The 71,556-nt window shown below is 42.4% G+C and overlaps 3 protein-coding genes and 1 long non-coding RNA gene across 4 annotated transcripts in view; 2 read left to right on the top strand and 2 right to left on the bottom strand.

Annotated features, from left to right (window-relative positions):
* LOC105896071 (unconventional myosin-XIX) overlaps positions 1-10,146 on the top strand; it is a 13,565-nt gene extending 3,419 nt beyond the window's left edge. The window contains exons 4-24 of the mRNA XM_012822786.3: positions 266-379; positions 574-700; positions 795-864; positions 1,014-1,116; positions 1,302-1,398; positions 1,614-1,690; positions 1,809-1,899; positions 2,108-2,276; positions 2,452-2,525; positions 3,876-3,997; positions 4,226-4,339; positions 4,448-4,624; positions 4,899-5,039; positions 5,327-5,434; positions 5,729-5,799; positions 5,940-6,019; positions 7,127-7,290; positions 7,540-7,669; positions 8,307-8,392; positions 8,569-8,901; positions 8,991-10,146. Coding sequence (XP_012678240.2) covers positions 266-379; positions 574-700; positions 795-864; positions 1,014-1,116; positions 1,302-1,398; positions 1,614-1,690; positions 1,809-1,899; positions 2,108-2,276; positions 2,452-2,525; positions 3,876-3,997; positions 4,226-4,339; positions 4,448-4,624; positions 4,899-5,039; positions 5,327-5,434; positions 5,729-5,799; positions 5,940-6,019; positions 7,127-7,290; positions 7,540-7,669; positions 8,307-8,392; positions 8,569-8,901; positions 8,991-9,119 — 2,577 coding nt within the window. The 3' untranslated portion in view covers positions 9,120-10,146. The remainder of the gene's footprint in view (positions 1-265; positions 380-573; positions 701-794; positions 865-1,013; positions 1,117-1,301; positions 1,399-1,613; positions 1,691-1,808; positions 1,900-2,107; positions 2,277-2,451; positions 2,526-3,875; positions 3,998-4,225; positions 4,340-4,447; positions 4,625-4,898; positions 5,040-5,326; positions 5,435-5,728; positions 5,800-5,939; positions 6,020-7,126; positions 7,291-7,539; positions 7,670-8,306; positions 8,393-8,568; positions 8,902-8,990) is intronic.
* Positions 10,147-13,168: 3,022 nt separating this feature from the next.
* vkorc1l1 (vitamin K epoxide reductase complex, subunit 1-like 1) lies at positions 13,169-27,517 on the top strand. Its single transcript, XM_012822780.3, has 3 exons — positions 13,169-14,665; positions 21,575-21,684; positions 24,390-27,517. Exons 1-3 carry the CDS (start codon positions 14,475-14,477, stop codon positions 24,614-24,616), a joined length of 528 nt encoding a protein of 175 aa, XP_012678234.1. The 5' UTR covers positions 13,169-14,474; the 3' UTR covers positions 24,617-27,517.
* Positions 27,518-28,216: 699 nt separating this feature from the next.
* gusb (glucuronidase, beta) lies at positions 28,217-36,810 on the bottom strand. The gene is made up of 12 exons (XM_012822812.3): positions 36,480-36,810; positions 35,873-36,058; positions 35,493-35,674; positions 35,100-35,242; positions 33,441-33,628; positions 32,799-32,948; positions 32,280-32,458; positions 31,978-32,124; positions 30,829-30,913; positions 30,441-30,617; positions 30,137-30,272; positions 28,217-29,074 (listed from the first exon to the last, which is right to left on the bottom strand). The coding sequence occupies exons 1-12, from the start codon at positions 36,684-36,686 to the stop codon at positions 28,926-28,928; spliced, it is 1,929 nt and encodes a 642-aa protein (XP_012678266.2). The 5' UTR covers positions 36,687-36,810; the 3' UTR covers positions 28,217-28,925.
* A 32,811-nt stretch (positions 36,811-69,621) lies between these two features.
* LOC116221373 lies at positions 69,622-71,484 on the bottom strand. Its single transcript, XR_004164087.2, has 3 exons — positions 71,107-71,484; positions 70,409-70,508; positions 69,622-69,872 (listed from the first exon to the last, which is right to left on the bottom strand). It is a non-coding gene; the product is annotated as an uncharacterized LOC116221373 (long non-coding RNA).
* Between the last annotated feature and the right edge of the window lie 72 nt (positions 71,485-71,556).

The following is a 71,556-nucleotide window of genomic DNA, read 5'->3' as shown; positions in this document are numbered from 1 at the left end:
CTTACTCTGAGTTTGTCACTAAACCACGTAATTGGAATACCCCCCAGGCCCTGTCCCTCACCTGGCAGATTTGGATATTCTTCCCATCCTTTATTACGTTTTACAGTTGGGTCGCACCTGAGCTAGGTTTGTGTCAGATTCAGCTCGTGTCAGGTGTAAAGTTTCCAGAAGTAAATTGAAGCGCAATGACTTGAGTTCAGTTTACCAGAAACACCAGACGCATCGGAAGACAGATGACAAACGCCTGCCATTTTCTCCTGAACAGGAATTCAAGCCTCACATCTTCATAGTGGCCGAGGAGGCATACAGGAATGTGCAAGGTCAAATAGAACCAATCAACCAGTCCCTCGTGGTCAGTGGAGAGAGTGGAGCAGGAAAGGTATGGAGTCTGTTTTCCTTTGGTTAAATTGTTCACTACTTGTAGCTAACATCCAAGGTTATTAATGGATGAAGTGAATAATGCAAATTCCTCCCAATATTTGTACACCTGCAAAGTGTTGAAAGAATTTCATTGAAATACACTCTGAGATGCTTTATTTTATTTTATTTTAATTATATTTAATGTATCTGTAGACATGGACGTCCAGGTGCCTGATGAAGTACTATGCCACAGTGGCTGCCTCCTCTCAGAGCTGTCAGGACACGGTGGACAGGATCGAGAAAAGAGTCCTGGACTCCAACCCCATCATGGAGGCCTTTGGTGAGCCCATGGCCTTCTGTCTGTTTTATAAGGGCTGCAGTGTTGTGTGCCCTCTCAACATTACCAACTTTGTGTCCTCCTCTGTCTTCAACAGGAAACGCCTGCACTTTACGGAATAACAACAGCAGTCGATTTGGAAAATACATTCAGCTTCAGCTAAACAGGTCCTTCTGGTCTTCTAAAAACCTTTCCCTGTATGCCCTGTTATATTTAGAAATATAAAACCCTGATTAAGGTGATAGTGCACCTTGTGACTTGGTGCAGTGGTGACTGGTGCAAAGCTTGAAGGGCAGTGTGTCCTTTTGTTATGCAGGTCTCAGTTGCTGGTTGGGGCGTCGGTCCAAACTTATCTGCTAGAAAAGACCAGGGTTGCCTTTCAAGCTACTAACGAAAGGAATTTCCACATATTTTACCAGGCAAGTCGTGATTTGTAACAGATGTTGATGTTGTGGATTTGTCTTAACATGTGAAATATTTACTGGGCTTCCTTATTATGATCATTTAATATTTAATGGGTGAATGGATGTTGCAAGCCGTGAAGTATCTATGTGTTTCTTTGTGTTTGTTTTATATGAGCGTATGTGTTTTTTATGTATAAAAGATGATGAAAGGGGCCACGGAACAGCAGAGACAGGAGTGGAGGATGCCACATGACCAGAGGTTCAACTGGTTGCCAAATGCTGACAAAACCTTGGAGGGTGAGTTTGTGTTAATCTTGGACTTCATTGTTTTATACTTCACCCTCCCAAAACACAAGAACAACAACAAAAACTTTCACCGTGTGTACAACTGAAACCTGTGTTGGGACTGTGCAGGGAGCAGTGGAGCAGTGGCCCAATGAGAATCCACTCAGTATTGATTTATGTGGGTGTCTTGGTATGACATCCATTCTCACTCCTGATTTATTTGGCAGAGGATTGCTTCGAGGACACACTGGAGGCCATGGTTCATCTTAGCATTGACTCAGAGAAGCAGGCACAGATATTCAGGGTAAGGGGAATGTTTTTAGGGCTCAATGCCTTCCCTCGTCCTGTGGTTGGAGACGTAACTACCTCAACTCGTGAGTCATGTTTTTATTTTTTGGGTATTTGTCTGTGCCATCTTTCAGATTTTAGCTGGCCTCCTCCATCTAGGGAATGTGGCCTTCAGTCCACCTACAGATGAATCTCAGCCCTGTGACCTTGAGGAAGCGTCAAAAGGTGATTTAAGAAAGAAATAAAATAAATTGATCTCACATTTCTGTGTCTGTACACAATGTAGCTTATAGCAGGACTAAAGCACAGGGGCTCTGACAACATTGTGTGTATTGTGATGGCTTTACTATTTAAATATTACGGCAGTAATTCCTATTAAGCATTTCATACCAGTGGCATTTACCAGTGGTAACTCATCATTTGTCGTCCGTAGTTTTCTTGTCGACGACGTCAGAGTTGCTGAGGATCCCAGTGGAGGAGCTGCAGTCCTGTCTGCGAGTGCGCGCCCTGAAAGCGGGTAGGCAGAGTGCCCTCCTCAAGCCCTGCTCTCAGGCTGAATGTGGTGTGCGCAGGGACTGCTTGGCCAAAGTCATCTATGCACAGTGAGTGTTGGATTTTCTTCATATTGATGTCAACATTCCCTGCCTCATCATCTTTCTCTCTATATATTTTTCTTTCTTTCTCTCCCACTCTTTCTCTCTCTTGCGCTCTCTCCCATGTTGAACTGAGTGCCTTTAGCAATCATCTACTAACACCTGCCTCTTTTGTTTTTAACAGATTGTTTGACTGGATGGTTTCCTTCATCAATAAGAGTATGTGTGCTGACAACTCAAGTTGGTGCAACTTCATAGGTACAGATGTTTTCTCTTTGTTTGTTCAGTCTCTTCTTCAGTCTATATGTAGCATGTCATATGTAGGAACTGTCATGACTTTGGATTTCTGTTTGCGCCACTGGGGTCATTGGCGACCTCTGGTGGCCTAAAGACATTATTTCGGACTTGAAACCTGTTTTGCATTTTGTAATTATTGTTCAATTAACTTTGTTTGACCAGGGTATAAATACCCGGTAGTGTGCTAGACACGTCATCGCAACGTTTGTTTAGACGTAGTGTTCCTTGTTACCCTCTCGTAACATTTACTGATTCGCTGCTTCTCCAAGCGGTGGTCTTTGGATACTTGTTTTTTGGTTTCTTCGCCTGGGTGAGCAAGAGCTATACTTTTATAGCTTCCTTAGTTAAGCCTTTTTCATATTGACTGTTCTTCTGTGCTTTGGACTTACTACTTTGTTTGGATTGTTACCTTTTTTGGATTTAACGATTTTGTTTGGATTACTACCTTTTTGAGTTCTTCTGTGCTTTTGGATCTACCTCTTGTGTTCGAGTTTTTGCTGTTTCAAGACACGTTGCATTTTTTGAAACACCGTTTTGACGGGGAGAAAATAAAACAAACTTTTGACTTTACTCTCTGCATCGCTTCCCGACTCCGGTGTCCTGAGAGGAACATCCATTCACCCTCTCACTATATAGAGAAATATATTAAATATACTATGGAGGGAATCTGACGTTAAAACAACAGACAGATTTCAGACACTACATTCCAAAACATTCCACGTCTGTTACTTAGCAACATAGTAATGCATGGCAACAGAACTGCTTACCTTCAGTAAAATGAATAAAATGTTGTCACAAGGCAGCAAATGAGATATTTAGCTAAAATACAGTCAATATTTTCCATGTCATTCACATATTTTATGTGGCTATTGTTTCATCACTCGTACTGATTGTTTTCTTGATTTCCTTTACTGTACACGAATTAAGAAGTAAAATTAAACTGAAACCATTTGCGGTTGACTCTGTTCTAAATGTTCTCGGACATAGCTTAATTTGAAAGTTGCAGGTGTCCTTAAGGCATATCCAGCTGATGATTAACATGTCACCTAAGAAATGTCCAGTCTTCTTCAGTTTGTTCACCTTGCAATGAATTGCGATATACTGTATACAACGATGTACACTACAATTTGCAGCACGTGTGGGAATTGTACAGTGCAGTATATAGTGAAAGAAATTCACAGTTGAGAATTTCGAACAGAACTACGAAATGGTTGATTCACTATATAGTGGACTAGAGAGAGAGAGAGTGAGTGAGTGGATGTTTCGAACATTGCTATAGTCTGACTCCATCCCACCTAACTACCTCTACAGGACTGCTGGATGTCTATGGTTTCGAGTGCTTCCACAACAACAACCTAGAGCAGCTGTGCATCAACTACGCTAATGAGAAACTGCAGCAGCACTTCGTGGGCCACTATCTCAAAGCACAGCAGGTATGAAGTGTTGATGAAGTGTGATGAAAAATACTTGGTGATGGCTGTGTTCACACCATTAAGATATGTGGTGGACCGACGGTGGATTTTCATGTTATATATTTGGTATGACCATCAAGAGGAATATTTACTTTTCACGTCACATGAACAGGAAGGTTTTCAGTATTTCAGTAAGGCTCCAGTACCAGCATTGTGTATCTATGCTAAAGACTTCTTCTCTGTATTCAGGAGGAGTATGTGTCCGAGGGGCTGAAGTGGTCCTTTGTCAAATACCAGGATAACCAGGGCTGTTTGGATCTCATAGAGGGCAGCCCCACCAGCATCTTCTCTCTGCTCAATGAGGTTTGCTGAACATTCATAAGTCCAATATACATTTCAGCCTGTCCCCCTGTTAGGTGCTACCATACTGAAGCTATGAGTGTAAAAAGGAGTTGATCTGCCCTTTCACAGGTCTGCCGACTGAACCGAGCCTCGGACGCCAAGCAGGTCATGGCGCGCCTGGAGAAGGAGCTGTCTGGCAATGACAGAGTGAGCTGGGACAAGTTCAGCCAGCAGCCCCATTTCATCGTGTCCCACTATGCTGGGAAGGTCAGCTATCAGATTGAAGGCATGATGGAGAAGAACAAGGTATGTTAACACGCTGCTGTAACGCATAAATAGACATACATGACAGTTGCTAATATTGGGTAATATTGACTCACAAAAAGACCTAGCTTGGAGGTCACTATTAAAGTTTATTATATATAGTTTATTATATAAAGTTTTTTTTCTCCTCTCTGACAATAGGTGTGTGATGCTTGCATGTGGACTGTATTATTATGTTAATTGGCTGACTTGGCTGTCCCTGACTTGCTGTCTGCTGTCACCTGTGTAAACTGTTTGTCCCTCACCTCTCCTGCAGGACCCAGTTCCCCCTGAGCTGATCCGGCTACTGCAGCAGTCTGAGGACCCTCTGATGCACAGCATGTTTGTTGATATTGATGCCGAAGGGGTGACTGCCCGAGGACACAACAAAGTGGTCACTGTGGTCTCCAAATTTAAGGTATGGAAATATAGAACACTGCTGTTCAGATTTTTGAATCATGTTTGGGGTCAGTGACATTTTTAATATCCTGTATGCCGTGTTTCCCTTGAAGTTTGCTCACCACGGTCTTGTGTGAGATGGCTTTTTACTAAATACTGTTATTAAATACACTATGTGTGTGGCAAATACATAATTTCATGATGAGACTATAGTAGGTACAAAAAAACATGAATTTGTTCAGATTTGTTCATGTATTGAGCTTTTGGTGCCTTCATCCACGTTTTGGCTGTATGTATTCTGTTCAGAACTCTCTGGAGAGCTTAATGAAGATACTGCACGACACCACACCTCACTACACCCGCTGCATCAAACCCAACCCAGACTGCAGGCCTCTCACTTTCAAGAAGGAGGAGGTAGGAACTGACATCCGATTACATTAGTGTTCAGTTACAACTGATGTTGATTTACTTAGGGTTCAACTCATTAAGAATGTTGCTGTGTTCTGCTGAACGATCAATTCAAGCTTGTTTGTTATCATCTTGTCTGTCAGAATTCTTAAGTTTATGAGACGAAATCAGTGAGTCGTCATGTGGATTTGCATGTTTTCATCTTGTGTCAGTTTTACATATAGTTTGGCATGTTCAAAAACGACTTGGAGTGTATGATTTACTGTAGCTTTTAATAAGTAACCCTATGTGCCCTCAAAGGTGATTACTCAGCTGGAAGCTTGTGGTATTGTGGAGACCATCAATATAAGCGCAGCAGGATTTCCCATACGGTAATAGCTTAAGCTCCTCTTGAATGTTTGTGTGTTTACATAATGTAAATTATGAGATTATCGCTTAGGTGTTGAAGTTAATATTAGTATCATTACATCTGTCATAAGTACTGCTGTTCTTTACTGTTCCATGCACTCAGGATTCCTTACGCAAGCTTCCTGCAGCGCTATGGGCTCATCACGCATGCCAGAGCACCTGCTCAGCTGACCAGTCTGAATGGTAAGGGGCAGCGGCAAGTGGGGGAAACGTCATTATTATTGATACTGCAATTGGCATCATCAGAAAAAACCCTGTTCAAATGATACGACTGTCCACTGTCATCGGCCATCCCAATTTGCTTTGGTTCTCTTGTTCGGCCCGGTAGGCTGCCAACAGGCTCGTTTTTTGAGGGCATTTGACACTGCGCCTGTTGTGCATCATTTGTCAGCTAGTAATCTATTGGTCGCAATTCTGTTTCACCACAAGGCATAACCATGTGAAATGTTTAGTCTGTGTTGGCCCAATACTCTACCTCTATAGAATGCCAATGACTACTTTCTAGCCTAGTATTGCTAGATGCAGTCCATGATTCTAATCCAACCTCTATCTAGCTGTTCATTCAATGTGTGTGCAAAACACATGTGTGTGTTCACACACAGTCCTGGCTCTTTGAATGGGAAACAAACATAAACAATACCATAAACATGTTGCTTTCAGAGCACAGAAGGGTGGGGGGTTAATTTGATGTTACTGTTGAGTTCAAATATCAACTACCCTTCACCAGAATCACGGACTGCATCTTTAATGTTTAGCTTTTAAACCCTGGAGCTTTCATACCTCCCTCACACTCCTCTGTTCTTTATTTCTTTTCATGTCCTTGTGATAGCCATTGGAGCTTCTTTTAAATGAATGTGTACCTGTGGCACATAAGACTTGGATAAAAAGCATCTGCTAAATGTAAATGTAATGTAGTGCACAGGTAAACACATGCATGCACTACTGGTAATAGAAGAGATTGAATTGCATGTCAGAAGGAACCACTGCATGTTCGTAGGAACTATGAATCTAACAGAATGTCCAAACCTGTATTACCACAATATTAATTTCATTTAAAAAACATTACCAAACTATTATTGTGTTACAGATTAAGTATAACATAGTCTAATTGTAGGCCAGAGTGAGTTTCCTCAAATTAACTGGCAGTTAATTTGCCTCTGTCCGAACGAAGTTTGTGTTGAGTGCATGCATAGTTCTGCATAACAGCTATTTCCACGGTTTTTCAGGGTGTCAGATCTTTGTTTTTGTAGTACTGTCTGCTATTGTCTAAATCCCTTTTCTCGCCTTCAGGATTTGAGTCTGGAGACAAGGACAGCCTTGGTTCAGCTGTAATGGATGTTCTCAGGGTGGTTTTAAGAAGACACACGGCTTATCCCCAGCTGCATTCAGACACCACCACCCACAGCTCACTGGTGCATTGTGGGAGGACTAAAGTCTTTCTGACTCATGTCATGGTGTGTATCAGTGACGCTGTGTAATTTATCTGTCTAATGCGATGAACATAGTCATGGCTAAAAGAGGGATTTTATTGTTTGTAGGGGGGAGGGGCCAACAATACACCAATAATGTTTGAATGGAAAGATTAATTATATGATCACATTATATTTTATAAACACAATGTTTATCTAGACTTTTCCTTTGACTCACTTGCAATGTGACTGTAAGGTTGGGTTCTAAAATGGTTCCTTTGAATGTATTCACAGCTGGAGTCGCTGGAAGAACATCGGGCCAAAGTACGCTCTCAGAAGGCCTGGTCTATTCAGTGCTACTGGCGAAAATACCAGAGACGGCGACGCGAAGCTAGGAGACAAGCTGCTACCCTCATCCAAGCAGGTATGTAAGACACAATGCAACGCACAACTGAACTGAAATTATACTGAAGCGTCTCTGTAGGTCCCATTTAACAGAATGCAAGACAGAGGGGAACGAAGGAGACCAATGTCCAGTAGATTTCCAGACAGAGGGGGTTTGACTGATTTTAGGGAGTAGGAGAGGTGTGTGAAAGGTCCCCAGTCTTATGACCTGGACTCAGTGTGTTTGGCTGGCTGGCCAGAAGATGACAGCTGACAAGTGTCTGCACGTAATGTGCTTCGCCAGGCTTTACCTGCTTATCCTGTCGGAAGGAAACAGATTAGACACTCGTAAACAAGCATGCATGACTGGCTGGCTGGCAGGCTGGCATCACAAGCTCAAACTGGCCTTAATGCTAGATGTCTGGCAATTCCTAGTAATTTAATTACATTAATCATTCAGACTGTGAATTGTGTTTGTGGCAGGTGGTAAAATACACTAGAATGTTAAGGAGGTTATTTGTTAGAATGTGTTAGAAACTAATTTTGCCAGTTATTCATGTTCATAGAACCCACTAACAACATTCACGCAAATTAGTTTAGACATAGGTAGAAGAATCGGTTGCACACTCGGAGTTGAATTTGAATGAAGTTGTTATTGCTGTACAATCCTTTCGCAGTGGTTAGATCCTGGTTGATTCGACAGCAGATAAAGAAATGGACCAAAGCTGCTGCCGTCATTCAGCAGAAGTGGAAAGAGTGGAGGGTAAGGTTTATCTTTCTTTTCTTTTTTTTTAATGTTCAGGAGCTGGTTGCCATCTGGTGGTTGTGTTGCTTATGTAAAGGCTCCAGTTAAGGCTGTCTGATGTACAATATCTCCCTGCCCCCCCTGTTAGACGTTAATGGCTGTCTGGTGTACACTATCTCCCTGCCCTCCCTTAGACGTTAATGGACGCCCTAGCTGAAGCAGAGCTGGACGATGCAGAGGACATGCTGGAGGAGACTCTGGCCTCGTTGCCCGTGCTGGACCCGCTGGTGAGAGAGAGGGGCTCGGTGCAGCTCTCCAGTCTCCAGGAGCCGGTGGTGGTGCGGAGTTGGCCCATGGGCCTGGCACTGGCCTCGGCGCCCAACATCACCGTGGCTCTGACCGCCACGGGCTTCCAGAAGGTCATGTCCATGTTGGCGACGCTCAAGATGCCCTTCAGGAGCGGGGAGTACAAAGTGGAGACCAATCAGTTCGACCAGGGCGTCGCCTCCATACGGGCTCAGCCACGGGTAAGACCCTGTGAAGTTCATCTCAAAACAGGTCATAGAACACCTTTTGTCCGACTGGCTCTGACTCTGTTGTGTTCCTGTTCCATCAGGGATCCGTGAAGATGCACCTTCAGCGATCACCACTCCGTTTCGCCAATATGTATCCTGGACACAAGGGTGATGGGATCACAGGTTTCAACCAGATCCTTCTAGAGAAACACAGACAGTCGGGAGTTTAATCTGTTGCAGTCAACACTAGTATGTATCAAATGAATCATTGCACCTTCAAAACAATGTGTACAAATGACCGACCAAGGGAGATTTTCCTGTAGCTGCCTTATTTAAATGTTATTTAATGACTTAATGAATGACTTTGTGGCTGATAATGTTTAAGTGCCTTAGGTTTATGATTGGGTGGATGTATTTCAAGTGATCTTTAATAAGAAAAAAATTCTAGCAGTATAAAGTAGTTTAGAGTATTTTATTATAGTAACCTTTCTTTCACATTAGTACACAAAGATTCTAAACGTTTATATAGATCTTGATCAGAGAAGCTGAAATGGACTGGCTGTATGCAAACATGCTATATGTTAGTTAATACTTGAACAGAGGCATTGCTGATTGTACTCACATGTTATTTCACCAGTGTTCTACTGGTCGGTTATGACCATGTCGTTTAATTTATGATTTGTATACAGTGCTTTTCTACCAAGTCTACCCTAAAAGCTGCTAAAAAGCCAAAGAATGCTTGGGTTTTGGTCAGAGAGGCATGATTAAGCAATAAGATTCTTGATTCCAATATATCAGAAGGGATTTTACTTGTACAACATTTGCGACAGGATGTTAAAAGGGCTGACTTGCCTCTTTCCTCAGTATCATTACGTTCTTTACCAGAAGCACCTGGAGAATGTACAGGACTATCGACCCTCTGATGTTTGTGCATGTTTTCTTGTCTTTGCAGAGGGTCTAGTTATCCAAATAGGACCAAAAATTGCTCAGGATGTATTGTGCCATAGTGAATTTGATACTGATTTGACACTTCAGGGAGTTCATCTCCAATGTCTGTAATGTTTGGTGTAATGCATTCTGCTTCATAAGACAACACAACAGTAGCCAGTTGTACTCTTGCTGATTTCTTCAAACCTCCATGGAGATTTGCAGCCAGGGGAGGGATAGACCAATCAGGCTAGACTATCTTAAGCGATAAAGAATACACCCAACTTTGTAGAGACTCGAGATATGACAATAAAAAAAGCATTCAACGCATTCAGCAGGTCTTTATTTCCTTTGGAAACGTTTATTACAGACACAGTATGGCGCCAGTTCAGAGGGAGCACATCTCATCGAATTACACACTTATACATTCAGACTATTTAAACTGTGTCTATGCTTTTTTTTACAAACGTTTGTGCAGACAACTTCATATGGTTTAAATTTGTTGGGACATATTCTTAAAAGGACCGTACTGGCATCTATCAGTAAAAATGGAATATAGTATTCAAATATCATGTGTCATATATTAGTATCATGTTTTCATTAGTGTAACTACAAATCGTGTTTTCTTTAACCTAGAATGAGCCCTTTGTATCTACATAGGGAGCAGGTCCTCTTCCACCGAGTTTGCCATGTTGCACCGCCATGTTTCTATAGTAGCCTGGAGTGGACAAACCAAAACACTGGCTCGAGATAAGGCTTTTCACGTTTTTATGGCATTTGACAGCCACCGTAGCTCCTCGCACACACTTGTAAAGGGAAGGAGTCGGCTGGTTGCAATTCAGCAACCTCACCACTGGATGCTGGCTAAAAACTACACACTGGACCTTTAAGTGCATAACACTCACAGAAATGTATGTTTTGAAATTCTTTTGTAGATATTTTTCATACTTCACTACCTTAGTATCTACTGAACCAAGCCATTGAGATGAATTAATGCTTGACTCAATATGCTCACTCTGTACTGTTTTAGGTACTCTGTGTGGACTTAAAGGTACAGTCTGCAATTCTGGCGTAAGTTTGTGGCTTGGTCCGAGCCACTTAGTTTGTTTTCCAGTTACAAGTACATACGCTGGGGTTTCTTCTTCTTTTTTTGAGCGCACAGAAGGGACAGCTAGAGGAGCAATTAGTTGAATTTGAGAAGAAGTGTGTTGGATTAGAATGGCGGACTGTACAATTTTGCAACCACTGCAACATTTTGATGCTTTGATCTGTCCAAATTCAACTCCAAAGTTGTGGTATCCTTCTGTCAAAACTCCAGATATTCATACTGAATATCAAATGATTTATTGCCATAGGTCAAAAGATCAAACACCAGACAGGTTGAGTTTTAATTTTTCTGCATGTTATCACATCCTGTCAGGAGAGGTGGAGAGGCAAGGGGGATAAAGAAAATGTTTGTGTGTGTGTGTGTGTGTGAGCATGTGTGAGACCCCTTTACCCGTCCCTCTGAACCTGCACATGTTAAATGGAGCTATTCACGTTTTAACCGTATCATTAGGCTGGTATTTACTGCAAATTAAACTCTGATTTTTTTTTTCATGTAGTCTTGCTTACGCTTGCTTTTATTGTGTTACAGTAATGAGTGACCATGTGAACATATTTGTTCATTACGGAAGATTGTGTGATCATGATGTTCTTGACAAAAAGGATCAAGCAGGAGCTAAGCGTCATGGCATCATTACCTCCGCCAATGAGGTTATGTTTTCGTTGCCGTTTGTTTGTCTGTCAGCAGCATTTCGCAAAACTATTAGGTCGATTTTCATGGGGTATGTAGCATGGGCCACGTAATACATTTTATATAATTCTGACTCAGATCCGGTCTCATATATACATATATATATATTTATTTTGTATTATTATATAAATATATTAATTATATATATATATTTGAAACCGGATCTGAGTCAGAATTATTTGTCGCTGACATGCGAACATATTTGCGGACATATTTGCCTTGGCGAACGTCTGCGCTCTCCGAGTGCCCTCCTAGTTTACAAACCTGTATTTGTGACTGTCATTGTTCTGAGAAGGCCAGAAAGAGCTCTTCATTTAGATAAGTTGGGTAAGTAGCCTAAAAATCACGTAAGCAACATTTATGTGTAAACCGACAGGTTTGGGTTTAAGATTTAGCTGCTGGCGAACATGAAAGTAAATACTTGCAGCTTGTTCAGCCTTCCTAGTCTGGAAGCTATAGTCCTACACAGATCTTTGTCGCCACCCACAGGGAGAAAAAAAAAATACTGGATGGAATGTCTGCTTCAAATCTAAACCCAGCTCAGTAAAAGCAAAATGATAGTCACGTACTGAGGATACTCGATGGCGCGCTGCTAAGTTATGTTTCTCAAAATCAAAAGTTTTCTACCGAGAGAAAGGTACATTTTAGGGTGCATCTTGAACAGTCTAGCATATAGCCTATACATTTGGAGACAATAGGACAATAACACATGACGTAAAAGGCAAAGTCTAGTTTTATTTTTAATAACACAATATTAAAAATCATAAAAGTGCGTCAAAACACCAACACGACCAAAAAAACAAACTATTCTTGCGCCCAGCTGTAACCCAACACTGCACATCGTATCTAGGCTGGGGCGTGAAGAATAGGCGAGTAGGCTAGACTCGTGACAGAATCCAAGGCCCCATTCCTTGGCCGGGCTAAAGTCGCCATGCTCCGTTTGTTTTGTTAGGAAAAGCAGAGCCATATATTTTTGTCTCTACATGGCTCTAGGGAAAAGGCAGAAGAACAATTCGACCACGTTCCAGTTTCACATCTTGACCAACCTTGGGTTCTGCAAAAACAAAAGTCAAGACAGTTCGATTAAGCAGTCTTATAAAATGAGATTAAGTCGCAGGTCATAAAATTCTACGTTTAGAGCTAACAGCCTGTTGAAATAATGTCCGTCCAGTTAAATCTTGCGTTACACAACAGTTCAAAACATGCCCCGACATGTGAATGTTTACATTCAACGCTGACCAAGCAATAAATAAATAAATAAAGTGCACAGAAAAATGTCCATAACTTAGCTTATGTGTTGCTTTTATGCACTCATCTTACCAATATCACATTTCAAGACGATGCGCTCTTCGTCCTCCGACGTTTCAGTTCACTGTTACGGAATTTTTCCGCAATTTTGCGCTCGTGTCCAGAGGGGCTATGGCGATTAGTGTTCAATTCACTTTCTCTCTTGGTTCTTCCCTTTCCCCCAGCACGACAAGAATAGTCGATAAGATTGTAATATTCATACTGGTCGTAGGTAGACTGCTCAAAAGAGGCCAACCTTTCTGTATCAGTTGCCATGTTTTCAAACTGGTTTTCTCTGTAACAGTCCAAACAAAGTGCAGGGTAATGTGTGTAAACAAGGTGATGTCATTCCGTTTTTATTCCTACGTATGTCATTTAACTACATTGATTGGCTGAGTACGTATTGTGGGTAACCTATCAGCATGAACTTCCTTATTCGAAGTCTGCTATCGTCCTATAAATTTGTCCTATCTTTGATTGACACACTTTTTTTCGTTAAGGTTATGAAAGCCTATTTGAACAGTAAACGCAGTAATATACAAAGCGGTTGAGTTAAAAAAAAGCATGTTCTATTAGTGTACCTGTGTCCACTTGCCTAATGCATACTTTAAAAGAGCAAACTACAATAAGTAGGCTAGATGTCGAATGTCATGACGCTACCTTGTTCATCCACTGTAATGCACGTCAGGGTTTTCAAATGACATCCCCCCCCCATAAACCTTTGGTGAATTTAAACTATTTGTTGAATGCTTGGAAATCCTTTATATTCCCATCACCCTTCCCCAATAAACTCCGTTGGACACCACAGTGTGGCAGTATGAGTTTGCTTTGTTTTGGAGAAGGCTACAGGTTTGGATCGACCTGACAAAACTCAATTTATATTTGCCAATGTCCCAGGGTATCTATAACAACTATCATTTTAGTCATTTTGGTTTGGTTGTTAAAAAGTAGTCCCATGTTTATTCTTTTGATCTTCAAAATTAAGGACGTGACGTTTATGAAAAGAAAGTGATTTAGTAGGCTTACCTTACACAACTTAACTAAGTGTACACAATCTGTTAATATAGTATCATGTTTTAGGACATGTAGCCAGCATTGTAAAACACTGAGTCTGGTGGCAAGGATATGTTAAAGTGGACTATCAGCATGGAAAGTCTAGGCCCACTTAAATCCACTTCTTACATACAGGTTAAAACATTTGCCAAATGAATACATGTTAAATGTAATTTTTTTTGCCAAACTGCTGTCTTTTTACATACGACTTAACACAGCATGTATTAACACACGATGAGGTAGGCTACAACATTTGTGGGTCTACAACCAAGTCAATTGTTATATTGTTTGTGTACAGCCTATGAGAACCCAGTTGCATGGAAATATCAAACTGCATGATTTGTAATTGTAAAACGTACTGGTTTGTTATGTAAGAAGAACATGTTAGCCCCTAGTGGACGAGAGGTGGCGAGACAGGTGACACGCCCCTGGTGGAGTTGCACATCCTGACGCTTTTACACGTAGCAGATCTCTCGTAGCCCTCTATGGTAGGAGGCTGCGTGTGAGAGTAAGGCCGGGAAAAATGGCGGCGCCCGTCCTGAGAGTGTCCACCCCTCGATGGGAAAGAATAGTCAGGTTCCTTGTATGCCTACTTGGCATTATGTTGTCTTTATACGCCTTTCACGTAGAACAAGAAAACGCTAAGGACTCGAAATATCGGGCATTATGCGACTTGAGCAACTCAATAAGCTGTTCCAAAGTCTTCACCTCCAGGTACTGTAACGTTACATTCAATGGGCAGAGGCGCTTGAGTTAGCTGGCTAGCTTACTGAACCAGCGGTCTTAGTGGTAACAAACATCACTTACCAGCTACCATTGGAGTATACAGGTTAATAGATTTCAACAAGCGTTTCGCAAGTTGGTGTTAATGTCTTGACAGATGCCTGTATCATTTGGTGAAATATTGACTTGTCAAACTGTATTTGAAAGAGTTAGACAGGCATGAATCTTGAATAGCTAGCTACTGGACAGCTCGCATTAGCCAGTTAACATTAGCTATTTGCTCAATTGGCAAACTAGCAAGCTGCAAAGTAGACAGATATTAGCAAGCTAGATTTGTTATGCAGTTTAACTGACACACTATATGTTATTCTGTCCTGAACTGTCGCGGATGTTTGTTTTGTATGTATGGAAGTTAGCTTGCAGCCGACCAGTCATTGTGTTTGAATAACTAACGTTAGCTATCGCTAGCTATGATAAACCGGTAGCTAGTGTTAGTTAGCCATGTCATCAATTGTTGAACAGCTTTCAGATATTCAGCTATGCATATTCAGCTATCATTGATTTACCTATCCAACTTTAAACCTGAAAGAGTTTTTTCTATGAGGTTTGATGAAGTTTGTGTTCATGAGAAAGCGTGCTTGAGGTTATTCAATATAAATGATTGGTGGCGAAAGGCGCAGTCAGCCTCCAGAGCCTGTGACTTGAGAATGAAGGCGCCGTGTAACGACCAATGCACCATACCTAATTATATGGAATGGCAACTTTTATCATGTGTTTCAGTCGTTGGCGTGCGTTGAAAGTCTATTTCCCCCCTTTAAATCAGTTGTAATGATTACGGGGATGTGTGTGATGTGATCTGTAGTCATGAGAACGACACTGGTGATCTATTTGCTCTTTTCAAGCATGCACGGCTTCAGGGACTATCATGTGAGTTAAGTTAAGGATGTACAATTGTAGGTGGAAAAATTGAGTACTTTTTTTTCTAGTAGGAATGAAATAGTTATTGACCTGTGGCATAGGCATATAGGTCTCGAAAAATGCATTACGGTTGGCCATTTTTAACCTGAAAGTACTGGTTTGATTAGAACTTGTCATACTGAAGCACACAAAATTCAACGAATTTAATGAACAGTTTTTGATGGAATCATCTGGACCTATGCACACTACAAAACAACCCTTAAATAGATTTGTGTAGGCCTACAGATTAAAGTTCATTGAGGGGCAAAACCAGTTAATTTGTCTCTTAAACAGGGGAAATGTACCCCTTAAATGACAGCTGAAAAGGCTCTTATTTTTACTTTAAATTCAAAATATTGCATTACAGCGCCTTTGCCGTATAATGTCATTGAAGTGATCAAAGTATGTACCTAAGCACTTGTGTGTGTTTGTCTCTTTTTTTTTAACTTTTAGTTTTTACTTTTACTAACCTATACAAAGTGACTGCGTTGAACTGTTTACGAACACACAATAATAATAGTCCCTTGCTTTTTTATGAACTCAGGAAAAGACCTTAATCATGCCTCGATCACATATTTTAACTAAGTGCTTGGCTAAATTCGGGACCTTTGCCCTCTGACTTGTGTCTTTGCTGTGCCTATGTTAGAGAGCATTGAGATCACAACAATCTCAGTTACAGGTCATCACTTGATAAACTGTCAAATTAAGAGTTTCATCAACTGGAGAATGTCCTCTTGAAAGTGATGATTCCACTTGAAGTAACAGGTTAGCCTAATTTTTCTCTGATATACAGTCCCTTCAGAAAGCATTTACTTCAGTTTTCCACATTTTATGTTGCAGCCTTATGCTTAAATCATTTCAATTCATTTTCCTTTATTAATCTACACTCAATACCCCATAATGATGAAGGCAAAACAGGCATTTAGAAAATGTATTCAAATGGAAAACTGAAAAACCATTGACATAAGTATTCAGACCTTTTAGTGTACTTAGAGGAAAAACCTTTGGCAGTGATTAAAGCCTCGAGTCTTCTTGGGTGACATGACAAGCTTTGCACACCTGGATTTGGGGATTTTCTGCTATTTTTCTCTGCAAATCCTCTCATGCTGGTTGGATGGGAACCTTCAGTGGAAAGGGTCTCTCGAGATGTCCGATTGGGTTTATAAGTCAGGGCTCTGGCTGGGCCACTCGAGGACATTCACAGAGTTTTCCCTAAGCCCCTCTTGACTTGTCTTGGCTGTGTACTTAGGGTCATTGTCCTGTTAGAAGGAGCACCTTCGGCCCAGTCTGAGAGCGCTTAGGACCTTATTAAGGATATCTCTGTACTCTGCTTCGTTCTGCTATCCCTCAACCCTGACCAGTTGCCTAGTCCCTGCCACTGAAAAACACCCCCACATATCGCTGGGCGATATATGGAATTCATTCAATTAATTGAAGTTATTGTTTTTGAACGATGTGAATAATGCCTAAATCGCAAACTCGAGACTAGTACTTCCTCTGCCGTCATTCAAATGCCAGTGCCAGCACTTCTCTGGAGTTACCATAGAGTTAGGACAGTAACGTTGGTTTTCCTGTCATGTCAGTCACTGAACAATGCTATTGGTCTGTCGTTGAATGGGTCCTTTATTAGAAATGTTTTCATTTTCATTGCCTGTTGTCAATCTTGCATCATGTTAATGCTGCTGGTAAACTGTAGATTAATAGCAACGGAATTACACTTGAGGTCGAGCAATGTCTGTGTATTTAATCGCTAGTGGTAAATAATGTAATGCCACACAAGGACAAAGGTTACACATTACAAACATACATAATTGATTGATTTTTACCTATGTTGACAAATATAGCCTAGGCCTACTGTCTGTTTCAACTGTTGTAGAACTGTAAACTGCACTTCTGTTGTCTTGATGCAGTCCCTGCATTTGACTGTTTTGTTTTGCATGTCGTCGTCGCTGTCATCTGACTTTTTGCTGTTGCAAATTGAATCTCATTCTATGAATGTTATGGAACTGAGCTATTTCTAATTAATTTGGTAAATTGGGGAGTCCGTGAGAAATCTATAAAATATTTTAGCAAATGTTTTGTGTTTCACATTACCATGACGACATTTTTAGAAATATGGTGATTTGTAACGTCTTGTAGCCTATGTAAAGTTTTAGCCATACAGTCAATCAATAATCAAAAATCAATACTGAAACCATCTTTGACCATCTTATTATGTTACATGTGATTGAACTGTGTATTATAGTCAGAAAATGTCATTGCTTGCTGACTTTCTTGGTATTGCTGGTTGTAAATACTAAAACCTGTATGTTCAGCCTAGGCGATTTGGCCCTAGTTACAGAGAGATGGCATATAGTTTCAATAAAGACAACTATTTTTGAATCATGTTTTGTCGAGTTCATGAAGGCAGAAAAAATATTTATTGAAGTCGTGAATCGTCTATAACTCTGATCGCCCAGCTCTACCCTCGCAGCATGATGCTGCCACCACAATACTTCACCGTTGGGATGGTATTGGGAAAGTCATGCGCTTTTTTCCCCCTAGGCATGACGCTTAGAATTGCGGCCAAACATTTCAATCTTGGTTTCATCAGACCAGAGTGTCTCACCGTCTGGGCTAATCTAGGTGCCTTTATGCAAACTCCAAACGGGCTTTCCTGTGTCTCTTGCTGAGGAGAGGTTTCTGTCTGGCCGCTCTACCCTAAAACCCAGATCAGTGGTGTTGCAGTGATGGTTGTCCTTCTGCAAGTTTTTCCCATCTCCACACAGGATCTCTGGAGCTCAGCCAGAGTGACCATTGAGCTGTTGGTCACCTCTCTTACCAAGGCCTTTTAGTAGCCTTCCCCAGATCTGTGCCTGAACACAATCCTGCCTCTGAGCTCTGCAGGCAGTTCTTTTGATCTTTTGACCTTTTGGTTTTTGCTCTGATATGCATAGTCAGCTGTGAGACCTTATATAGACAGGTGTGTGACCTTTCCAAATCATGTCCAATCAATTGGATTTACCCCAGGTGGACACCAATCAAGGTGTAGAAACATTTCAAGGTTGATCTACAGAAATGGGAGGCACCTGAGCTAAATTTCAAGTGTCACGGGCAGAGGCTCTGAATACTATGTCGATTTGATATTTCAGTGGAGAAAGAGAGGAATGAGCAATTTTAGCATAAAGCTGCAACATCATGAAATGTGAAAAAAGTACTGGACGCTGACCTTTCTGAATACACTGTAAATCCACAACACACTTATTCTGTTACTGTTCTACTTTTCATTTATTTTAAGGCTGTCATACATGTTTTTTAAAACATCGTGGTGAGTTGGGATTTTCATGGTTTCCCACTCTGACCAGCATTTTGAAACTGCACAAGCTCAGGTTTAGATAAGGTATGGTCAGTTTTGATGCAGTAAGGAACAGAGTTCTGGCACACACACACACCATATATCATTATGGCCTTTTCTCATGTAATTTGGGTGAACTTTTCTGAGTCTAATGCTAATCATGGACATGCAATATCACCTCGAGTAGGATTGGCATGCACAATCACACAAATGGAATGGCTCTTTGACATAGGCCTACTTAGAAGTGGTTTTGGAAAACTCCAACTTGTTGAATACATTTCGATAGCCACCCTGAACATAGATGCTCTGGGAAGAAAGTCTCTGAGACTCCTCTTAGCTCTGTAATGAGCTACCAAAATTTCAATTTGGTCCAACTATCAATCAGTTTCTTGATTTCTAATTAGGAAATTCCCAAAGAGACCTGCATCCCTGCCCGACAGTAGTTTAGTGTGTGCACTGCACACTGAAGGGAGGGAGACTCCAGTGGTGGCCAAGTCTTAAAGGTGTCACTGAAAGCTGAACGTATACTTGTGCAGACTGCTATGTTTAGGTCCGCACACGGTGTGCATGATGCAGATGACCTCACAAGGATGGTCCACACAGCACCAACATTCTGTGTCTGCGTGGACATGTGCACGTTGACTGCGCATGCAAGTTTTAACGCATTGGCTCAGGGTAAAAAAAATCCATTGACACAATTTATTCATTTGGCAGACACTTTAATCCAAAGTGATTTACAGTACAGATGCAAATTTTCGCTCTCCGTGAATGAAACTACTGCAGACCTGCTGAGTTGTCGTATATTTCACGCTTCAGCGAGCCATAGCTGATAGGTCACCAGCAACGGTATTTTAAGGTAGATTCACGAGACGTAGAGATATTATTCCAAACACTGTGATTGAGCGTGTGCGTGAGACATGTTCGCAAACAGCAAAACTAATATACACAAATGCGCACGTATGCATCTACAGAAGTTCTGGAGAATACTTAAGCCCTGAGAAATGTTGGCTTTACAGAAGCTTTACTTGCTGCTGGAAGACTGAAGGCTTGTAGCATTTAGGCTATTTGATGTATAAAATGTCTTGTAAGACTCGATTCTAAATGTTTTTAAGATGAAAAATGAGCCGAATGGATAAATAGATGTGTTTTCTGTATCACATCTTTTCTGTAATCAAGAAATGGTTTTAACCTGCTGATGTTTCTGTCACTGATAATTTGTTGCCACATACTGCACATAAAACACAGTCAGTTCTGCATACATTTGTCAGTCATTTAAAATTATAAATTCAAACTGGCACAGCTGCTCTCCCACCAGTGTGCCTCGTGAACTCACCCGCACACTGAATTAATGAGGTTCCAAAGCAGTGCAGTGTTATAAGAGAGGGTTGGTGTCAGTGTCCTGAGGTGGTTTAGATGCATATGAGACATTTGTCTGAAGGGTTTAGCATGAGGTATGGTGGGCCTTGTGTCGCACCTTTGAAACTGCCAGGGAATTACACACTGTCAGTATACTCTGGGGTGACATCAGTCTGTTTTTCTTGGAGATTTTTGATTGAGTTTAAGCAATTTATGACATTACAAAACATTACCAAGCAGCTCGCTTTTGACCCAGTGTATCAGATGAGAATTGCGTGGCACCATACATCAGCAGTCATTCCATTGGAATGTTTCTACCGGTTATCACTTTATTAGGTAGATTGCATAGGAACCAGCCAAGGCCATAACCTTTTACCCAACAAACTGACTGGCACCCCATATCCCAATCCCAGTGACCCTCTGCATTGTGGATGTCTTGATTTCATTGAAGGGGGGGGTGGGAATGAACTCATGGAAAAGTCAGGCATTTGACCACCCCAGCAAATCAGGGAAACCCTTAGTGGTTTGCCATATTGTATCGATATTAACTGGCTTCGACCATCCAGTGCACATTCAATACAGATTTGGGACAGGTCCTAAAAGCATGTTGCTCAAAGTCCGCCCTCAGTAGTGCAGTGGTGTGATTTCTGAGGGAAGGCAGGGAGTGGAGCCACTGAACAAGCACCCAGGGTTGCGTCATAGGCCCTTCCAGCTGGACTAGTAGATTATCTTCTGTGCACTGACTGGGCCAGGCCAGATGAACTAAAGTAATGCAGCATGTAAGGCCCAATTAAATAAAGGTTATTCTCGCACCAGAGGTTGCAGAGGATTTGTGGTGATATCATGTCTGATTTTAGGGGATAAGGTTTTGGTTGTGTAGTTGACGTCATATTGTGCTCTGTTTTGTGTGCGTGCGTGCGTGCGTGCGTGCGTGCGTGCGCGTTTTTCTGGTTTGTTTCAAATGAAGAGGAAAAATGAATTGACGCTGAGGTTTTAAACAGAAAAGGGATTTCTTTCGACCCCAAGGGAAATTCAGAGGGCAGTTGGCAGAATTGAAACAAAACAAAAAAGGCGTAGATTGTCATGATGTAAACAGTGGCACAAAAGGAGAAACCTCCCCATTAAACCACTGAATCTAATAACTCTCCCTGGTTTGCTTTGAAACAAAACCCCATTATTATGTGTTTGCATTTGGTAATTGTGTGTCACAGAGGCTTATTTATTTGTATACCTATTCATGATCTCTGTTCCAGATGGGGGCGAGGATTCGGGCTCTTGGGCTCTATCTTTGGCAATGACAGTGCAATGAACCAGCCAAACAGTGTCTACGGAATCATCTTTTACATCTTGCAGCTGTTACTTGGTGAGTGTTTCATGTTGCTGTTGGCCAGGGTTCAGGCCCTGGGCTCTGCAAAGCGCATTGAGACAGTTGAACTGCTTTGGCCCTATATACATTTAATTTAATTAGACAGTGGACAAAATCAGTAGAAATTTCAAAAGTATACTGAAATATGGGGGTCTGAATTTTTTTTGTAGAGGTGTGCATCTTTAGTAAGCGTGCATCCATTTCACTGCCCACAAATATCACACAAATGTTTTGTCAACATTGATGTTATTTAGTGCACGTGTTACCCAAGAATTCCTTGGTGTCCAATCCCTTAACTTTAATACAGAAAGTTACTGCATAGAACTAGCAGTTAGAAAGCCACCAGTATACTTCAGCTCACAAACACGATGGCTACTGGCCTGAAGTGAATTCATGGTTTTCTGTGTGCCAGAAAAACTGAGGAAATAAAGACACTGCAGACAACAGTCCTACTGTTAAACAACCTCTGCGGCTACAGATGGCATGATCAAAACCATGTGGGTTTCTGTGAAGCAGCTTCAGAGACTTTAGGATGCTATGGATTCTGCGGCTCCCTTTTAATCTGATATGAAGAACTCTCCACTTGTCAACAAGTTGATTTAAAGTGTGGTTAGTCGAACATATTTGAATTTTGAAACCGTGGTTGGTCCTCTAATGAGGAAGGTATTGCCAGTGTCTCAGTCAGTGGGTGAAGGTCCAAAAGTAAGAGTGTAATCTGAGACGTGCCCTCTCCATTTCCTCCCTCAACTGTTCACGTCCCTCAGAAGAGTATGTGTTCTCTTCCTCTTTCCACGTCACATTGATGAGTGGAACTCAGCCGGTGGCAAGTGCTCATAGCCACACGCAGGTGTGAGTAATAAACCTTTCAGTGGTTCATCAGTCGCTTGGTTCCTAGAAGATACCATATATAGGTTTTGACTAATGCTGACGTCAATTAACCCAGAGGGTTCGGCAGTGGAGCACACGGTTAACTCTGCCGATTGAAGCCTATTGCAGGCCGAGTTTTTAGGCTGCGTCCTCGACCCGGTCAGAGAACTGGTTTTGCAGGAGCGATGGGATGTTTCTGTCATCTGTGCCAAAGGTTAACATGGCCATCCATTCCAAACAGGCTTCCTTTGTACAGTATCTACCTCTGTGCTGTGAGTGACCCAGCTATTCAGATGATTCACAACGATATCCATGTTTAGTCCTCCTCAAGGGGCCTTATCAGAGAGGAATGGTTGATTTAAATATATAACCTGATGAATTATTGCTGTTATAAAAGTATGTTGGAGTACATGAGGCGTATAACAGATGAAACTGATTAAGTCCCATGTATCAGTTAGTGTTTATGGCTCTCCTTTGAATCATCGTGGGGTGAGTGAGGCTGTTCATCGAGTCCTTTAGGTGTGTAGGTCAGCTGTTGCCTCCCGTTTTTTAAATGGCATACGTGCTGCCTCATGCTGTCCTTGTTACAGCTGTATGCCGCAGTTCTCTGTATGTCTGCCCCCCCCCCCCCCCCCCTCCCCCCCGCCTAATGAAATCTCGGCACTATAAATAGCCGGCTACACGGCACACGTGTATGCGTGTGTTAACTGTCCTCCACACGGAAGCAGCTGTCCTCGTCCTCTTTCGAAGGAGAGTCCAAGGGGGTGCCCCACTAATTTGGCTCAGTGTCTCACTGAGTGGGGACAGCCATGTCCTCTGCCAAGGACTCCACTGACACACCAGTGAGCGTGCGTCTTGGTAGAGGGCCCAGTGTGCTCTTGGGAGAGGGAGAGGCCACCTGGATGGGCACGTTGGGACCCCTCGGCCCGCCGTATCCTCTTCCGGGCCACAGTGTGAAGAGGACAGGTTGTGTGTTCCCCTGTCAGGTGTCTGAACTTGAACTTTATTTATTTGACTCTCAGCACACGTAGATAAGACAGGCGTTCACTGCAGGGGCCTCGAGGTAAAATATCAGCCTCTGTTCCCTCTCAATAGTCCTTGTCACTTCTATTAGGGGAGCATCCCAAAGGGTTAGATCAGGGGTGCACAGTTTCCCTATGTCCTGCTCAAGACATACACACTGGAGTCTGATGTCAAATCACTGAGGGGGTGCGGTTTGTGGGAACCAAATGTTTCCGTGAAAAATGTCACCATATTTCCCATACTTTATTAGTCTTTAAAGAGCCCTTCACTATCAAATTGTTTTTTATATGCATGTCAGGGTGATCTGTTTGAAAGTTTATGACATTTTGTATCTGATTGTAGATGCATATTTCCTTCCTACGTTCCTTTTTTTTCCCTTCATGAACTCTGAACCAGATCACTTCAGGGCCTGCTTGTCTGTGGGAACGGCAGCGAACCTGTGTTAATTTAATAAGGAAGCTTCCCATACAGACATGGACTCATAAGGTTCTTGTTATGGATGGGGATTATGGGATTATGAATAGTACCGGTCATACCCCCCCCCCATGGTTTAACTATGCATTAAAGAATCCTTTGGTCAGAGTGTGAATAAGTGCACATGTATTTCTATCATTTTGTGATTTTCAAGTGTGTGTTTGAATAATGGAATGTGTGTTTGAATAATGGAATGTGTGTGTGTGTGTGTGCTTACGTAGTGGGCTAGCTGGTGCATGTGTGAGTAAAGCCACGTGAATGGGCACAAGTGTGGTAGGTGCAGTGTGTATGTGCACTCCCAAGACTGACCCCTTGTGTGTGTGTGTATGTGCGCGCAGGAATGACGGTGAGTGCCATGGCAGCCCTGATCCTCATGAGCACGTCCATCGCCTCGGTGATGGGATCCCTCTACCTGGGGTACATACTCTACTTCGTTCTGAAGGACTTCTGCGTCATCTGTGTCACCACATATGCACTGAACTTCATTCTCTTTGTCCTCAACTACAAGCGACTTGTTTACTTGAATGAGGCTTGGAAGCAACAGCTCCAAGCCAAGCAGGACTGAGAAGGAAAAAAACAAAAACAAAAAAAATGTGACCTCTGAACTTATGACTTGCCACCAGGAGACCTTGCTTCCATACAATGTTCATTCTGTGTCTAAAAAATTGTGAAAAATTAGGGGCCAGAGATCACAAGTTTGTTGCAAACAACGGAAGGATTTAAAAACGGAAAAAATATCTATTTGTCCATATTCGCTTTGTTAGATTCCCTTATTCTACCCAAAACGAATACTCACATAAGGGATGGGGTTAAAAGAAAAGAAAAAAACAAGCACTTGCAGAATCTCCAGTACTGACCATGGATGACATCCTGCTACTGAAGAGAAAGTTGAGGACGAGACGGCGAGAGAAGTGCAACAGGACGATACGTGGTGTTTACTTGAATCCAAAGGGGACGCTCCTGCTCCTGTGTTCCCCGAACTGTACTGAGAGGAAACGAATTATGAGTTTAACAAAATAAACATGCATGATCATGGGGTTACTGTACAGTTCTCAGATATGATTCCACAACAAGATATAAGGATTAACATCAACAAAAGTGTAATTTCTTATGTTTACAGTAATTTTTTTTGAAGAGGACCACTAATTTTAAAAACATGGGAGAATGTGAGACCTTGTGTGTTCATCGGTTCCTTGTTTCCTCTTGTTTTTTTTTTTGCAAATCTGTAAATAGCCGCTGAGCAATATTCCAAGCTAGATTGTGTTTTAGTGTTGACAGACGTAAAGAGAAAAAAAAAGAACAAAAAAAAACTAAAAAATCCGTAATAAGGAAAAGCATTGTGTTGTCATCAGGGTGAACAGGTGTGACGATGTGCATGCACTAAGTGTGTCCCTCACGGTCAGCAAGAGGTATGCTGTCGCTTGGATGCTTTCCGAACACCTACTGGTCCAGATGTTTGTTAGGTTTGACATCTGAACAACCTCCATTTGAGTCTTTCCTCCAGTCAGAGTTTTTATTTTTTCTCTTCCCCCCCCCCCCTAAATCCTCTCCTCTGCTAAGCCTACTCTCCAGAATAGCACCTTTCTCTGGGTTTCGTTAAGTAACCTTGTAAATATGTTTTGTTCTAAGCATTCCTGACACACAGGAGGAGAACCATTAGACTTATGTGCCTAACAGAACCGTGATGTGAAATACCTTCTTTTTCTTCTTCTTCTTTTTTTTTTTTTCTCTTCCCCGTGAATCTTGATGATCACTTTCCTCACTCAGTCACTGTCTCATGACCCCTTGATTTTTTGTATACTGTATTTCACATTGTTTCTTAAAATGGTTAACGTTTGAAAGCGTACATCACAACTACTAGACACCCCCTTAAACCCTCTCCAATTGTGCATTTGATTAACCTGCTGACGGATGGGGAAGGTATGTTTCAAACGGATACGACAGAAAGACAGCTCTGAACTTTTATTTTGTATGCAATGTGTCATTCTAGCTTCAGTAATTTATTAGACATTTTGGGTATGTGTTCACTGCTGTAAGCAAGGTCTAGATCTCTCATAGTGGTCTAACATTTGTTGCTGTGTTTTTGAATTTGAAACTACATTACTCACAATGCTCAGTGCCCTAGCCACTACCTCTCAGTATTGTCCCCGTACGGTAACATCCCATGCTTGTAGGATTAGCTACAGAAGATGCCAGCAGAATCAGCACTTAGATATCATAGCGCCTTGTTACTGGTTGATGGCTTACCATGGTAAATGAGTTGTGCTCTCCTTCCTGCCAGTGGGCATGATATCGGGAGCAAATTGTGCAACATTTACGTGGCTGTGTTTTGTGTCCTAGATCAATCTCACTGATGCTGTTTGATTGGCTCTAGTAGGCTCTGTTTGGTGTGATGTCCCACGCAGCAGAACAGGTGTCGGTGTTCATGTGTATTACTGTTTTCTGAATAGGGTGTCAAACGATGTGCACATTCATTGGACATTAGTATTTTTATTTTTTTGCAGTTGTCTTTTAAGGTCGGGGGTTTCTCACTCGTGTAAATCCATGTGAAATTCCTGGTGAATAAAGTCGGTCTCTTTGTGCTAAAATACAGCTTCTTCCATTCACCAATGGTTGAAAGGAGGTGATGCCAGGTGGCAAACAGATTGTTGCATGTCCTAGCTCTACTTTATTTTTGAGTCGATCTTTGAGAAGTTTTTGCTTGCTCTAGAAACGCTGGATAAAGAATGTTGCAGGCCTTGTATGTTCACAGGTTCCACACCTTCATACCAAGGCAGGCCATTGTCCATTACTCATAATTGCAGCCTAACAGCCTGTATCAAAGAAACTGCTACTGTGGCCCTGAGCATAAAAATGATTCCATGATCATTAAAACTAAGATGTGTTTCTGAGCAAGGAACACAACAATTTGAGCAAGGACTTGTTTGCCTTTTCGTCCGAGTCCTGTGAGAACCTCACCTCAGAGAACCCGTAGCACATATTTCTGCTTCTGGACATCTCAGAATAAGTACACTTTTTAATTAGGAAGTCACTACAATGAATGCAAAATCTATTTGTCTTAATGGCATCCAAATAACAAAGCTAATTCAGATCAAAATAACTTCTTTTCGATTCAGGAAAAAAAAAGTCTGGAGTAGTGTTTGTGTTCATATGTAGCTCACAATGTGAACATCCCCAAGTTTAGCACAGCAAAGGAGATGCTGCAGTCATGATGTCCACTAAAAGTGCCTTCTGTATCTTCACTGGGCCGTGGCCGGTTTGAAGCAGCAGTACAGCCTTGTTGGTTAAGCTGACGGGAACAGGCACTCCTGCTTGCCTTGGAGAAGGTGCACGCAGATGAGATCGGAGGTCCTTCAAAGATGTGTACTGTGACATGCGTATTGGATGTGCGTTAGCAGAGGCCCACCAAAAACCAACCAATAAAAGACAAAATAAAGTTAACATGACATTGTCTGGTGTTACACTAGTTGCTGTGATTTTTTTTTGTTTTCCATCCCACTTTCTTTTTTTTTTTTTTTCCTTCACATTCTCATCTATGATTAGAGGTACGAGATTTTGTTGACTTGATACCTTGTGTCCCTAACCCTGAGAATGTCGAGGTTGTCATTATGTCTTGTCAGGCTAGTGAGAATTTTTCTTTCCAATGTGACAGGGCTGTGTTTTGGGAAATCTAGCCCCTTAGCTGTCTAGACTGTTAACATTAGAGGTTATTTTAGCAGACAACAAAAAAAAACAAGGATTGGAAGTCTGGGGCTCCTCCTCATCACCGTTAATTTTCACTTCTTCTAAATCAAGGGTTTCTTTTTATTTTGGAGGAAAACTGTGTTTGCTTCTGTATTTGCCAAATATAAGTTTAAGAAAAGAAATGCTGTATTTTCTTACATGGAAAAGCGTTACAAGAAACGGTAGAACAGTGCATAAAAACAATCGGATAAACTATTTCTTAACTGTTTGAGGAGCAAATGGGAAAAAAATACACTTCAGTGAACTATATTAAAAAAAAGAAAATCATCTCATTGTTGTGTGGAAATGGTCAACCATTAAAACATTCCCTCAGAAATATGACCTCTGCTCCCTCTTTTGTGCGTCGTGGAAGACAGTAGCGTGAGTGTTAGTCATCTTTTGAATGTTACTTCCCTTATTAGCTTCCAAGATCACACACACCTCACTTTGAATTTGATTTTATTGATATAGAAAAATAACATTCTGAAGTCTTCCAGCATGATCAAAACAAATATCCACACATGAACTTTATATTGATAAAAAAAAAGAATAGCATAAACATTCCCCATTCATTCTTTAGGCATAAAATTGATAGGAATAAAAAGGCTAAACGCCTGCATAATTTGCCAATGAAATGATGTAAAACACAGGCCAGCTGCACATACTGGCTGAGGGACAGCACAGCATCTTTCTTTTTCCTACTGCTTCCCAAGACAGGATTTCTAATAAACTGGACATATAAGTGTTTCAAATGAAGAACACCGCTTGGCAGCTATAGTTATAAGTCTTAACTTCAGTGTTAGTCACTTCCCTGAATGAGGTGGTCCCACTGCTGTGTGATGCTGGGGAGAAAATTACCTTCATGAACCACATTTTGGATTTCAGATTGGCACCAGCATCTATGTTGTATGTGTTTCCCCCCACTTGAAACCAAGCAGTAAAATGAGTGATAAACATCAAAACATAAACAACTAATAAAACTAATCACCTGATTTTGGAAGCCACTTGTGATAAACTGACATGTAATTCTCAGGCTCTACTGGGCCTGTATGAACCAAAGAAATCTTGAAAGCACCAGGCGCTTTGGTAGTTGTATGCTTCCAAACATTAATTTCACTTTTAAGGTGCATTTGGCTAAGTCTGCCTCTGTCCTAAGAGCAGGGGTACCTAGCCCAGACTGGGAGGATGCCTGTCTCATTGGCTATTTTCCAGTACCGGTCCCTCAGGATGTAGGCAGAAGCTTTGGGTTGCCTCTGACGGGTGAAGACGCCCTTTTTGTTCCCCACGACACGAGTGATGGCTAAGAGAGAGAGAAGATGAGAGGAACGGGGTTACTTGTGTTGTTTGGCAAGGCTGGAGATAAAGACTTGGAAGGCAGAAAGTCAAGACCTAATTTTGCTTTCAGGGAGGAATTTATGGCATTCGTTTGAGGGAGATTTCTATGACCTTGAACTGCCATGATTCTGAGCTGGTCAGAGCTGAGACTGGCCTCTGCAAACCTCCTCTGTAAATTCCAACAGCTCCAAAGCAGCCATGCCAAGTCTCCCACTTTTGCTGTAAGTTGCAGGAGCCTGACAGCTTGTTTGCCATGGCAGTTTCTAAAGGTTGAAATATGCTTCTACCACTGTGTTACTGCATGGTCACACAGTTGCATCGACGGACTCATGAACATTTATAGTAAAATACGTCTATGGGGATTTGCGAGTTGTCTGAGCCAGCTATCTAAGGTTAGCATGCTACTACCCACAAGGTAAACAGCGAAGAAAAGTTGGCTTAGATGTAGACGAGGACCATTAGACAGTTAACAGAGTTTTAAATTGCCATTGCTAAACCAATGCAATGCCTCGTGAAGGAAGAACTACAAGGAGCTTTCCAAACTGGAAAGTGTATCAGTGGACAGGTGACATTTTTGGCCGATTATTGGACTTCATCTGAATCTACCACCACCATTTCAAGTTGTCCTGTCACAAGTGGGGTCACATCAAGCAAGGCAGGTCGTATCAGGCCCTTTGAGGTGACTGTCACCATGGCGTTGCATGATGGAAACTCCTGTGGAATTCTGCATTGGCAGTCTCATGCAAAGATGGTGGGGTTGGGGGTTGGCATGCTCACAAGCTCAGCTGGTAATGAAGTATCCTGCCAGCCTGACACCCCCACTCAAGCTGCCCTCACAGGAGAGAGCCGAGAGCTTTCCATACCTGGCACTGGCTTACATTCCAGCAATACCACATCTAAGGGCCCCATTAGGTGTAGTCAAGACTGGTGGCTCTGTGCATTATTTGGATTTCATTTAGACAGTACAATAAAAATGAGAATTCATATAAAATGGGGCGTAGGATGAAAGGGCAAGACGGTTCCTTACTTTGTGCAGTCATAAAATCTGCAAAGTTCCAAATAAGCTCGCCGATTACATATTTCTTCCTTTTCTCGTCAAACACACTGTGGTAGTTTTGCAGGACTGTTTTCTGGTACTCTTCTGTGAACATCATAGGAGGATCCTGCAGAAAATAGAACAGATCACTTTCCATTCTCAATGCTTATTCTGCCAGTGCTTTAAATAATTCTGACGTCGAATGTGGTGTCAAATCCCTTTCTGTGGTGCTGTGGAAGCATGCTACAATACTGAGATAAGGGTGCGACAGCCAAAAGCTTGCCACGACTCTTACATTGTGCAGTCCAGGTACGGCATCTGCCCCGTACTCGCTCTGAATGATGGGTTTCTGGTACATTCCATACCAGTTTTCAAACTGGGTGTTGAGCTGGATGGAGATGACCTCTAGGTGACCGGGGTCATGATACCAGGAGAAGTAGCTGTTCACACACACCACGTCCACATAGGGGGCCTGCATATAGGAGGGGACATAGATATAAATAGATAAGTACCAATGATACGTGCCACTAATTATTTAGTGCTATTCACATATGTAGCACAATTGTGCCTGACAAAACGTATCTGGGTATTGCAAACAGAACATGTGGGAAGAAGCTAAAACGTATTTTAGAATTATTTTTCTAAAACCATATTAAACGGGGAGGCTAGTGAGGTGGTCTTACTCCCTTGTCCCTGGCGAAGTAACTGTCAGTGATAAAGGTTACTGGTCGAGTCACATCCAAAGACTTTGTGTGAGATATCAGAGACCTGAAAAAAGGAAAAGATGAGAAATTATGTCCTGTCAGCAATTTAACCAACCTGTTAAAAAAAAAAAAATCACAAGGAAGTATGGTAATCTGACTCTAGAATGACCTCAATATCTGTGTGTGTGTGTGTATATCTATATATATATATATATATAAGCTGACTCAATAAAATATACATACTATGAATGAGCATAACAGGCTTTCAATCTTACAGAAACACCAAGTAGAAACACTGGTTTGCCATTTTGGAAATCGCAAGACACAAATTAGGAAGAGAATTACTTGTTACTGTCAGTGAATCTGTAGACGTGAGTTAACAGGACTGAGCGTGCATGTTTTAAATTGCTTTAACATGTGGGACTGTTTTTACATACTGTGTGTGTGGCCATATTTGAGGAGAGAGTAACTACACAGTTACCTCCAGTTATCTCGTGTTGGCTTGGTTACATTGGCCGAGTGGCTGTACTGACAGAAATGGCCAAAGGGACATTCTGGGGTTGATTAGTTGATCAGCTTTACATTGTTTTATTGAGCATTTTTGGTCAACTCCTTTTTGGAGGATCTGCTACATGTGCTATTCTGACAACCATAGATTTACTTAAAAAAAATCTAAATAAAGGCTGGGACAAACCAAGCAATGCAGCTGTTGACAAATTCAAGTCTGCCAGAAACTGCTGTCCAGATTGGTATGTGGCAACTCCTGGGAGAAACCTGTCACTACCTGGTCTATGGTATGTGGTTCACACCTGCTCTGGACTGTCTCACAATGAAAGGCTTCAGGTGTACTGTTCCACTCAGACCACATTCCTTCATTCTTTCTCATTCTTTCTGCACGCACACACACTTAAGCTGTGAGCTCAAGCCACTCCACCCACAGAATTAAATGTGTCACACTATAGAAATAGGATGTGGCATTTGTATCTTCACACCTCAGATACAGTATGTGTGTAGTATGTGAATGTGTAGTTCCCCGCTACTATGTTATGACATTTAGTTGCAAGTTCACATGAATCTGGGCCTCTTTTGAAAGTGTGGACAGATATGGCAAAAGAGTAGCTGTCTCACTTGAAGTAATATCCAGCTGGGGGCATCTCAGAGGCCGGCTCATTGGCCACAGACCACATGACCACAGAAGGGTGGTTCTTGTCTCTCTGTACCAGCTCGTCCATGACGACCAGGTGATGGGCGAGGGAGGCGTTGTCAAAACTGCGTCTGATGAGGACACATGCAAAAAGGTAAAGGGGTTGTTCCCCAGTCTGAATCAAGAAAGACGACCTTAGGAGGTACTTATACTCATTGAAGGTACGATATAAAATACCATAGCAACTGATTAACAATCACAAAAGTTTAAGTAAAAACAGACATACATGTCTTTGATGCCCACTCCAGGGCACTCATCTATGACCACGATGCCATGGCGGTCACACATCTGAATGATCTCCTCAGCGTAGGGGTAGTGGCTGGTACGGAAGGAGTTTGCACCAAGCCACTTGAGCAGGTTAAAGTCCTTCACAATAAGGGGCCAATCTAGACCCTTCCCTCGAATCTACCAAGAGCAGAGCACAACACAAGTCCATATAAACAACCGCCAACAAAGACTGCTTCAGAGGAGTAACAACACTACTGTAAAGTTCCCCATTTTCTGGCTCCAAATAAATTAAGGTAACTGGGCATCTGTTCCAAAATATTAAAGTCATTATAAAGTTAAAATTATGGACAATAATGCCGGGACTCTTCTTTGCCACAGACTGACTGTATTCAAAACAAATATATAATACACTACAGATTTTACCAAAACTGCTTCAGTGATAGTATGACACTGCCTCATTATTTAATAGTCTAACGATTCAGACAGAGTGAGTGTGCTGCCCTCTGCTGGTGCTCACATCGGAGTCCTCGTGCTTGTTCACCCCATGGAAGTAAAAGGGTTTGTTGTTGATGAGGAACTGGGTGTTGGTGACCTGGACTGTGCGGATGCCAACCGGTAGAGTGTACATGTCCCCCTTAATGCCATTTTTGGATTCTGCCACCTGTACCTGAAAAAACAGGAACAACTTGTGACTTAACCAAAGACGGTCTAATGTACAACATGCATGCACAAGCTGCAGGTGTTGGACACTGTAATTATCACGAAGCTGGGACTGATTGGACAGAATCAAGAAGGTGGGAAGGATGTGAGATAACAACCCAAACTGTGTGTAATTGCCAGAAACAAATCTTTGTAACTTTTAAATTGTAAGGGTGTAAACAGAAATGTGTCGGAGCAAATTATAAAGTGCTGGGCCCATGATTAGAGAAGACGGCTGCTTGCAGTGCTCTACAATAAAACTAACTCATTAAAACTCCATTAACTCCACTCTATTAAAAGGTCGATTTTAAAGGGATGATATAGATGACCTACACATCCATGACCTATTTTTTTCCACCCTCAATTCTTGCTTAAATGTTAAATGGGGAAAAATGTCCACTGGGATACAGCAGGGCCTTACTGACGGGGAACAGGGAACTGGCCATTAAACCTTACTTACCTCCATAAAGTACATGTATCCTGGGCTTTCGTGCATCAGGTAGGGCCACCACAGGTTGACATTTGGCACTTTGAGAACGCCACTGGCTCCACTGGAAGAGGCTACACATTTCCCATCTTTGTCCGTGAGCGACACCTTCACTACGGTACTGTTACAGCCTCGCACAGACACCTCATAACTAATAGCCCCTAAAACACAGACAACACAGTCTCAAGACAAAACATATGAAATTAAACATTCTAGTACACAGTAAAGCAGGATGTGGACAGAACTGTTGGCACATTCAAGGTCTCCCCGACAAGTAGGGATGGGTATCGTTTGGTTTTTATCCGATACCGGTACATAACCGATACTTTTAAAACGATACCGGTGCCTAAACGGTGCCGGAACCGATACTTTTATAAAAAAATAAAAAAATGTTTACGATTGACGACATTTAAGCTTTATTGCCAAATATATGAACTGTTTAAAGTAGATTATATATATAAATAAATACAAAACACCTTTTAACTTAAAACTTAAATAATATATGAACTGTTAACAAAAGTTTAGACTATACTTAAATAAATACAAAACACACACACACACTCTGTACACACACTACAGCTTCAATTTTTTTTCTTCAAATTGAACAATATATTAACTGTTTAAAGTATATTATAAATATAAATACATACAAAACACTTGGCTTCAAACTTTTTAACTTCAAACTATGAACATTATATTAACTGTAAACAACAGTTTATAGTATACTTAAATAAATATAAATAAATACAAAAAACAGCTTCAAACTTCTTTTGCAAAAATATGAGCATATTTGCCTTTGGAGTCAAAATGTATTATTTTGTTTGCATTTATTTCATGAAATTTCACCATTTTATGATTTGTTTATACCTATCTTTTCTAGCTTGTTTATAGTTAATCTTGTTACTTGAACACACTGAGTACGAGAAAATGTGTACTGCCCCTTTAAGAGACTACCGTAGGTTAAGTATAGCTGTCATCTCCGTTTATTTTTCAGTCTTCGGTTGCTGAACTGCCGTTGACTCTTTGCCTTCTCTCCACTCTTTTCACGCAATTGTTTTGTTGCATTTGCTGCACGTCGCGATGTTTGAATATTTTGGTGCGAAATACAGCCACACTTTTGACCGTTTACCTTTCGGTATTTTCTCTGTTAAAAGGTTGATGGCTAGTTCTGTTTGTGCTTGCTCTGTGAAATGCTGCATGCTCTTCACTGTCATAAGACTGTTGCTATTAAAACACCAATGAGCGTGAGCGACACAGGACAAAGTTTACATTGGGAGCTGGGGCAGTTTTACATGTGCCCCGCGGAATCTGCCTAGCAACCGTTTTCAATTGGCTCAGGCACCGAAATGAAGCACCGAAATCTGCGTTGCATTTCGGTCCGGGTAGGTACCGGTTGTATTGGAACCGGTTCCATATTGGTACCGGTTCTCGGTACCCAACCCTACCGACAAGCAGCTTGATTTCTGAATATCATGTTATGGCTTCATTTCTTTATCTACTCATTTTCCATTTCTACATGAAACAAATGAGGTGAGATGAGATTGAACAGTCACTAAGCTCTCTGAACAAACAGGACAACACAGAAGGGCACAGGTCAGACCATGATTGTGAAACATCTTTTCAACGTTTTACCCGTGCTGTCTGAAAAGGTCGTCTGCACTGTGATATCATCGATGTACACAGTTGGTGTAGTGTAGAGAAGGACAGGACGGTGTATGCCAGCATAGTTGAAGAAGTCAAAGTTAGTGTTCTGCACAAAATAGTCTGCTGGGTATCTGTCCATGCAAAAGTTTTATAAAAACAAAAAGACAAAACAATCTCAGTCTCATGTTAAACCCCAATCACACGTTTGTGCTTATTATACTCACTGCTAATCAAGTCATACATATAAACAATACATATCCATATCATGAATCACCATTAGACTTCAGCTCAGTTGACCTGATAAGGTCAAAGGCATGCTAAAGTAAGATTTTAACACTTGTGTAATTACAGTTTAGTGGAACTGATATGGTGAGCGGTTACTTTTTGGGGTCATCCATATGCTGGATGGTTCCTGGTGGCAAGGTGTGGAGGTCAAGAGTGTTGTTGACCGCAATGGTGATGCGGCAGGGTGTTCCAGGACTCTTTCGGGCGACTGTGCCAATGTCAGCTTCAAAAGGAAGATGGCCGCCCTCATGTTCGGTCACTTTAACCCCATTCACCCACTAAAATAATCCACAGGAAAACAGGAATGAAAATAAACATCTGAGTGCATTTAATAGCACTCAGCAGTATCTGTATCATAAGGATTTTTAGAAGAGTGGCAAAGACTTAAGCTGACACTGACAGAACAGAAGAATGTTGAGGTTAAATGTTACGGGCCAGAAAGACAGAAAGACTACATCTTATAATACCATACTTACAACCACGGAGTAATAGTGAGCGCTCCCCACCCTCAGCACAATCCGTCGACCCACATCCTGCAGCCAGCTGTCTGGTATCCACGCTTCTCTCTCGTACCACACCCAGCCTATGAAATCCCTGAGCTTGACATCCTGAGTAATGTCATTGTAACTGGCAGGTACAGGCATATCAATCACCGGACCTGTCTGAAGTACACAGACAGATAAAAGGTTGTGGGTTAATTTTCAGGTTAGGCCTGTTCTTCTACCTTCAGAACCATAACTTAAACAAAATACAGCTAAAAGAAGTGAAAGTTTAGTTAAATCACAGTATGCAAACACACCTTGGGACTATGCCATCATTGTTTTCTACAATGAGATACAAAATGCATGTGAATGCAGGCACCCTGAATCAGTCCATTACAACTGAATATAACCAACTGTCACGGCCAGTGTAACTTTAACGAGGAAAATGGCTATACAGCTTGGTACTGTAAAAGGTTATTGCCAATGGTTCTTGCTAACATGTTGCTAACTGTTACTACGTGTTCCTACTTTTGTTACTCAAAATACATTTTCGTCAACAAAATCAACAAGCATGCACACTTCGACAGTTAGTGAGTTTTACCTTGGTCAGCGGACTTTGGAACCATGATTTCTGAAATCCCAAATTCCTGTCCTTCGAAAAATCTGCTCTGAATGTCCACAATCCACTCAGATCTTTAATTTCGCGGCTAGGGGATTCACGTGGAAAGAGCATTCCATTTTCCAGAGGATAACAAACATTCCAAAAACAGGACATGCAGAGAAAGCTTGAAAGCCACAAACGCTTCATATCTCCAACTCGTCTCCCAATTCCTCTTACCTACCCTTGATGTTCTCGCATTGACATATGCTACTTTACTGATGACTTCCGCATTTAATGTCACATGATTTTGGTCACATGGTAATCCGTTCCTCTATTAGCAGTCAGTCCACAAACTGTGAATTTTACAGCCTACAAAAACGAGAAGAAGCAAGGGAGCGGAAAGTGGCACAACTCTCATTGACGGTTTTCAATGTGGCAAGAGCCCTTTATGCATATTACCAACTTTATTCTGCACGAGCACCGACGCGTGAAACATATTTCGTGATGCACACCGACTCGTGATACGCGACTCAATGCACTCTTTTTCCTTCCCTGGCAGGGCAGGTACACAGGTTGACTTCCAGCCAACAGCACAATAACTAAATTAATCTGTACCTCAACACAATTTATACCGCACATACACAACAGCAAATTAACTAATGCATACATTCACCTGCTTGTTTCACCTCAACAGAATTTACAGCACAGGTACACTCAGTTAAAACCAACAGCACATTAACAAAATGCATCGCTCTCAAATTAGAAATACGTTTAAACCAACTCTAATATGAACAAAAACGATGGAGTCAATAACAAACACAGAAAGACTGTCATGAGAGAAAGTGCCTTGAGTCGTTTTTGCGTCATCTTAATTCTCAGTTCATTTTAAATCCTGGACAGAGAGAATGACCGCTCGACTTCGCAATTACTGACGGGTAGAGACAGAAATAGCCGCCTCGCAATTTAAACATTTGGAAACAGATTACAGACCATAATCTGGAATTATTCGGTGCAGTCCTTTTCATCTTGCTTGTCTCATCTGACTTTTTAAATAAATTATCTGAGCTGAGTTAGCTCATCGCCTAAATTGTCATCTTGGTCAGAAGGGTATACAGATGCCAAAACGTTGGCCTTCTCGGTTACGGAATCATGGGACATGACACAGAGAAGCACACTGCACAAACTGTTCTGTATATGAAATTAAGTCTGGCGCCAAATATTATGTGGTAACCTTTACTCCTCCATTTAATTGTCATGATTAGTAGCCAAGGGGTAGGGACAGTGTCGTCAAAACATATATGCAAAATGGCTTAATTGAGCTAGCCTATTTTCAGCATGTGTATTCAAAGATTTTTGGAGTTACTCACAGACTGGAATAGATGGCACATTGCAGTGCCTAAACAGCGACCTGATCACCTCACCACAATGTTGTATGAAAAGTTTTGTTTTTTTCTGATTGGTATGACTAGTTAACCAGCTAATTATTGCTGAGATTATGAATATCATATGAATCCGCCAAATGCCTTGTGGCTTGTGTGCATTTGCAAATTCAGAATAATCTCTTCATGAGGACACATTTTACTGGTAGACTCTATGTATATTTAGAGAGTTATCCGAGACCAAGGTTCTCATGAAACCTGCGCATTGTCCACTAGAGGGCAGCATACACTGTTTAATTCACTGTGTGTCATTAGTCCCAGGGAGTCTATCAAAACAACAGAGATACACATGCATTTGCCACACGCGTGTTTATATTAAAATGGTTTCATATTCCTCAGTATGCTTAGTATTCATTTTTAGTGGCATGGATCAGGATACAGTGTTTGGAAGAGCAACATATGTTATGATAAAAAAAATGTATTCCAGAGCATTTCATATAAAATTGTTCTGCTGATGTATTTAGAAATGCAAGTTTCCTTTGTAAGACTGGGTTTGATCGACCAGTAGCAGACATTGCTGGGGATGCCACTCAGAAGATGAAAGGCTAAGTAGGGCCCACATACTCCAAATAGTTGGCATACTTCTGTTATTATCTTGTCTCAGAGGGTCCCCTGGCAAATTAAGTCAAAGTCATGTAAGCTAATACATGGTTTTATGTTAGGTCGCCAACTTGCGACACTCCAAATATGTTATATAATCAACATGAGTACTCACAGTATGCTAGTTGAGTTAATTTCCTGTTCAAAACTCATCTCCCACAGATCCCAGCAAAGACATTATCATTCAATTTGCATGGCTCTTTGCAGGACAGGGTGAAAAGAAGGTTGATGTTTGTCTTGTAAAGTCCAAAATATTTTCTCTTCTTTATTCAATTAATTTGATCCCTTTAGCTGTGTTTTTCCCCAACTGAGAATTGAAACTTAAATCGATTATTCGTAACTTTGTGTATATTGGATGAACCATGAATTTGTTGAAAGGACTTTCTCCTGACGCATTGCTGGGATCCCTTAAGGACAAAGTGTCATGGTGGCCTTTATGTAATTCCAGTGCTCCACTACAATGCTTACTCCAGCAAAATAGCAAAAAACAGCCTGTCTGGGTTCATTCATTATTCATTAATTAGATATGCACTCTTACACACACAATCCATTGTGTAGGGGAAAACCAATATTTCATAAAGTATGCTGACATCCATCGTGGTCTTGTGATTACATTATTTATTGAATGGCTGGTAAACTTTACAGGGATTTCGTGTGGAAGCAGAGGGCTAACTCAGGTAAGTCCACCCCCAGTTTGCTGCTGTGTCCTGCTGAACCTTCGTGCCTGGTTAAAAATGCATACAGGCATTCCCAGGAGAACCAGCAGGGATTGACAAGGCAGGGACAGCAAAAAGAAAAGTCTGCATTTCTGTTGCCATTCGCTGCTAATAAGGTGATGCCGTAAGAGTGCTGCGGCCATGAACTCAGGTGGGCCATTATACACACTTTCTTCATAAGACACACTTTCTTCATAAGACACACTTTCTGACCCACTTTCTGTGTCCTGGAAAGTTATTTGTGTGAAAAAACGGCATGATTGTTGACCTTCTACATACACAAGTTCAGCAAAACAGTTCTGGGAAGAAAGAAAGTTTCTGTGTATCACACCATGTCCACGATGGCCTTGGTCCTGTTCTGTTTTTTACTACTATTACACAGATAGGCTGGCCCATTCCATTCCATTCATATTTCCTATTACTCTGTTTCATGTTCAAACTAACTGCTTGCAAGGGTAAGATGAGTCAAACCTAATCATTGAAAAATCACAAATCTCACGATTCACAATTACTAAATGTACTAAGTGCACCATTACATGTACACTCAGCTGCTTATCTGAACTCTAAAACGTAGAACTCTGAATTAAAACCTAGGAATTTGCGCTTGAGCTTTTAATGTAGATATCTGATAAACTCAGTTGTTTCCAATTGTTCGCATGGATATACATTATGTAAAATAGGGAGTACTGGCCTAAAAGAAAATGTTTTTTTGGAAATACACAAGCCATGCATCATTGATTAGTAAAAGCACAAAGGGGGAAAGTGCTGAGGAGAAAAGTGTCCTCCACTGGAAGTACAAAGCATTCTGAACCCTCGGGGCTCTTCATAGAGGCAGACTAAATAATAATGAATTGAAATCAGCTGTAATGAGCCTTCATTCTACCCAGTCCAAGTGCAGTCTTTCAGATCTACTTACTCTTTGTCTGGTAACACAAATGTTTGTCTGGCATTGCATAATGAATTATATATGATTATGGCAAATCCTGATGTCAAGGTCATACATAGTTTCATGGCTTATAATAGGCCGTCCTTAGGATGTGATATGATTAATCATCATGGACAATCTGGGCACGTCAAACACAATGGAACTTCCTTCTTTGTAAGTTTGTACTTATGGTATGTGTAGGTCAAAATGACTACAAAATGACATAGCACCACATACAATTTTACATATTCGATTGAGGGGACCTTTTACTGTTTATTTGATTTGATGGAGTAGTTGCTCTTTGCCAGCGTTTTAAATTCCGGACCATGTTGCCTGCCAGAGAACTTGTAAGGTGCTTATATTTGCATGCAAACAGCCAATCATTTTGCAACAAATGGTGGCTGAAACTTGGTCGGTAGTGTGTCTCCAGGATTCCCTCTGAGGGAAGATATTTTCTGCATTTTCATTAAGCGCTTTGTGCCTTGATTTGTTTGTTGGTCTGCAAAAGTCAGAGGCGCTTAGCATCGCTGTGCATCATGTCCGCAGCAGCAGCAGTGAAAAAAAAGGAAGGAGTCGCTGTGCTGCCATTCTTCCTGTTTTCCACACCTTTTTTTGCGTCCTGTTTCTCCCAATTGATTGTCAGCCCGTTGTTCAGCTTTCATGAGTAAACAATTCCTACTTAACACAGCGTTTGTTCAAGAAACATGACACAGTCTGGGGCGGGGGCCTGGACTTCCTCTCGGGCTCTATGTTGTATACATCCCCTCTATAGCCCTGCCATTATAGTATGTTCTTCCTTGTGGATGCAGTGTGGTTCAAGAGGTCACTTTTTTTTTCACCACAGCAAATAAATCGCGCATGCTTGGGAAATCACACGCTGTGCTGTGGAAATCTCCATCTCTGTGTATTAGGAGGTCAATGGGGACTTTTCACATCCACTCTTGTCTGTCGAGTCCCTACCCTATTGGCTCAGACCGGGAGTGAGTGCGGGCAGTGGTGCGCCATGCCCCGCAAGGTCAATATGGAGAGGAGTGAAAAGTCACCGCGTGGTGCCCGGCACCAGAAGGGGTGTGGAGTGGCCATGTGGTTCAAGGTGAGAGAGGGCAATTTCTCTGTCCGCCTGCACCTCGTCTCACACCCCTGGTGCCTGGCAACTGCCTCTGTGATGTGACTCATCCGTGCCTTGGTGTAGGCAGCCTCTCAGATCTACACAGAGGGGGATTCTCTTTTATTTCTCTCACAGGTTCTTCATGATGCAGTCATCAAACACTTGCTTAATGCCTGTCGCGTTCATAGATACATACGTAGAGTACTTTATTGACAAGAAACATACATAACTTTCAAAAACACACCCACTGAGGAAGGTTAAAAGACAACACAGAACAAAAAATATGTATACGTAATTACTACTATACTAGAAAAACGAAATAAAATAAAACCAGAATTAAACTCTGGGGCAAGATTAAATGTAAAATGTGCATTTTACATGGCCACTCAAGGAGAGGGCAGTCATTGTAGATCGCTATTGCGGTAGGGCAGGAATTACCTCCTGTAACGGCCCTTATTGCACCAGAACTGAAGGAGCCTCTGACTGAAGACACTCTGTTGTCTGATCAGGAGGTTGTGTAGGGTGTGTGTAGTGTTGTCTGGTCAGTAGGTTGTGTAGGGAGTGTGTAGTGTAGTGTCCATTATGTTGAGCAGCTTGTGCAACTTCCTTCTCTCCACAACCAACCATAGGGGCTCCAGAGTCGTCCCCAGCACAGAGCCAGCCTTCTTTATCAGTTTGTTCAGTTTCTCAGAGTCACTGGCCCTGACGCTGCTGCCGCACTGACCGCAAAGAAAAATGCAATTGCCATTACAGACTGGTTGAAGATATGCAACATCTTGCTGCACACATTGAATGACCTAAGCTTCCTCAAAAAGTAGAGTCTGCTCTGTCCCTTCCTGTAGACAACCTCAGTGTTACATTTCCAGTCCAGTCTGTTGTCCAATATGTAGCCCTCTACCATATCATCTCTCAGGATGTAAAGTGTTCAGCTTAGTTCTGGTCCTCCTAAAATCCACAACTATCTCCTTTGTCTTTGTCACATTCAAGAGAAGGTGGTTGTTCATGCCACAAAGCGGTCCACCAGTTCCCTATACTCAGTCTCCTGTCCACCACTGACACACCCCACAACTGCAGAGTCATCTGACAATTTGTGCAGATGACAGGACTCTGAGTTGTATCATCTGAGGGACACAGGGTGAAGAGGAAAGGTGAGAGCACAGACCACTCGTTCATTTAGGAAAGTGCCCCTTCATCAAACCAGCAGGAGTAATTATAAATAAATAATTGCTCAGATGCATTCATGGGAAAGAGTTCACATTTGTGAGTTGCTGAGTGGAATGCAGGGTATGTGAAGGGTGGAAGCGCCAGGCCTCCCAGTCAGGGCCAGCCGGAAGCAGATTGTCTGTGTGGGCTGTTGGCGTGACGAAGTAGGAAGCGATCTCTTAAATCACGCTGTGCCTCCCTACCTCCTGCCAGAGCCGTACACCAGCCAAAACGCATTGTCACCATTCTCCACCTGTGATGCTTGTAACTGTTGCAGCAGCTTCTGCACAATAGCATCAAGTTTATGTGTACATTCAGTGTGCCAAAACCACTTATCATGAGGATTCATTCTTATAAGTGTTTTTTTACCGCAGTTTAAACGATGTTCCTCTTCATGGGGCTGTACTGGCAAAGGACATCACAAGAAAAGCTTGAAATGAAAATGAGACCACAAATCATCTTCTAGAAAGCGTTCCAGACGGTGGTGCCCTAGGCCCATGATGTAACCAGGGCATCCTGTGTTGGCTGCCACCCACTGGAGGAGTGGAGTGGCAGTCTGTGTGCCTCATTGATATTCATCCAGGGGAAGAAGACAAATCTCTCTGCCTGCTCACCCCCACCCCTACCTCCCCATCTGTTCCCCCATTATGCCTGTCTTCTGGGAACATCTCCTCAGAGTGACTTTACAGCTGATATATGACAGCACATTAAGCGCCGGCTCCCCTGTTTAAAATGCAGTGTGAACCCCAAGATACGATTCCCAAGGGAGGGATAGAAACTCAAGATCGATTCTCATCCCCGCGGCTGTCTCCAAGTGGTGAAAAAGATGTTCGGGGCGCTTCTTAATTTACCTCAGAGTGAAGATAGCTATGGAACTTATATGGATTGCAGGGGTTTGTACCACCTGAGGGGATTGTGTATCACTTTACAGCACAGCGCAAAACCTATCCGGGCTCTGTGTGACGATCTGGCGAAGGACAGGTCAGATGCTCGCGGTGATGTATGGTCATATTAAAACCTCATCATGGCTGTTTGGAAGCCATCTGGGTGAATCTGTGGTGGGTTGGCAATAAATAACCTATCTGGAGACGGGTGTGTAAGGTCAGCATTCTACTTTGCAGAAATGCCAGTGAAGACAGAAAATAGATGGCGACATTTCTGAGGAAGTTCTCTCCCAATTCCCTGCTGTTGTGTTCCCTCAGCCTGGTGTCTCCTCTCAGTCGGTGCCTTCCTCCTCATCCCTGCATTGCGGGAAAATTCCACGCCCCAAATGACTCAGAGAATTGAATGGGGGGAAAAAAAACAGTAAAAAACCTTTAGAGCGCACATCAAAACAAAGCCTTGGTTTAAATTGCCGGAGGATGCAGTGATGTAATTCGGGCAATCAAACTTTGACTTGGGAACAAAGGACGAAAAGGTTTTTCTTGTGTTGGTACCGTCGGGACACACGTTTGAATGGCTTGGTGAGGGGGTCGAAGCAGTGCAGCCATTGACTATGAGTGTGCCTCTCAACCTTACTCAATTACCATCTTCTTCGCAGCGACACGGTTGAAAGGACTCTTTTATTAATGCATTAAATTAGAAGAGGAAGAGAGAAAACCCCTGAGGCAAAAGTTTTGCAAAAAGCCTCCGCTCTTTAATGTGTTTATTTGTTTCCACACCAAAGCCGTCTTTCAGTGGTAGAATAGCCAAGCCCCCCCCCCAAAGTGAGAACTCGAGACAGCTTGTGAAAGAAAAATGGACCGAGTGGGAGATCAAAAAACAATAAGAAATGGAGGTGTAGGAGGAGAAACTCAGGGGGGGGGGTGAGACAGTGAGACCCCCCCCCCCCCCCACACACACACACACACACACTCTCCAAAAAAAAAAAAAGAGTCAAAAGAAGAAAAAAGAAGAAAGTAGGCATCCCTACCATTCACTTCCCACACAGAGATGCATCGGATGAATTATTCATCACCCCACAGCCCTGAATAATGAATGAACGTGTGATTAAAAGGATGCATACTAATGAGCATGTGTGTTTGTGGGAGTGTTGTGTGTGTGTGTGTGTGTGTGTGTGTGTGTGTGTGTGTGTGTGTGTGTGTGTGTGTGTGTGTGTGTGTGTGTGTGTGTGTGTACATGTGTGTGTGTGTGTTGTGTGTACATGTGTGTTGTGTGTAAGTGTGTGTGTGTGTGTGTGTGTGTGTGTATGTGTGTACATGTATGTTTGTGGGAGTGTTTTGTGTAAGTGTGTGTCTAATGGGGATGCGTGGCATATTGTCACCTGCCTCCTGCACCACAAAACACTTTCAGTGAAGAACACAATTAGAGATCTCAAAGGATCCTTGCCGAAACTCCCCCAAATATCAAGACGAATACAACAGTAGGAGCAAAAAAAAAATGTGTTTGAGTATGTTAGACTAAACATAGAGGTATCCCTCGTTTCATGAGGAGTTGAGAAGAAGGTGCGGTATTGTTCCGTTCCAGTGCTGTGATCCTTTTGATACCCTTTGAAAGGCAGCCACACCATGATTACATGAAATAAATACAAATCCAGCGCAAGTGGAGTGTTCAGGAGGTTCCATGCAGTCAGGAAGCTTGGACGTTAAATAATGCATCCCTCCATCCTAACAGGGATGAGACCGAGGGCCGGGGAATCCTACGCAGGTACCTGGGGAGCCGAGATTTATCTGCGGTGGAGTGTGTGAACTGTATGTGTGTCAGTGTAGGTCTGTGTGTGGGTTGGAGTTGATGTTCTACGGTAAATGTGCAGCGTGGGTTGCAAGACACGCATGTGTGTGTGTACATATGTACATATCTGTCTTTGTGTGGGCAGGAGCTGTTTACATCTGTTTTGTGAAAAGACTGTGCGTGGGCATCCCTATGTACGTACGACTTCCATGCACATCGCCCATACCTACAGCACACACTGTACATCATGGTGGAATAAAAACACGTGTACATCCACAAGCAAGAGAAAAGAGCATGACCTATAGATTAAATTATTCATAATTAGATGTTTGTGTGTGTGCATGTGTGTGTTTGTGTGGTGACATGCCCCTGTAACAGGGGAGATAAAGTTTGAATTTTTCATTGAATTCATATATGCATAAAGTGAACTATTTAAAGTAAAAGAGAACTAAATCATGGCAAAAACATCTCCCTCATTGTACACGGTGATTTCCTCTGAAAATTGTTTTTCATTTCTAAGTCATTTATTTCAATCCAGGACTTAGCCTGTAGAACAAAGGATGCGGCTTCAAAGACTATCACAAGCCAGAGGAAGCTGGCACACTGTACATCATTTCAGGGCTTCCCAGCAGGCATTTCTGCTGCCTCTCAGAAAGGTCCTCATACTTCCCCCTATCCTCAATATAGCCATACTTTTTTTTTTTTTTTTTTTTTTACAAAGCTCTATATGACAACTAAATCTGTTAATTGAATGAGGTTTTGGTAGAGTACAAAAATACTGTGAGTTTCTCATATGACTTTTCTGCTTATCTCATCCCCAACAGCTACATTGTATTTAAAGTTGAAAGGAAGTTCAAATGAATTGGTTGAGAAGTAGCTTAAACCTTCTGGAATATTCTTGTCAGGCATTACTGAGTGGTTGACTCACTACTGAATGCGAACAGGGTTATATAACACTTATCAAAGGTCTTTTGCCAAGCTTGCTATTGCTATTGCTATTGCTGATGTATTCTGTGCAGACTAAAGGAAAGGAACTCCATACTCCTCACCGAGGAACAGAAGCTCAGAGCTCAGAACAAATCTCACACATAGCCTGCTTACAAATGTGTATACACTAAAAGACAGTGATAAGATTTTGCTCAAATAGAGCCTGCTACCGTGAGGAGAGCAGGATGCACCTCTTGCTGCCCAGTGGGCCTACGTTGCAGCCTACCTTTGGCGTAACATTTTCCTGTTTTCTCTACACTGCTATAGTTTAAGTTGTGTGTTTTTGTGTTTATCATCGTTAGTTAGCAGTTATATGTGCTATAAATGATCATTCTACTATTTGGCCATTGTGTGTAAAGTCATGCTTGTAAAGCAACCTTGAAATTTGAACTTCAAAAGGTTAATAAGGAACCTTCCAACAACAACATACAATATACATAACGTGCCCCTTTCCTGATGGTTTTGGGTTTGACCGTTTTTTTGGGGGGTAGAAGTGGGGGAGATGATGTTCCATACTCCTCAGTAAATGTGTTGTTGCGCTCCTCCTCCTGTTGCGCTGTTGCGTATCTCAGCCATCTACATTCTTCCCTCAGCATGTATATATTAGCCACAACTGCCTCATAACAATTCAGCAGTTCCTTGTTTGCTTTACACCACGGAAAGCCAGTGTAATTCCAACAATGTCATTGTCTTTATCCAAAGCATCTATCTGTGATCTGATATAGATAACCGCCTGAATGGACCGTCATGAAAAGATAAACATGGACAGCGTTATCGGATGAAACATCTGGCCCTAGATATGTTGTGACAGCTCCTTTTCGAACAGCGTGACTCAACTGTCACGAGACAATGTCTTGCTCCAGGACACAATACGTGCCATGTCATGTGAATGACACGACCAATTTTTTTTGTAAGGATTTGCAGCATTTTAGCAGGAAACCCATCCAATCTATTTTTCTCCTATGGATTGAGACGCGGGCTGGACGGAGCGTTTGAGCTGTGTTGTCTTTGCTCCAGTCTGACCACCGGGTCAAGTCCTGCAGGCAGAGGGGAGCCCAGACTATGTCAAGGCCATCAGCTGGATAAACAGTGCATGTTTTCATTCTCTGTCCTCAAAGATCCCTGTTGGTCAGGCCTGTGATTTTTGTCACACAAAAACTACAATACCAATTAGAACTTTGTGTGTTTATTCTCTCACAAAAATATCTTAAAGAAAGAAGTCAATATCTTAAAGAAAGAAAATGTGTGTTGAGGTATTGATCAAACGCATTGGTCTTAACTATACAACAACACACAAAAGGAAAGAACGGCCTGGAGCGATTCCTTCTCATTATTGTTACTACTTCACTGTGCTCTGCTCCGTGGGAATGTCTCTGGAATACCTAATATAAAGCTTGTCTGCTTAGGTGTTTACTTACGTTTACTTACGCTATAGTTCACATGGCTCCAAGCATATGGTACATAGATCTGGCCGAGTTAATCTCAATGTATTGGTAATACATACTTTCACAGGGGGGAGTGTAGCTACAAATGATCTGAGGTATTTGTATCTCAACTTAATTCCCCTTGTTACAAGCGCAACCCTGTCTTGACAGAGCTGTTGTTTCCATGTCTCTTTACAGTGTCTTTTGTACATCTCAACCGGAGCACATGAAATATACATGCTACTTGGTTCTGCAACAACTCCATAAAACTTCACTAACCTAATGTGGCTAGGCACCACCACTCCTGCACTAAATAGCCTGAATACTCTACACTACACACCTACACAGTAGGTAAGATCCATACTATAGCAGTTATAGTCTTACAAAAACAAATTGTCCTGTCCTCAATATACTGTGCATTACATGTCGAGAATACACATACATAATATGTAGCTATATCAATTATAGATGAAGCGGGAGGGCAAAAGAGTGGGTCAGGTTAGGGTGAACTTGTCGATCTTTAGCTTGCTGTTGTGCGATGGTATCCCATGATATGCAAGCCCCCTCTGACCTTAATCTGGGCTAAAATCCCAGTAAGGTGCAGAACGATAGCCTGCTGCTATCAAAGTTGATCTCAACTCGTGTTTCAGGGCAGTGAATCTGTGCTGGCAGCGTGGCACCACCCATCTCAGAAACACATCATATTTGCCAGTGGGGGCAAAGCTGGAGAAACACATCATATTTGCCAGTGGGGGAACTGCTGGAGATGAATGCTGACAGGGATAAGATCACAAGTGTGGCATCATCAGGTGGGACCACAGCATCGTCTCCCGCAGTGTTAGCAAATTGGAGAAGCAGGTTATGGATCACAGGAAGTGAAAAGCCCTCCCACTGACATCTTCAGGCCAGTTCTAGAGTTTGTCATCAACCTTAAATGTCTCTGTGTTTACGTTACAGAGTGACTCACCTCTTTCACGAAACACATTCACCCTTTCAGAAGAGTACGATTTTTATACTTTCTGTCTTAGGCTATGGCAGCAGAGGGATATATCATTCTACAAAAGAGGGCCATGTATGGATACAGAAGACCCTGACTGATATTATAGATATACGCTTACATCCAGGATTGCTTTGTAACATAATTTAGCATTCAATCAGCCCATGACTTGAAATCTCTTAATCTATGGGATACATATTTGTACTATACATTTTGTTAATTGAAGAATACTGCTAGTGACATTGACAGGTATGATATCTGTCTGCATATGAATCACAGATGTGTTAACCATAAAGAACGACACCTATTTGTATACTGCTGTATGACTTGTATTTGGTCAGGGTTGTGTCTGCATTGCAATGGGGCCTACTCTGACTCCATGTCGAAGGGTAGGTAAAGGTTAGAAGGATGGGGGTGGTGGTCCTGGTAGGCGACAGATGATAAGTAAACACAATGCCCAAAGGAGATGTGGTGAGAGTACCATCAGCAGACTCTGTGCCACAACAATGTTTGGCAACTTTTGGTATTGGTGCTTTCCTAACCCAGAGGTACAGATTTAGGCTCATTGCTTAAATGAGTTCTACCACAACAGCGGAAGTTGGCAGTTCACACCAGAGGCCACACTTACTCTCTCATCTCTGAAAGAGATAATGTGGCTATGCCTCTCTGCCGCTGTACTCCCTTGTAAGTAGGCTCTTACTAAGTTCTTTTCGGGACGGTTTCTTTCTTTTTCATATTAGTGCTCACTAGAGCGTAGGAACTTCCCATTATTTTTTCATTTCTTCTTTCACTTCCAATTGACATGCTTGGCCTGATGTGTTAATGAACCATTTAATACCATTTCACTGCAGCAGGAGTTTTGGAGCAGAGGTGGAGAAGAAATTGAGCCCATGGAGCCCGGGAGATGATGTCACTCTCTACTGCAACGTCAACATGGCCGTGGGAACAGACTCACACTCGCTGCAGTTTTGCTGTCACAGGTCTCTTGTTGATGTCAAGTCAGGAATGGATCAGCTTCCTCAGTTTAGCTTCAAGCTAAGCCCCACACACAGCTTCTATAACTTAGACATCTGTTTGTGTGTGTGTGTGTGTGTGTGTGTGTGTGTGTGTGTGTGTGTGTGTGTGTGTGTGTGTGTGTGTGTGTGTGTGTGTGTGTGTGTGTGTGTTTACTAAGCTGAGCAGACAGGAGTGGACTATAAATATGAGTTTGTAAAGAAATACACAAGATTGCTCCTTGGGTGTAAGGCCCAATTTATTTGTAACATGAATGATTTATAAATGTGTGTTTATGTGCTTTTTATTTCTTGAATATTAGTAACACATATACATATATATTTCAGTCATTTACTCAGTAAATGTGATGAAGCTCAAACTGCTCCTATCTTGGATGCAGCATGCTTTCAAAACCACAGTAGCAACCTTGTGCATCCCCATTTGAAAGTCTGAAATGACACCAGTGCTCATGCCTGTTGGAACTTGACCGATGTGATTCAGGTACTGAGCCCTTTTCCCAGTCCTCAGCCTTCTGGTTCTCCTCTGTTGCCAGGGCTGGATGCTGCCAGTGGGCTTATCAGCTGCTGGGTGCGTTCTGCCCTTCACCTGCACCTCCTTCTGTGTGTTCTCCAGCTGTTCGAAGACGGGTAGGATTCACTTTTTCATTTTTCAAACAAACTACACCACGTACACAAACACACACTCTGACACAAACACACACACACACACACACACACACACACACACACACACTGATGCATGATCGCCTTAAAAGAATCAGAGCTCACAGCAGGGTTCATTGCCATCAGTGCTCTCTAGAGTATTTTCAAATCTGCATTATGGTCTGGAACGACTGCACTCCTGCACTGGAGCCTAAGGCTTCACCTAAGGTTCCCTCACATCACATCGCATCATCTGCATCTCAGATCACACCCTTAGGGCAGCATTAGCATTGTTTGTGGTTGGAGCGAGATTGTGTTATGAACATATTGCCTTTCCATATGGAACATTTATTATTTAACATTTAGTCACTTAATCTTTAACTCATCAGGATCTTTCCAGCAGGATGGCCAAGTGAAATGAGGAGAATATCAGGTATTCCCCTGTTGTCAGAATGACTGTAAATATCTCTCATGCAGACGCTGCTGCTGTTGTGGCATCGTAAGTGTGGCTGCCTGTGTAAAGAGATGGTGTTGGATGAGGTATGGCCACCGTCTCCATGCTGACATTATCAGGGACACTTTATTCGGATAGTCTGTCTACAGAGGATTAACAGATGGTTTGTTGAAATTCAAGTTCAGTCTTTCTAATTGTTCACTGAACATCACTTTAACTAAACCCAACCCCTAATCCTAACCTTAACCCTAAATTGTAGTCTATAGAGATTCAACAGAGTTTGTTTTTGCCCCGAGCACTATAGGGGACCATCCTAAAGTGTGACAGAGTCATCTACAGATGACGTGATCTTCACTCAGCACTTGCAAAACAGCACTACTCTGTGGATGGGCAAACAGTGAGGCGTTTACCTGATGCCATGATTCTGTGATTAGTTGTGTACTGCTTGTTATGTGCTGTTAGTTAGACTCACTGCTGTCCTTGATAATGAGACTGTATGGCAGACATTTTGGGAGAGAGAGAAATTGTTCCAAAACCATTTGTGATACATGTGTGAAATCATGTGTGAATCATTTTCCCAAAATAACTTAGAGGTGAAAGTGGTTTACTTGCAATTCTGCTCAAACCTAATGAGTTGTGATGTGTGTGTGACATTGTGATTATTCTCTCAACAGTGAGCTGATGACAAGAGGAGAGACGTACTATTGCATTTCTAGTGTTTTTTTTTACTTGGATGGTGTCTTCTACAGAGAGAAAACACATATAGATAAACCCCTAAACCAAATGCTTCTGCAGCACAAGAAACGGGACACCCAAAATGTCCCTGTCAGCTCTGACCCCTGCTCTCACACTCTTATCCTAATTAGCTCTCACTCACTCACTCACTCACTCACTCTCTCACTCACACACTCGCACGCTGAGCAGGTGGACCTCACAAAGTGCATCTGTCTGAGCCTGGACCCTGTCATTGAACTTTGAACTTCACTCCGTCATCTTTCCAGTAAATGACACACAGTTTCTCAGAGACAACTCACGCCTCATTTTTGAACCATGTCCTCTGTAGACATCCTGTGCAAAATATCCTATTGTCCCTCTCTCATTGTTAGCAGTATTCAGGGCCACTGGGTGACTACATCTATTATGAAATGTAAAGAAGATTTTGTGAGGATGTTTTTGCCAACTTCATGTGTTACAATGTGTTTCCTAAAATATCTACATTCCTAGGATATCTTTTCCAAGAACATACCAATGTACATACCGAGTGTATGGCCACTAAGGCCTCGAAAAAAAACCCAAATAAGTCCGGCCCAGTTGTAATCCGCATCGTGCAAAACCCAAACTCCTAACTAACACCTCCTGTATGTCTAATGCTAACACAGATGAGGGGCTAACACCTATGTCTAGTGCTAACACAGGTGAGGGGCTAACACCTCCTGTATGTCTAATGCTAACACAGGAAAATAGGGTACACACATTTCACTCACATTTCTTCAGGTGTCTAAGAGTAAATCCTAGTCACTGCACAGCTCTGTACCTGCTGGGCACTGTTACACAGGCCCGCTTCACACTAGAGTCCATTCTGGTCCCAGAGGAGCTGTTCCACACGTGGACTATTATAGGATTTCTGGGCACAAAGTCAGTGTGGACTTTTCTGATGTGTACACTGTGCATTTTGTGTCTTTGAATTTTGGCAGGCACACATAAGGTGAATATAGCAACCTTATCAATGCACAGAGGGGCTTATTCATAGCTTCTCTGTGGGGGGGCCACCACAGCCACCCTCACATAATCCTGCTGTCTCACTGGGGAACATTTCTCTAGCACTTCACAACCTGCCCCCTACTTCACAATCTGTTCCCCTCTACTTGGCCGAGGCTGAGACAAAGTGGCTCTAATTGAAGATGTGCTGTGAAGTCGCCATTGCCTCGGCACCATGCTTCAGTAAATTAAAAGCTCTCTTGGGCGACTTGCCGTGTTTGCGGTGTTTTATAAGAGCCTCAGAGTGTTGTCATTTGCCTTTTTTATCCAGGGCTCCATCTACACACACTAACATATCCTAATCTATACATACCAATGTACATACCAGTGCTAAAGGTCTTTTCAGTACCTAAAAGATGCAAACACAGTCTGGATCTTTTTGTGGTTCCACCCGGTATCAGTCCATGATATGTATTGTATCTCTAATGTCCATCCCTGTATGCACTTTCAGATGCAGTTCCACTTGTGCAGATACCACCTCTACTCCATTGCAACACTCAAATTGCCGACCACCATTTTACAGAGTTTGTTACGTCCTCTTTTCTCTGTAGTGGTGCTGAGTGACACCCTGCACTTGTGAAATGAATCTGTCAATGCTGTTGCTTAGAAACAATGGCACTGCGTTGGTGGGGTCCCACACTGATGATCAACCCAACCACACACATGTGAGCATCCTGGAGCATGATTCTGAAGCTTATTCAGAGGCATATAATCACTGTGATATCATAAAATTTGCTGCTTGATTACTCACATCTTTGCATGTAGTTATCCATGTTCCGTGCTATGTTGATATCACAGTTTGCGCTGTAATTGATCAATGTGATCTTATACCAAAACGCTAGTGATACAATGTGTGGTCTGATTTTGTCATACTATCTACCAATATTGACCGAATTTGCCACATTCTTTGAATGCTAGGACTGGATGATTGCAGTCCCAGTGTTGGATCAGCGGTGACTCAGACCATGCCCCCGCACCCTGTCAGGGCTGATGCTGTGGTGTCATAGACTGATTGTTTAAACTTTGAGAGACTGAGGTAAGAACTCATATATTATCCACAGTGTGAATGGACCCTTCGGTATGGGGGCAAACAGACTGAGTATTTAGGGTACTTGGGGAAGTACTTATCACGGATCTATGACTTGGTGAGAGACCTCCAGGTCCTGGTCACTTGGGCCAGTGAGAATGTCTTTGGAGGATACGTGCTGCAAAATGTCTCTCGTCACCTTTCCCACTGCAAGACCTTTAACAAATGACTGACAATGGTGAGAGAAAGCAAAAAACTTCCTCTATGAACACCAGGACCTGGCAGTCATTCATTAGTTTACATAAACACAGTTGCTTTTGTAACCCACAGTATTCGGCAATATAAAACTGAAATCATATCTGTCCAACCTTATAAGAATAGAATGGTTAAAACATTTTCAAGTCATATTCAATGTAGGACTTGACTATAGCACAAGTGTGTAACATTTGATAAAGTCATAAAAAAAAATGACATTGTAGTTGACATCATACTTTACCTCTATCCCTACAGACAGGAAAAAAAGTATGACTTCACTGACCATTTTGTCTGTTTATTAGCAAATGGCCTTGTCAGCTGTAAAACACCTGTTAATCAATCCAGCAGGGGAGAGGCTAATCTCTACTTCAAAATCTAATGATGAATCAGTTTGTAAAAAATGTATTGGCTCGATCTTAAGCTGTCACAGATGTTTGTGACCCCACTTGTTAGCTTCGAACAGGGCTCAGTAAAGTCCAGTCCCACCTACAGGACCTATGATTCAGCCTTTTCACTCCTCGATGATAAGACAGAGCGTTTGGAGGATGACTCAGTAAAAGCTGGACTCGGTTAAGGAAAAAAGCTTTGGCCTCTCGCAGTGCACAGTGCCCACATCAGCAACGGCCCATTAGTCGCATTCTTGTTTGGCTGGATATTTGATGCGCTTTCTTGTCCATGTACCTCTCTAAGAATCATCTCTGTCTCAGCTGAAACACACTGATGATGGCATGTGCTTTACAATGTATTTCAATCCCTTGATTCTTGTTGTTGGTTGTTGACTTGACAACTTATAATTTAAACTATATGAAGTCATTGACGCGATTATTTTAATGTTCCTGACCAAAGCTTCCTCCATTTTGTCAACTACGTCACTCTTACGCAAAGCCTTCCATAAGGCAGTGAACAGAGCAGAGTCTGTACCAGGGACAGTATGCTCACCTGAGGTATTTATCTGTGGGCAGGACTCTCTAGAAGATAACGTGTTTTGCACAGGAGTTCTGAGATCTATCTAGATACATTTCTGTTACAACACACAGATATAAATAAACAGCAAAGAAAAACACTCTAGACATGTTGCTCCAAACTAATGTCAAAAAATAGATACCTATGACAGTTACATTTCAACGTACAGGTTTGTGACTAGAAATTACTATTTAATATACAAGCTGTAAAACAGAATGGTATTCTCTGTCTTTGTCTACTAACAGTCTTTGTCATTTTGTGTTGATTCTTTACTTGAATACTTTAATTTACCATATCAACACTAACCATTTTCACAAAGTTAATATTACATTCTTTCACTTTTATGTTAGACATTTCTGAAAACTTCTTTATAAAATCTTACAAAAAAGCATTGCTATTTTTTTGTTTCCTTGTCCTCCCAGTTTTGGTTTAGAATGTGTGGTAGATTTCATCTCCAGACTGCTACCTAGATTCAACATCTCCCGACGGCCATTAAACTCAGACTGTGATGGTTGCAGCATATTTTAAGGCACATGTTTGAAACACTTTCTAAGAATTGATGTAATTTACCCAGAAGTTGTTTACTGCTAAACAGTCTGAGATTTGTTATCATATCATTCCAAGCTAGCATTGTCACAATGCACGCAACAGTAACATTGTAACATTCTGAACATGCCTTATGGGGCATACAGGTACTATGATAATCAAACTTCTTTCGAGGAATCGGTTCACATTTGAGGAAATGACCTATAACATTCCAAAAACTGTATCTCTCACTTCACATATTTTATCAGGATTCATTGAGCAAGACTTTCCCTGTTAATAACAAGTGTGCCAAATAGGCAATGTGAACAGAAAAATGAATGCAGGGTATTGCATTCCTTACACTCTTACTTCAACACATGTCTTTCTCTAACTCCCAAACTTTCACATCAACTAATAGCAACCCAGTGACTAAGCCAGAAACAGGGTATTTTGACAGACACACTGTCCATGGTCCTGAAACCGCCACACCCACCTCTTGGCAGGTAGGCAAGCCAAACAAGTCAAGGGCATTAGGGGTTTGATGTATTCCTTCTGATGCAGAGAAATGTCTGTCCCTGCTCTGGCCTGCTCATGCATACAAATGCAGGAGGGACTGTGTACTTTCTGAAAGAGTTGGGACAATCCACCTCTAATCAGTTTAGAAATGTGCACTCACTGCACTGTCTTGGCTGGGCCTGGCTGGAACTCACTTAGACCAGTCTGTCAAGTCTAAAAATATTCATATTTAGTCCCCCACACAGTCCCTGTGAAGGTTTCGAGCACCTCCCTAGCATTTGCAGACACTGAACTTAATAATCCTCTACAGCAAGCACGACAAAAGTCAATGCCTAGATGTCAGCTCTGGCTTTTTCTGTTGCTAGTCTAAACGGAACACCATTATTTGACTGAAGGTCTGCACCTCTTAACGTCCTACAGACTTTTGTTTGTAAACTGCGGCAGGATGCTCCTATGTACTGTCTATGTATCTCAATGAGTATTTTTGAAGACATGAAATCATTGGTCTATTTACAAATGTCATCAATAAAGCACATGTGATTAAAGTCTAGTAGTTTATACACGTGAGTGAGTTAAATATCTTTGGAATGGCGCTGTTTCATTGACTTCCTGGCAATGAAGCCATGCTAACTAGACACCCTAGTTTGGCCAGAGGCACAACAAGAGCATGTGTCTAAATACTCAGGAAACATCTCTCAATGTTTTCTTTTTAACACAGTTCTTGGGAATCTGCATTTAAAACATTTATAACTCGAAACATATTTTGTGATACATGCAAGACCAAACCGGCAAACCAATTCCAATCTCCAAGTGCTTGTGTAAGATTAGGTGAAGCAAAGTTTTGTTCCTCCCTGTTGCATAAGCTTTCAAATGTTCCCCACTCCAAAGTTTTCAGTTTCAGGCTCTATTGATACTAAACCTACACAGGCAATTACTAGTGAGGATCATTAACTTAAAAGGGCTAATCTGTGAGATTGGGGGCTCCTTCCTTTCAGCTCTTGATCTGGGCCTTTCTTTTTCCTTATTGTTGTCATAGCTTTAACGATAGTAGCAGCCATCGGCTTTGGTCTCATCAGCAATCAAAAGCCCTCTCTTCCCCTTCCTGCTCTAAAGTGGTTAGGGTATGCCTGATTACCGCAAAGGCGCGACATATATATTTATAACTGTGGAACATATAGCGTAAAAAAGGAAGATGATGGAGTCTGTGAGAGAGGGCTTCGCCCGTGTGGAATTCGAATTACCCGTGCTCCCACGCCCCCCTCCCTTAACGCACAGCACGCTGAGAACACAGCCAGCAACACTTGCTGATGGTGTTAGTCTGTTCTGTAGGAGTGTCTATCATGTGAAAGGAAGAAGGAAATAACCAGAGAATTTCCAACCTCTCAGCAGTGGCAGCCACTGTGGCTATGTAACAGAATGATGGTCCAAAGCAATCAATCAATCAATCAATTCAATCTTATATAGCGCTTCTCTAAATACCCGAAGTCGCTTTACAGAGTCCAGAGTCCAGTAATCATTCATACATAGTCATACCGGTGGTGGTAAGCTACATCAGTAGCCACAGCTACCCTGGGGCAGACTGACAGAAGCTCAGTCTCTGACCACCACCAACATTCATTCATATTCATACGATGCAATGCATGTCTTTATGATGAAAGCAAAGCTCACCAACAGCTCTCACGTCTCATTATCTCTCATGTTGTGGCCCAAAGATGTAGAAGACTACCTTTGTCAATCAGACATTCACTTTGACCACTCCGACAAGCGTTAGGAAGTGAGCAAAGCACAAATAATAAACTGTAGTGAACACGGAGCTACAGAACCTCTGTGGGAAAATGCACTGGTCCTGGTGAATATCCAGAGTGACAGCGTACAGGTCAAGCATCAGATCTGCAACAGCATCTAGAACATACTCTCCAGGTTCTGAGGAAACAACCCTTTCGTGTGAGTGCAGGAAGTTGGCATTATTAACACTTGTGAGAAGAAGAACTCCACCAAGAGCTATTACCTACCTTTAAAAAACGCACTGTTGAATCTGACATCCTGCTGAATCTGACATCCTGCTGAGAGATCAAGATACTGCTTGAGGCGCTAACATGTGCCGAGCCCCTCCGTGGTGCTGACGGAATGAACCCCATGATGTATGGGCATGTGTAGTGGGGAACACCTTTTCCTAAAGCCATTACTCCCGGCGTCACAATACCCATTTGCAATGATAAGGCATCTTTGGTCAAAGCTCAATGTATACAGTGCATTCCTTTTGTGCGTTCCGAATGTATATTTTGTAAAGGCACAGAGACTAAACATTAGCGAAAGACTAAACAATGTGTTTTTAAAGTAGTGGGTTGTAACTGAGTATTTCATGTGATATATAGTCAACATCAGGTAATAGAGATATTTGGTACCTGCTCAAAAGCACAAGGTCATTTCTGTAAAAACAAATATAAAATGATGGGCTTTGACTTGATATTTACTGTATTATAAAGAAGATTTGTTTTGAAATAGCATTTGGGAGGCCAGAATTCTACAGCGCGGCTGGACAGGCTACTGAACTGTTGATCAGTATATTGGCATAGTGCTTTTTGGAGGACATGACGTCAACACCATGCTTCACTGTACACAGGCCAGAGCTTGCGTCGTCTGTAACCCTCTTGCCTTGACCATAATGGGACCCCATCCAAAGACTCATGAATGGCTTCCGCTACCCTTTGTGATAACTAATCGCAGAGCACTCAATGAGTCCACAGCATAAGCCCAACTACCTGCTTGGATGTGGTCCATGTTGCTTTGACCTCCTTTCAGGGACCCGATGGCCGGAAAGGAAAAGTGTTATTATATAGCCAGGGTGTCACACTATTTACCTTAGTTCCAGTTATGCAGATGAGTTGCGAACAGACGATAAAGACCCGCAATAACAGGATCCTGATTCACGTGGGTAACCTCTCAGAGTTCACTGTGTCACTATGTTCACCTCCGAAAAATGTTGGTGGTTTTGGGGAGGATTTCGTTCTCCAGTGATTAGTAATGGAAACAGGAGAGCTGAATCACAGTTCAACCTCCTCCTGGTAAAGGTGATAGGAAGGTCAAACCTGCTTCAGGATGAGACCTTGGCCAAACAGGAGGCCTGTATCCAACAACTCCGGAATCTTTGGGGAGCGATTGAAAGTGGCAGAGTTCCCTGCCGCCTGACGGCAACGAGTCCTAATGACCGTCATTGCTTACTAAGTGGGTCGTCAGGAAGGAGTCACACGCTGTCATCCTTTGTTTTGTCGGTGACAAGGATTTCTTTTAACTTCCCTTTCATGGCATAGTTCTTTTCGAGACTGGTGTCTCCAAGCCTTTTTTTCTCATACCATGACTAGGCACTTCAGTATCCAGTTGGCCATTGTTAAAGGAGGGACACGGTGTCTCTGGCTTTTTCCTTGTGGTGGCTGTCGGGGTGTGTTTGTGTGTGTGTTGCTTTTATTAGCATGTTCTTGCTGGAGAGATATGTGGAGCTAAGTCACTACCAACACAACATAAACACGGACAAAGGCATGCCTTTACACAACCCCATTGTGTCTCTAATTATCTTCTCATGAAAGCATTGCTTATTTTATGTGATCTATTTTGGGTAGCCTATGTATATACTGTATGTCCGTGTGTGTGTAAGAGAGAGAGAGACAACTTTCTACCTTTTCATCTCTTTCTCTGTTTTTCTCTCATTGTGCGATAAGTATTGATGATGGCCTGCTGGGTCCATTACTTCAGAAACCAAAGTGTGGTAGAGTTTTGGGTCACGGAAAACACTCCCCCTCCATTCATCCAGAATGAGGAGAAGATGCTTTTGAAAACACCTTTCTGCCAAATCAGTGCCCTGGAACAACTCTTTCCTATGAAATATGCAATCTGTTTTCAAAAAGTATGTCAGAGCAAACAGGTGCGAGGGTTGGCCTGAAGAAGGTGGCCTCCTCAGCTTAAAGTGCTGTCTGGAAGTGCACACCGGGTGGAAATCTTTTTGCACAAGCGAAACAGAGGAGAAACTAATGTGCCACAGACTCACACAATCAGTCTCCCCACGGGCTCTGGCCTTGGCGGCTGCCTTTTAGGATGAAAGCTATGCATCACCTGATCTCATCTGAATATCTTTTATTTAGCTGAAAGTGTATACACACAGACACAGTCACACACTTTTCTCTTTCTCTTTTATAATCATTTTCTTTTCAAAGTGTTTGCCTGGACTTTTTTGATATTGTGATATCTGTTCCCTAATTATTTGCTTAATTTCCCAGTAATTCCCATTTATATGTAGTGCTTTGGCAATAATGTTATATTACAATCATGCTAATAAAGTCCCTTTGAGAGAAATGGAGAGAAATAGAGAAAGAGAGGGAGAAAGAGACAGTGAATGGCAGAAGACTGTTCAGTTGCAGCATGTATTTATTGTCCTCACTCCATATCTGTGAGCTGATGCTTGGGAGAGAAACTTGTGGACCCCTGACACCATTTCCTTTGCGTTGATTAAAGCCCACACATTATACATGTCTGGAGACACCTGGTCTATCAAAGCGACCCCTTCACGGCTGGGGTCTGAGCTATAGGGGTGCCTTTCACGGGGGGAGAGGTATGGGATGTAGTGATTCAACATCCAGTGACAATGGTGGGAAGTGGTCAGTAATCATGCGAGTGGAGGCTCCGACATGAGAAAGTCACGGCCTTGCGTCTGCGGCCGCGCTCCGACCATAAACAAACCCAGCCCCGTATGGAGAGGGGAGGCGGGGTGTGGTTTTACATCCACCACACATGACAATGTATGTTAGAATGTGGCTGCTCACCTCACCTTTGTGTCGGTCGCTCTCCCTCCCTGGGGAACACACCCCACAGGCTCTTTCCTCTCTCTTCCTTCCCGCCGGAACCTAAACAAACTCCTTTGCTCTCCACCTAACTCTGAGGCTGGATGTTAAAAAAAAGTCATTAGACTCCCCTCACGTGTCACATCAATCACTTATTCCTCCTACCGTTTCTGTTTCTTTATTGTACAGTTTCTTATCACTACAGTCTAATAAGTCTGAAGTGGGTCCAACAGCCTTAGATAGCCAAGACCCCAGACTCCGCTCCATCATGTGATGGTGGCTGGAGATGGCCAACCAAGCATGTTCCCTGGGTTTGTGTGCTCTATGAAATAGATCCTTGGTGTCCTCTATATGACACATTGCCTCTGGGGCTTGTTTCATAACAAAGCTGTAGGCACACAGACCCGTCAGTCAGTCACTGCGCATCCTCATCCTCATTAAGACGTCAGTGCTGCCTCTCGTCCATTTGGTTTTTGTTTGGTCAGAACACAAATTTGTAAGCCGTGTCAGTGATTACATACACAGAACTAAAGCCTTTAACTCCACATCAGGCTGACGAAACAAGGAGCGAGTTTTAGCCTGCTTGGCCTTTTTTTTTTTGCCAAAAGATGTCTGCTGTTTGGCAACAAAAAAAAGGAGACAATTGGGTGAACGCCAGCAACTTTCAACTCAGCTCCGCTGGAGTGTCATCTCCTGAAGTGCAGTACGTGGAGTTTCCAGTGGGGTGAACGGAAGAGTAATCATGGATGAGTGGCTTTTATTGGATGTCCTGACCATGACCCCTCAAGTCACAGGGCTCTCCATTTCTGTAATTGGTGATGCATCAGTTCTGTTTCAGCAGCCCTGACGGCTGCAGCGCAGGCACCCTGCACCTATATGGAGCCTCATGCATTATCCAGGGCTCAGAAAGTGCCTTTGCTTACCTGTGTGCACTTCACCTCCAATATTGCAAATTGCTTCATTTTTTTTTTACTCACATAAAAACCCCAAATTAGCACACAATTGGGACCCGCTGAATTCATTGTATAGCCTATGGCACAGTGGACAGGCAGCTTTAGGTAAGCAGGTGCGTTGTGTGTCCTGACCGTAGGGCCCCATGTGCTGAACCACTCCTGGTCCTAGCAGCTCTCTGCTTCACAGTGCATTTGCTGAAACCAGACCCTTTTGCTGCCGCTGACTTTTCAGTTCTGGATGTAAAAACATCAGCATGAATGACGGATTGTAAAGCTTTTGGGGCACATGGTCAGGACATCTAAATTCAAAGCTATCATGAAACTAATTTAGCATTAAGGTACATTTCTCCCAGGTCACAGATATCAGTACAGTTTAACAAAGATATGGGATATGGATGTGATACATACTGTAGAGATTTCACTCTTATGTTACATTGTTAAACCATGATGTACTGATTTCCATTTGAAATTTCTGTTCAATGCATCAGCCTGTATAGACTGCATTAACACTCTGGATGCCTATTTTCTAGTGTGCGAGGGACTGTTTTTGAATCTTTCAAACAAAAACATTGGGTAGCACAGCATAGTGAAGCACTTCAAAAATATTGCATGGTTTGATGACTCCTGGATCCTGCTTCTTCATGGGGTGGGAAAGCAAGGGTGAATGGAAAAAAAACACACCAGTGCACCCACTGGGTCAAAGGTCGAGTTTATTTTCATCGTATATCTAATCCCCCCCTAGCAGTGGGCGTCTGTTTCAGGGCCCCAGGACATCAGGTGGAAAGTCTCATGGTAATGGTGTACAGGCCCTTTCATCATATATGACAATTCTGCCATGAAGCGATTTGTCTTTAAGATACAGTGAGTGCTGGGCGAGGAAACAGAAGATCTTATTTAACATCACATGGCACTTGTCTGAGAGGCATTGCATTTGGAGGTGACATGCACACTTTCCACGCACAGACCAGCCTGGAGTCATAGCCCCATGTGGAGAGGCTGAGAAGGCTGAGACCTTCACGCCAAGTTCGATTGCATTTGTCTCCGCCACTTACCTGTTCCAAAGGACATGCTTTAACACGAAAAACACCTCAACATTTTTGAGAAAGGTTTTGAAATGTTCTGTTTTTGAACTTTTAAGTAGAACTTGAATAAAAAGTCTATCCATACAGTAGGATTAAGTGCATCCATATAGCCAGTAAAACGCATGGTATCCATCCCTAATGCACACACGTATACACGTCACATCGCTTCTAGGCACTTGCACAGCCTTCTTCTACCAGTCAGATGGTCGGAGTGGCCACTTTTAAAAGTCCCCATAATCTAAATAAAACATGCCATGAGCTGAATGAAAACTGCTTTACACTCCCACACTGCTTAAAAATGGCTCAATGGAGTCTGGAACATTCCAGTAAAGGACACAAAAAGCCTGAGTAGACTAAGGTAATGGACGAGTACTTCTCAAGCAAAATGGTCTGGCTTTAAGCTGTTTGGGTTCAGAGATGAGAAGTCCTCACTGTGAGTGAGCTTCAGCCTGCCAAGACAAGGCCTAATGGAATACAGCATGTGACCTTTCAGTACAGGTCCATTTGAACGCCGCAAAAAAAAACGTTGTGTGCTCTGACAAGGCTTTTCATGATGCACAAACTGCAGAATTTTCTTCTCTGTGAACATGTGTGAATGGGATAACAAACATCATTTAATGCACTGGCGTTTGTCACCAACTGCACTCAGCTTCAGTACGCTGTCGTTTGGACTGAAACGCTGCACCACAGCTGTCCACACAATGAAAAAAAGGAATGTAAAAAGCGAGGAGGGAATGGGGGTTCTGGGGTTGAGGGTGCGGCATTTCACCCCTTCTCTTGCCTTTCTGACCCTCTCTCTCTCTCTCTCTGGGGGGGGGCAGGGAGGCAGCTCCGCCCCTTTCCATCACTCTGTACTTAGTCAGCACACACACCGAGAGAGAGCTGAGGGATGTGTGCAGATTCCTGCAGACAGAGGGAGAAGGTGAGCCACGGTGCACACACACACACACACACACACACACACACACACACACATTTACTCAGAGGTATTCACACATGGTGGAAGACTGGTGTCCAGGGGGTTGACAGGCCTTCTGCATGACGCCATGCTGGTCCTGGTCACATATGGAATATTGTTTTGGGCTGAACTGTTTTTATAGTATGAGTGTTATACATTACTGAAGTGGTGATTAATGACCCGGACATCCTTTTAAAAACATCTGTGTGAATGTGGGTCTTGATATGGTCATGTATGTGGCCTGGTTTTATGTGTGTAAGCATTTTTTCTAAACTGTTGTGTGATGTGCATCCTAAGTCCCACACAAGGTGCATATTAGTCAGTCCATTGCGTCAATTCTTCTGGTGAGAATAAGTGTGTGTGTGTGTGTGTATTTAGAGAGTTTAATTGGCCACCCCAGACCCTAAATCCCATGGACAGGTTCCCTTTGAAACGAGAGAGCTAATCTAATTCAGCGCAAAAGTTTGAGGGCTGAACCTGACACCAGCTCTGCGGCAGAAACCCTGTCTGAAGCAACAAACAGACCAAGGTGCAGTCCAGCTGTGAGACCCAGGTCTTTCGGGTGGGTGGGGGTCGGGGGTTGGGGGCTACCCCCCACACCCCCCCAAAAAACGAAATGACCATCATTGGTAAAATCCAGCCTAACACCAGCGTGGTAAACATGGTTACCGACACTGAAAATACTCTTCCAGAAACACCGGGGACATTTTGATATTTCCTCTTTCATTCCTTCCACTGATCAGAAAGGGCAGGCCAAAAAACCGAAATGACCATCATTGGTCAAATCTAGCCTAACACCAGCGTGGTAAACATGGTTACCGACACTGAAAATACTCTTCCAGAAACACAGGGGACATTTTGATATTTCCTCTTTCCTTCCTTCCACTGATCATAAAGGGCAGGCCAGCATAGTGCCCCCCCCCCCCCCCCCAGAACACTATGTGGCTTTGGCACCAACTGGGAGAGCTATCGCACATGACTCCCTCAGGGACTGGGGCTGCAGAGTGTAACAATATACGGAAGACTTTTCTCAGCTTTTTTATAAAGGTCACAGCTCATTTCGACGAAGACCACCACACAGGCAATGAAGAAATTGAACGTTGTGACCTCTGTCTTACCAGCGTTTAAGTGTGTTGTGACATATGAAACTCTCTAAAGATATCCTCAAAAGTAAGCTTTAGTTTCCTTAAATCTTAGTAAGATTTAAGTGAATGGCTACCCATTCCATGATTCCATGTTTTGATAAACAATATAGGACCTACTTGTAATATACTATGTATTAAATAATGGGATTTAAAATAAATTCAAAGCGTAAACGCAGTTACGAACTAAGATTAGATCATTACATTTGTTTTTGGTGCCCTGTTCTAGACACCAGGGAAGACAAACCCACACAACAAAAACTAGTTATGTTTCTTAGCAGTGAGGAGTTATAGCTTGGAACTTTTATGAGTCAATATGTCTATAGATTTGGTCCCGGGAGAGAGTCACACCCTGGTTCCAAAAACTGGTAATGTGGTTATAAAACACCCTGCTCTCATTGTCTTAGACACCTTCTTAGACACCTTCTTCCGAAATACAGTGCAAAGGAACCAACTTACAGCAACCAGTATTCTGGTGCACAAACGGAGTATAATGGATTTCATTTTAGGGTGTACTCCATTTATGTCTACCTCCCGATTCTCTCCTCTCTCTCTGAAAATGTGCTTTGAATGGAACCGCTATGTTTTACCATGTACCTCAACATGAACACTATGCAAGATGTGGAGGGTGAGATTATTGAGGAATTGATGGCAATACGTCACAGATGAGGAGAACCGTTTCAGGAAGAAGTTAGACAAAGTCGCTGTGCTGCACCACAGCAAACCTCTGCAAAGCACAAAAATGCTCAAAGACGCCATTTTGACTGAAGTACACTCCAACTAGACTGCTGGCTCAAGTGTCTAGGAGCCATAGTTCTGGGCTGCACACCTTGTGACAATGTGTCATTTTAAAGCGATTACATAATGTTTGGATAACTAGCCCTGCTACAGAAGCACTTGAGCCCTGTCATGGAAAGTGTGAGCGACCTATCCAGGCACAGCTAACAAAGCGAGAGCAGACATCGAGGCCCTACATGGGAAGCTGCGTCTCTCCTCGGCCATGTTCAGCCCGGTGCCAGAAAAAAAAAGCACTCACTGATGCAAATATGGGCGCTTGGGAGCCTGTGTTGTCAAATAAGCCGTGGTGTGTTAGCGTGTCACACTGGGACAGATTCATACTCCCCCTTACATGTCGCAGGCACAGCTTGTGAGGCAGAAGCGGAAAAATAGGGGTAATAATGCGAAAGACAGTCAATCAGTTAGTGGCTGATGGTAACGTACACATCTGCATTATTCCTGTAGTGTAGTGGGGTTGCGTGTATCCATGGGTGAACAGCAGAGTGCAGCCAGTGTTCAGAAAACATACATTTTACTCTCGATTTGTTAAACTGCATTCCCTTGAGTAGAGTACACTGGATACACTTTTTGCATAGTATTTTGACACACAATCAGCCCATCCATCCATATCTACATCTAAATATTCATTTATTTGATTATTACTTCTAGGTATAGGTGCTTGAAATGGTTTTCATGACACAGCAATTCCTGACTATATATGTGTTCTCCTGGCATAGGCTAACGACCTGCTGAGCAACAGGAACACAGGAACCCCACTGTTATGTAACTACACTGTTAGCCATATCTTATTTGACCATGCCCTACTGAGATCATGTTTACAATCTGACCAGTTTAAATGAAATAACTAATTAATAATCAATAACTGCTGTGTGATGAATTACTTTTTATATATTATTTTGCTACCTGCAGTTAGTGCACGCTGGATGTTGAGATTAGCTTATTTAATACACATCCCCTTTCTCTCTTTTTGGGCTTTCCCAACCCAAGATATGTCAAATTCCTATCTAATGTAATTTTAAAGTGACTTTGCGGCCTGATGTAAGTTAAGTAACAGATCAAACAATGCATGTCATCTTTTTATGCAAATTGTAGCATGTGAGCTTTTTTGAGAGACTGCACTCATTTGTCGGTTTTCAAACCCACACATAAATTATGCATGTGGCTATCCAATCCAAGTGTGAATGTGCAACATTGCCGTTACATTATTCTGTCAGACACCACAGAGATAAAACAGTTCTTACATGTGATAACTAGTGATGGCTGTTATTTCTGCTTGCCAGGAGTTCAACATAACAATAATGACCGAATGACAATCAGTGTTGACTTGCTAGCTATCTAGTTGTTGCGGTCTGAAGCCACTGGTATTTAGCTGCTGAAACTAGTCCTGTGGTAGGCCGTTGGGCTAACCGCTTAGTGAGCTTGTTATATTCTCACAGGAAAATTTTAGTTCTCAAAGATGGATCTTTCGATATGTCAGGAGGCTTAGATGTGAGCTCATTATTGTCTCAATTATGTATCAATTTAATCACAGATTCACAGATCACTTCTCCTACAATGTGAGTGGGTGGGTGTCTGGGACAGGTAGATCCTTATGGTACCACTCACCCTCTGTTCTTCTCTTCCCTCTGTGAGCTTCCTTTGGTACCAGGTCCGATGCGGATTGCATGCTCTTTCCTTCTATCCTCATCCAGTTCCCTAGTTACATTAGATGATTTCTGAAAGCCTTAGAAGCCATTTACCCAGTAGTGGCCTTCCACTGATTTTGTGGATATATTTGAACTGTAGTTCTGTTTTACTGACATTTTGCACACGACATCAATTTAGTTAACCAGTGCGGTAGGTTTTTGAAAAAACATGGACTGATGTCATCCAACTTCGTAGATTGCATTTGTACATTGTACAGGGATTTGACGTCAGTGGGATCCCTGCTGTTCTTGGTTGTCCTTCCATTCTGCTTTCTGCCTTCAAGGCATCTTTCCTGACACACATGCCTGAGAAGAACACAACAATCCATTTGATGGTGGGCATTGTGCTTCTCTTTAAAGGAAGAACAGGCATACACCACAATCAAATTGAGCGTGTGGCTCTTACAATGGGTATACGTTGCCCTAGGATAGAGTTCCTGGAGTCTCTTTTGCACCCCACTCACTTTGCCACTCATTTCAGAGACCCCACGGGAGCCCTGACCCATTAGGGAGTTTGCCTGAAGGCCCCACATTGTTCTCTGACTGAGAATGGCCAAGGCTATTATTGTTGCGTCTTGTAACCAAGAAAATCCTCTCTCATCCTCGTTGACGTAACGGATATTTAAGGACATCTATTCAGTCCCATCCATGGATTAATCAGCTATTATGGCGGAGTATTGAGCTGCCTGCATTTTACTGATCAGGGTCTCGGGGTCACTTGGAGAAGTTGTATATAGCTACAAATGATATTTTTGAATCTGAAAAATTGCCACGGTCTGTGACCTCAGCTGGTTATGACCATGCCTATGACAGCCTGCTATGCAACATAAAAATCTTTACTTGATGACAGCTTCAGAATTTGCTTTCAATCTGCAACCTCAGCCTTCTGATGAGAAGTGTACTCATCAAAACCCCTTCACACCCATCATCTTCAAACAAATCTAACATGCAATCACTCAGCACACATCCTGTAGGACACACGAGGAATGGCATTAAAAATCTTACTCCTGCCCTCATCTTCAACTCCTCCATATATATCATATATATATGGTTTTCATGCATTGACAGCTCCCGCCTAATCTCATGGGGGCAGACATGACATGACACTCATAGTATGGGACAAGAATTCACAGTCTTGTGACAGTGACAATTTGTTTACTAGAAGGGTGTTGGAACCTTAAACTTACAAGGCTACATCTACCAGCCCTTTAAGCTGGACCGGCAGGAGTAAATAGGGGCGGGGGGAGTGAATAAACAGCACTTGCCCCTCCCTCGAAATCCACGGCTTAAGCGCACTTAAGCAAGACACCTAACTCCCTACTGCTCCCCAAGTGATGAAGTGGCTGCACTTTGTGTGTGTGTGTGTGTGTTCACTACTAGTGTGTGTGTGTGTGCTAATTGCTCAGTGCTCCTAGTGTGTGTGTGTGTGTGTGTGTGTGTGTGTGCTAATTGCTCAGTGCTCCTAGTGTGTGTGTGGGTTCACTGCCCACGGATGGGTTAAATGTGCAGAATCCTCTTTTCCCTCAGGGGATTCATTTTAAAGTTAAATTAAAATTAAGTATCTAAATGTACCACAAAAAAATCATTCCCACCTTACTGTCTATGGCTGCCCAATGTTGTTTACAGATGTTAGAGGTCAATGTACATCTGGCTAAGAGAGATTTGATTTTGGTTTCAATTATTCTCCAAATGTTTATCGATTCTACCATAACCTTTTAACTAACTGCTATATCTGGTTTTGAGCCTTTAGATTTGTACCCCAAAGTCCATGTTGATATGCACATATTTCGTTATGGTATTGTAATTATGTTTGTGTTGTACTCATCTGATATCTTTTGCAATTTCACATATTATAGTGGTTGTAGTCCCTGATAGGTGGAATATTCCAGTCAGCATGCTTAAAGTTGTGACCACAACCAGTGGAATCATCACTTGGTAGGTGACACATATTTACTCAGTGTAACAGGAGCTTTTCTATGAAAGACTTTGCATTACATTGTAATGTATTTCCCTCCCTTTGGGAGGAATTGTGCAGTTTGTGAGTTACTCGTGAGCCACGCACGTCACTCCGGTGACTGTTGTTGGGGTCAGCAGTATCTGTGCCACCGTATCAGCAAAGAAGTGCTACATCTGACCTGTGCAGCATGTTCCTTCTGTTCCTTCTGCAGTAATACAAATGAGAGTATCGTTCTCAGTACTGTGTATCACATTTCTGTCTGTTTGCAGGAATTGTTCCATCCAGTTATCAGCATTTTTTGTGTGTGGCAAGGTCACTTTAGAGAAGTCTAGTATAAAGGCATTTGTGTGTTTTTGACATCATATATATCCTCTGTTAAATTTTGCTGAAAATGAATGATAAATCCCTATATATTGCTTTTGCTTTTGCAGAGATATTGAATATGAAAATAAATACCACAGAATGTTTTGCTGTATCACCTTTATCATCAAAGGACATTTAGCCTGATGTTTTTAGATATTTACTGAGAATCGCACAATTTCAGTAAAAGAAGAAGGACCATTTATTGTCAGTTTCTGTTTGCACATAATTGTTAGCTACAAGAACATTTGTTTTTCTGTGTGCATAAACTTAGGAAGTGATGGCCTTTAGAGTCACTTGTCTGCGTCTGCTCAGATCCTTGTCCGTCTAGTCCGAAGCCAATCCTCTCGAGGCCTCTTGCTCATGGCTGCCAATAAGTGCTTCCTTCAGATTTGTAAATATTACTGTTGAAAAGGAACAAACTGTAATTTTTCTCCAGTGCTGTCATAGAATGTTTTCGAGAATTGGAATCAAAATATGTTGCGCCAGTTTACTTTCCCATCGTGCTTTCATTTGAGTTTGGAAAAACAACAGAGGTCATGTGCTAGACTACCCCAACCCCCCCCCCACCAGTCTTTGGCCGCCATTAGGGGTTGGGGTGTGTGTGTGTTTTGTGTGTGTGTGTGTGGATTTGTGAGGTGGGTGTGTGGGGTGACATCCGGAGTTGAGTGTTTGGCGCTTTTTGACGTTTTTATGAGATATTGGCAGCACTCAATTATTGTCACTGTGGCGTCTGGGTCTTATGACTCATGCGAAAAGATTTCCAAGATTGGAAAATAAAGGAAGACCCTTTCCTTCCGCCTGGCGTTCCCATTGAGTGTAGACACCATACCAGCGCCATTTCAGTGGTGTGACGTAGGGCTGTCCCACCACAGGTGGGCGAGACAAAGGACACAGAAAGTTGGCTTCAATAACCCAGACAACAGTCACTAATACTCACCATGGGAATTGAATTGTTTCCATAAAATAAGACGGAGAAGATTAGATGTAAGCGAGGTTCCTATGTGTCCAGATCCTGATGATGTGTATCACTATGGAAACTAATAAGTAAACAAAGTTAAATGAATTTAACGGTTTTGAAACTGTCAATGTTGAACATCATCATATCATTGGGGCCCCAATTGGCCCTCATCAGTTAATGTACTACCTATTGTGGGTTTCAAACTGAAGATAGCATCATTATCAATAAGAATGTCCGTTCTACGGTTTCTCACGCTATGGTTCAGTCTTCAGGTCATTTTACAGAAATGGGCTATTTGACTGTCAGCCAGCACTCCATTACATTGGCAAGCAGGCACAGGAGCTGTGACATGTCAAAGTCTTGACAACAACACCAGACTAAAAAGCCATGGTAAATTTTCCCTTTAATGTAAAACTTAGTTTTACCTCAAAAGTGCACAAGGACTTGTGAACGATCAAAGAAAGGAGAAAGATGGTGAGTGAAATGTGAACTTTCACCTCCTTAAACGCACCAGGTCTCTCTCTCCTTGCCGTCCCAAGTCCTTTCTCACTCTCTCCAAAACAATAACAATGCCGTCCAAAATAGAAGGACCCCCATACTGATTGTTTTTTTGTCCACCCCCACCCTCCCCTTCTCCTTGCTACACCCCTCTCAGGCACTCCGCATACTCGAGATACCTTTGTCTCTAGGAGAGGGTCCATCTCTCACCCTTGCCACGGTTCCTTTCCTGTTGACCTGCCTCAGCGTAACAGACGTTACGTTACCATGGAGCCTTGGTGGGCGTACTGCTGGCATGCCAAGATATTTGCGTCTGGCGTGCTAACTCGCTATCTGTTCGTGCTGTTTACTTACTAGAGGTAGGATGGCACTTCCATAAGAGCACATTCTCTTCCACTTGTTGAGATGACCTCACCGTGGTAGCAACGTTTAGGCAACGCCTGAACACCACACACTTGAGACTCAACAGCTCATGCTAGTCTGAAATAGCATCAGCCATGTTCAGTGACAAAGGCCACATCTTGTGAAGTTTGTTTCCCCAACGAAAAGAAAATCTAAAAAAGAGATCGCTTAGACAACAGTGAGATTAAAAGTGAGATTTAGGCTTAAATCTCCTGCTTCTGAGATTT

The sequence above is a fragment of the Clupea harengus genome, chromosome 8 (genome assembly GCF_900700415.2).
Source record: "Clupea harengus chromosome 8, Ch_v2.0.2, whole genome shotgun sequence".
Lineage (NCBI taxonomy): Eukaryota > Metazoa > Chordata > Actinopteri > Clupeiformes > Clupeidae > Clupea > Clupea harengus.
The sequence above is the reverse complement of the archived record's forward strand: the minus strand, read 5'-3'. Positions and strand labels throughout refer to the sequence as shown.

What these genes read in the sequence shown, in the direction of transcription:
- gusb (XM_012822812.3), bottom strand. Translation starts at nt 36,686, where the DNA reads ATGAAGCGTTTGTGGCTTTCAAGCTTTCTCTGCATGTCCTGTTTTTGG. An exon ending in CTCACTATTACTCCGTGGTT is followed by an intron (nt 35,675 to 35,872) that starts GTAAGTATGGTA and finishes GGATTATTTTAG; the next exon opens with TGGGTGAATGGGGTTAAAGT. An exon ending in CCGTACCTGGACTGCACAAT is followed by an intron (nt 30,273 to 30,440) that starts GTAAGAGTCGTG and finishes TATTTTCTGCAG; the next exon opens with GATCCTCCTATGATGTTCAC.
- vkorc1l1 (XM_012822780.3), top strand. Translation starts at nt 14,475, where the DNA reads ATGGCGGCGCCCGTCCTGAGAGTGTCCACCCCTCGATGGGAAAGAATA. An exon ending in TCCAAAGTCTTCACCTCCAG is followed by an intron (nt 14,666 to 21,574) that starts GTACTGTAACGT and finishes TCTCTGTTCCAG; the next exon opens with ATGGGGGCGAGGATTCGGGC. An exon ending in CATCTTGCAGCTGTTACTTG is followed by an intron (nt 21,685 to 24,389) that starts GTGAGTGTTTCA and finishes ATGTGCGCGCAG; the next exon opens with GAATGACGGTGAGTGCCATG.